The 72,089-nt window shown below is 32.6% G+C and overlaps 5 protein-coding genes across 8 annotated transcripts in view; 2 read left to right on the plus strand and 3 right to left on the minus strand.

Annotated features, from left to right (window-relative positions):
* The window catches only part of LOC134718482 (interleukin enhancer-binding factor 2 homolog), an 18,404-nt gene extending 18,076 nt beyond the window's left edge, over positions 1-328 (minus strand). Inside the window, exon 1 of the mRNA XM_063581041.1 lies at positions 240-328. Coding sequence (XP_063437111.1) covers positions 240-244 — 5 coding nt within the window. The 5' untranslated portion in view covers positions 245-328. The remainder of the gene's footprint in view (positions 1-239) is intronic.
* An 11,283-nt stretch (positions 329-11,611) lies between these two features.
* LOC134717535 (uncharacterized) lies at positions 11,612-16,379 on the minus strand. The gene is made up of 4 exons (XM_063580024.1): positions 16,160-16,379; positions 13,931-15,870; positions 13,191-13,306; positions 11,612-12,871 (listed from the first exon to the last, which is right to left on the minus strand). The coding sequence occupies exons 2-4, from the start codon at positions 15,846-15,848 to the stop codon at positions 11,612-11,614; spliced, it is 3,294 nt and encodes a 1,097-aa protein (XP_063436094.1). The 5' UTR covers positions 15,849-15,870; positions 16,160-16,379.
* Positions 16,380-19,229: 2,850 nt separating this feature from the next.
* LOC134718483 (RNA guanine-N7 methyltransferase activating subunit-like) lies at positions 19,230-21,203 on the plus strand. Its single transcript, XM_063581042.1, has 2 exons — positions 19,230-19,472; positions 20,706-21,203. Exons 1-2 carry the CDS (start codon positions 19,276-19,278, stop codon positions 21,019-21,021), a joined length of 513 nt encoding a protein of 170 aa, XP_063437112.1. The 5' UTR covers positions 19,230-19,275; the 3' UTR covers positions 21,022-21,203.
* A 7,135-nt stretch (positions 21,204-28,338) lies between these two features.
* On the minus strand, positions 28,339-59,490 carry LOC134718484 (uncharacterized). Of its 2 annotated transcripts, XM_063581044.1 has the most exons (9): positions 59,172-59,490; positions 56,098-56,211; positions 42,510-46,626; positions 41,299-41,415; positions 39,943-40,019; positions 33,884-34,061; positions 32,490-32,595; positions 29,610-31,337; positions 28,339-29,007 (listed from the first exon to the last, which is right to left on the minus strand). In XM_063581044.1, exons 2-9 carry the CDS (start codon positions 56,149-56,151, stop codon positions 28,800-28,802), a joined length of 6,585 nt encoding a protein of 2,194 aa, XP_063437114.1. In that variant the 5' UTR covers positions 56,152-56,211; positions 59,172-59,490; the 3' UTR covers positions 28,339-28,799. The 2 variants fall into 2 exon arrangements, with proteins under 2 accessions (XP_063437114.1, XP_063437115.1); XM_063581045.1 differs by lacking the exons at positions 56,098-56,211; positions 59,172-59,490 and adding an exon at positions 48,413-48,526.
* A 7,912-nt stretch (positions 59,491-67,402) lies between these two features.
* The window catches only part of LOC134718485 (cysteine dioxygenase type 1-like), a 17,056-nt gene continuing 12,369 nt past the window's right edge, over positions 67,403-72,089 (plus strand). The window contains exon 1 of one of the 3 annotated variants that reach the window (XM_063581046.1): positions 67,403-67,524. The gene's annotated coding sequence lies outside the window, so the exon portion shown is untranslated. The remainder of the gene's footprint in view (positions 67,525-72,089) is intronic. The other 2 variants (XM_063581048.1, XM_063581047.1) reach the window with 2 other exon arrangements.

The raw sequence follows: 72,089 nt of genomic DNA on the forward strand, positions 1-72,089 counted from the left end.
TACTGTGCATGCAGGCCCTGCCAGAATGTTGCTTCATGTCGAAATGATCACAAATGACATTTGAAATGTGATCATCATTATGTTGTTGTTGAAAATTGTACCAAAATTATGTATGCAGTGAAGTCAAGTTAGACAAGTATACTGTTCTGTTGCTTCAAAGGGGGTTTAAGAACTGGTGGATATTGATAAAGTTTTCTAGACATGAATATCAGCTAAATCAAATATTAAAAGACATAAACCTCATTGTTTTAGAATGCCGGCTCACGTTGTTTACATCCGGATGTTGGTGAAAGCAACGCACGCGTGAGAACACATTTTTGTATGTTTCCGGAAAGGCACTGGCTACGGTTACATGGAAATGTAACAATAATAAAAATATTATTGTTACATAGGAGACTAAATGCCGGTATGCAAAGTCGGGTAAGGAACCGATTAATTACGAATGTAACAATAATTACTGAGGCTACGGTTACATGGCGTTATTGTTACATGAAAAACAGCAATATACGATGGGTCTATTAAAATGTACTAGATAATAAAAATTAAAGACATTTATTTTATATTTACAATACATACAACTATTAAATATAAATTTTTGAATTATTTATTTGCAATGACATTTTCTACATATCCAGTAAGTGGTTTTTGGAGCATTTCTGAGTCCGACACATTTTTACTCACAGATACTCACAGATCCTCTTCTGACTGTAGGATTCCTGAGGAATCCTCTTCTGTCAGCTCCTTGTCTAAACTTTTTTTACTTAGGTCTTGTCCGGTCGTGTGTATTTTTTCACTATAATTATATTTTTGTGTTTGATTTTCCCAGTAACGGTCTAATCTGGCTTCAAAACATGGTATTGTTGGTGCTGATACTACTTTTTCTGGTAGACTGTTCCAAATTTCTACTGCTCTTTGTGTAAATGTATATTTCCTTACATCTAGTCTAGATCTTGTTTTATACAATTTGAGATGGTGTCCTCGAGTGTTGGAGTCAGTACACGGTGTTATAAAGTCTGATACATCATCATCATATTTTCCTGATAGTATTTTGTACATTTCTATCATGTCACCTCGAGATCTTCTGTAGGCTAATGTTGGAAGTTTTAGTTTTCTAAGTCGTTCTTCATATGTTAATGTTGATAGTCCAGGTATTTGTTTAGTTGCTCTTCTTTGGACATTTTCAATGGCTTCAATTTGTTTCTTCAAATGTGGACACCATACCTGGTTGGCATATTCTAGATGTGGTCGTACTAAAGCTGTGTATAATAATTTAAATGTATTCATATCCATGTATTCCATTGTTCTTCTTAGTATTCCCATGATTGAATTTGCTTTGTTTATCTTTTCATGCATATGTTGTTCAAATGATAATTTGGTGTCAATGGTAACTCCTATATCTTTCTCAGCTTCTACATATTCCATCGGTGTTATTCCTTCCTTCAATGTGTAAGCTTTCTGTTCTACTTTAGATCGTCCAATTCTCATCACCTTACATTTGTCTGGATGGAAGCATAGGAGCCATTTTTCTGACCATTCATGAAGTGCATGAATGTCTTCTTGCAGGTGTTCACAATCAGACTGTTGAAATATACCTCTAAATGCTTTGGTGTCATCTGCAAAAAGGTATGTGTCTGTGCCAATACTGGTGACTTCAGGCATATCATTTATATATAGTACGAATAAAATTGGGCCTAGCACTGAACCTTGAGGTATTCCGCTCGTGACATCTTTCCATTCGGATTTCTCCCCATTAACTATAACTCTTTGTTTTCGTCCTAATAAGAATGATCTAATCCATGTGTTGTATTGTCCTGTAATTTGGTATTTATCAAGTTTGTGTAGCAATCTTAGGTGCGGCACCTTGTCAAATGCTTTCATAAAGTCACAGTATACGACATCCACACATCCTCCTCTGTCTAAAATTTCAGTCCATTTATCCATAACTTGTAATAGTTGGAGTACTGTTGAGCGACCGCTTATAAATCCGAACTGTCGTTTACTGAAAAGTTTGTGCCGTTTCATGTGTTCTATTATTTCTTCCCTCACCAAAGATTCCATCAATTTGCATATGATGCTAGTTAAACTAACGGGTCTATAATTACCAGCTACCTTTTTATTACCTTTCTTAAACAATGCTGTGATATTTGCACATTTCCAGTCTTCAGGAAGTTCTCCGGTAGAAATAGATGTTTGAAATATAATGGCTATTGGAGTAGATATGGTGCTACTTATTTCTCTTAGTACCCTTGGATGTATTCCATCTGGTCCCGGTGATTTGGATATATTCATCTTGTCTAGTTTTTTCTTTATTTTCTCTACATTTATTTTCATAGTTTCTAATGGTGGAACCTTAACTTTCTCTACTTTTGGCATCTCAGTGTCCGTTTCATTTGTAAATACTGATGTAAAGAATTCAGCTAGTACATCTGCTTTCTCCTTATCAGTTGTTGTTGATTCTTTCTGGCTAGCATCCTTAAATAAATCTGGAATACTTGATTTTGTCTTTGTTTTGGACCGTGCATATTTCCAGAATTTCTTCGGGTTTTCTTTTACTTGTTGCGCTATTTGTTTCTCGTATTCTTTTGTGATTTTTCTGGTAATAGCCCGGACTTGGTTTCTTATCTTACAATACTGGTGAAACCACTTCAATTTTTTAGAACTGGGTTTGTATAGCTGAATGAAATTTGTGTCTTGATATTGTTTCAGTTTTGTTTCAAACGAATCCCAAGTTTTTAATTTTTCACCCACAACAAAATTGGTCACAAGAATCTCTTCATCCATTGTGCATTGTATAATGACAGTAATACGAGTACAGTGGCGGATCCAGAGGGGGGGGGGGGGGGGTTCCGGGGGTGCGCACCCCCCCCCCCCCTTTATTTTGGCCGATCAATGCATTTGAATCGGGACATATGTTTTGCACCCCCCCCCTTTTGTCCTGGGCTAGCACCCCCTCCCCTTTCGAAAATTCCTGCATCCGCCACTGACGAGTAGGTGTGCAGTTAAATACTTAAAGTGAACACTTTTCTCAGCCCAAGTTCTCAACAACAAACCATTGGTCTATATTTTCGCCTTTGGCCCTTCTTATCTAAAGTAGTATCTTTAAAACACCAAAACCATTTATACGTTAGAAAAAACAATTTAAACACGATTTGTTAACGATAATATTTTAAGGCAACAAAACTATACAAGATTTAAGTTTAATGATTGCTGTTTTTCATGTAACAATAACGCCATGTAACCGTAGCCTCAGTAATTATTGTTACATTCTTAATCTTACATAGTCTTACATAGTCTGTAACTGAGCGCTGGATCACTCCACTATGCTCAGATCTTCCGTTATTTGCTGACTTGTTTCGGTTCCGGTTCCTGTGTCAGCTTTTGCTCTATAGTTATATTTCATTTCACTATTTGTCCAAAATTTATCTAGGCGACTTTCAAATGTCTGAATAGTTGGTGCATTTACAACACTGCTGGGTAAGCTGTTCCATATTGGTGCAATTCTTTGTGTGAAGAAGTTGGATCTTACATTTTTATTGCATCTTTGGATGGTCAGTTTTTTGTTGTGTCCTCTAGTTGCAGATGTGGTGTTGTATGTGAGTAGGTTAGGTAGCGCTTCGTCATATATTCCAGATGTTAATTTATACGCTTCTATCATATCACCTCTCATGCGTCTGTATTTAAGTGTCGGTAGTTTAAGCTTCTTTAACCGTTCTTCATACTCTAGGTCTTTCAATGTTGGTATCAATTTTGTTGCTCGCCTTTGGACATTTTCAATTGCTGTTATGTCTTTAACTTTGAATGGGCTCCATATAGCATTGGCATATTCAAGGTTTGGTCTTGCTAATGCTTTATACAGTAATAGGAACATTTCCTCATTGAGGCAGGTAAATGTCCTTCTAATAAGTCCCATAATACTATTGGCTTTATTTATCTTTTCATTCATATGTTGTTCGAAATTTAGTTTACTATCAACAGTCACTCCTATGTCTTTTTCTTTGTCAACATGTTCTAGTGTGGTGTTACACAAGTTGTATTTGTGGTTTTTATCATGTTGTTTCCCTGTTGTTAGGACTTTACATTTATCTGGGTGGAATCTTAGCAACCAAGTATTTGACCAAGTTTCTAGATGAGATAAGTCTGTTTGAAGTGCATCACTATCATCTGTTGTTTGAATTTGCCGAAAGACTTTGGTATCATCAGCAAACATGTAGCAATCCGAGTCAAGCATTTCTGGTAGATCATTTATGTAGATGACAAACAATATAGGACCCAGGACAGTGCCTTGAGGGATGCCGCTTGTTACTTGTTTGAATTCTGAGTAGCTGCCGTTGACACGTACTTGTTGTTTTCTACCACTAAGGAATGATGTTACCCATGATATTATCTCTTCTGATATTCCATAACTCTTTAATTTTCCAATCAGTCGTTTGTGGGGGACAGTGTCAAATGCCTTCATGAAATCAAGGTATATAGTATCTATGGAACCTCCATTGTCGAGAATCTTAGTCCATTTTTCGAGAACATGTAGTAGCTGTAATGTAGTCGACCTTCCTGATAGAAATCCGAACTGGTAATCACTAAATAGTTTATTTAGCCTCATGTGTGACACCATATGGTCTCTAACAAATGTTTCTAACAGTTTACAAAGTATACACGTTAAGCTTACTGGCCTGTAATTTGATGCCTGTTTTCGGTTGCCCTTCTTGAATATGGCTGTAATACATCCTTCTTTCCAATCTTGAGGTATAGTTTTTTCTTTCAGGGACGTATTGAAAATTATTGTTATTGGTGTTGATAGTGCATCACACATGTCATGTAAAAGTCTAGGATGAATGTTATCGGGTCCTTGTGATTTATTGGTGTTCAGGTTTTTCAGGCGTTTTTGAACATTCTCCTGTTTAATTACGAGATAATTCATGGCTTCCTTGACAGTTTGTCCTTTAAGTTTTGGGATGTCTCCATCGTCCTCCTTTCTAAAGACGCTGGCAAAGAAACTCGAAAGTGTTTCTGCCTTTTCTTTGTCGTTGGTTGTTAATACATCATTACCATCTTGTGTGTTCATGACGAGATCGGATATTCCAGTTCTAGTTTTAGTTTTAGATTTGACATAATGCCAGAACTTTTTCGGATTATTTTTTACTTGCTTTGCAATTTCTTTCTCTTTCATCTTGACTGCTTTTCTGGTAAGTTTCTTGACCTTGTTTCTAGTTTTACAGAATTCTTTATATTTTTCGCTACTTTTTGTTTCCATATACCTTGTCCAGCATCTGTGTTTTTTCCTTATAGCTTTCAATGTTTCTTGGTTGAGACCTACAGCTTTATTTTTTTTACTAGATTGTCCTATCTTTTTATGTGGTATGTGTTTACTTTGGAGTTCCAAGAGTTTGTCTTTAAAAAATATCCATTGTTCATTTATAGACTTTTCTTTCATTATGTTGTACCATTCTATACTGCTCAGATCTGTCCTTAATCCATCTAAATCTGCTTTATCGTAGTAAAACTTTATCCTTTCTGAGTTTGTTTCTTCAATGTAACAGTTAAATTTGAATGTCAATACTGAGTGGTCGTTCTTCCCTAGGGGGCTTAAGTATTCCACATCAGAAATCATACCTCTTCATTGGTCAGAAGTAGATCTAATATATGAGGATCTTGATTTATTCTTCCTCGTGTTGGTTTCAGTACATGTTGGTATAAAAAGCAATCTCTGAGGCATTCTATGAATTTATATTCTTTTGATTGTTCATTTGTTGGTGTGCTCCATGTCTCCCAATTTATCTTATCATAATTAAAGTCTCCCATCAATAAAATATGGCTGTAGTCTCTGGATACCACATCTTTAAATAATTTTCTCAGTGACTCATCATTGTTATCTTGTCCATTAGGGCTTCTATAAATACAACCTATGAGTAATTTGTCTCCACTTACTAATCTGATATGAACCCATACTGATTCCTCATAATCTGTTTCAAAGTCAACTTGGGTTGCCTCAATAGATTCATGTATATAAAGGTTTACTCCTCTTCCAATGTCATTATTAATATTTGCACTGTACATTTCATAGTGTTCAATTGATAATTCACAGTTCTGAATGTTGTATCTGAAGTTTTTGAGTTTTACCTCTGTTATACCTATTATTTTAGGGATGTTATTTTTAGCATGAAGTCTTAGCTCCTCCATTTTGTTAATCGGTTCCTTATCCGCCTTTGCATTCCGGCATTTAGTCTCCTATATAACAATAATATTTTTATTATTGTTACTTCTTCTTCTCTGTATTAGCTTCCTTTAAATAGGAACACCTCTAATATATATATTATTAGAGTATTTGGGGTAAATTTTGTAAGATTTTTTTTTTTGGTTGTATGTAGATAACTATGTACAGCACACTATGTAGGAGGTTTACTTTCATTTATAAGTTGTTTTTATATATATATATATACAGACTGTTTTATTTTGTATCTATTTTTTTAAAAATTTTTTTTTTTTTTAATATAATAAAAGAAACGTGCACCATATCAGTATTTACATGTGAGGGTCTTATATACATGTTTTTTGTTGTTTTATTTGTTTGTTTTAAGACTTAAACATCCAATATTTAAAAGTTGTACAAAAACAAAATAAGTGTCTATAATGATAGTAGTTATATATATATAATTCTATTTTTTTTTTATAAAAGGATAGAGTTATAGATTAATTTTCTAAAAATGGGGTTACTTAATTATTTTAAAAGGAACAAGTATGTATTTTAAAAAGTAAAAATATATTTTGCATCAATTTTAATATGATAAAATATCTCATAATAGTGTACATCAATTTTCTTGACTGGTGATGTGGAATTTCATTGATAAAAATTATAATCTTTTATCTAATTAAAAAGCTAAAAAATTAAAAATAAGACAGTCATTAAAAACAAAGTTCTTATTCTTAGGTTCAATATCATGTAATAAATTTACTTTGTTTTAAGTGGAAAATGTGGTTAAAAATATTTTGGCATCATATAAAATTATCATTTATAATACAGGAGCTTGTCATTAATTTTAATTATTTTAATTATATGATAACATTTCTCATTTTATAGAAATTTTAAACTTAAAATTATACTCATAAATTTAGAGCTGAACTCGCATTCGGGTGATTATCAATTCATCTTGATGAATATCCTCCTTTTGTCTTCTTTACTAACACACTTATTTGAATCATCTATCTCTAGTCCATGTAATGAGAATATGAATATATTTGTTTCTCCATGTTTAACATTTTTAATAAAACAGTTCTTATATGTATAAACATTTATCCATTTTTGCTTCTTCACTAATCACTGAATATTGAATATTAATACACAGTATAATTGTTCATATACCTGTACACTTTGGTTTTACACAATATTATTTGATGTTCCTTGCATCTAATATTTCGATTCTCTTGATATGTAGTTGGAATAGTAGGTTTCTAGCTTTCTGCTCTAACTTTTCTGCCAATTCCATTCCTATACTAAGGGATTCTTTAAAATTGCTCCAGTCTAATATCAGACGTGTAATTTCCATCTTATTGTTGCAGTATGTAATTTCCATGTAACCGTAGCCAGTGCCTTCCGGAAAACCTTCGTTTTCCCGTCCGGTCAAAAGTTTATACACCATATTTAATTTCCGGTTGTTTTTTACTCGTGGGTTAAAAAAATTAAACAGCAGAAAAGGTAAATATCGATGATTATGTAAGCAAATTCGCTAAAACAATATTTCACATAAACCTATCAAACGAACAAACACGTATAATCAGCAGTAACAGTGCTACACACAGCCCTCAAATTGAAAATTTTCATACAACTACTGTTGAGATAAAAACAACATAAAACTTAAGTTGCTGTCACCATTCATTTAGTAATCTGTAATCTGTAATATATATTCTGCCAATGTAGGCACACCTCTTCCGAGTATTGGTTTTTCACATCATGAATAAAAATATCTTCCACCAATATCACTATACACTATTTACATTGTTCATCATATTCTTGACGATAAAATTGGACTTAATGTCAATATCATCAAATCATTAAATATTTTAAAATCTAAAAATATTTATCTAAAGATATCACTGTTTAAGAGTAGACAACCAATTGACACTTAGGATTCATAAAATGTTACTTTCTTTTCTTTTTCTTTATATCATCTAATTGCAACAGTCTATATCTTTCACAATGGAGATTGTAACATAATCGCCTACATTTTGGATCTATAATGTTCTGTATCACTTTAAAAACTTTTTCATTTCTTAACATTGTCATGTAATTAAAGGGATCTATGATCAGTTGTAAAATGTCAAAATGTTCACCTTTCATATTAAAGGCAGCTAGTTCTTCACTACAGGAATTAATTAAATCTTCCAAAATTGGTTTTCTGATATCTTCTAAACTTTTACACGTTAATAAGAAATGTGGTAAAGTTTCTTCTGTTTCATTACACAGTTTGCATATAGACAGTTCTGTATTACTTTTAAACTTGGCTCTAACTGTTTGCAGAATGTAACTCCCAGTAGCTATTTTCAATTTTGTAGGAATTCTAATATGAATGACATTTATCACATTTTTAATGTTATCAGTAAAATTAACATTACACAGGTGTCAGTGATAACTTCTGCATCCTTTGTGACTTGATGATATTGTTTTTAAAACATTAAACAGAATTTCAGATGTATTATAATACACTTAATATAGTTCATGAAAATTAAATAATTTCATGTCCCACTATATCTAAGATAGAAGAAAACAACAAAAATATCTGTTAATTCTAGTTGTGTTTATAATGAATATGCAAAGATTGAAATTAAAATATATTTTATAATTGAACATGCATATTTTCACATTTGTGTATAACATTTCATTTCAAAGTTCATTGCTTCATTTATTTACTACTCATCACACACACTTGGTTCTTGTCATACATTTTAAACTACAGTAAAACAAAAATAGAAGGGGGGGGGGGGGGGAGGGGGCTGGAAAATAAAATTACATTTAAATTGTACTAATGATTTAGATATCCATAGAGATTCATAATTACCTGTAATTTCTTTAAAAAAAAAGTATAGTAAGGCTATAGCAGAATCCCCCTTCTTTTGAAAAAATCAAGACAAATGCAATTGTAACATTATAATTAGTCATATTAGAATGAATATTGACCAGTTTTTGCAGGAAATGGTAAATGCTTTGTGCTTAGCAGGGGAGCATAAGATACTATCTCTTTTTTCTTGACTAACTATGAGAACCTCCCGTTATTTGAATCTAAGTGTAGAAATCCGAAGATTAATATTTCAGTACATGTATTTATATAAATATATCAACGAAAAAAATACCAAGAACAAGTTTGTCAAAAAGTACAAATAAAGTAAAATGTGCAGAGTTAAATGTCTCAATTCTTTTTGGGAGTTGATGTCCTGTTTTGAAGTTTCTTGCGTCTTCCTTTCTGTGGTGTTTCATTTTGCTTCCGTTTGGACGTTGTTTTCTTTCGTTTTTGTTTATTTTTCTCCAACAAAACATTTGATGGAACTAATATCATACTACTTATATCTTCAACATGAGCTTCTTCTCCTAATTCGAATTCAATTTCACCAGAAACTGATTTTGTAAGACAACCTTTCGATAAAAACATTAGGAAGTCTAGTATCAGCAGTTCCTGCGGTCAATAAATATTTAATATAGCAGATGACATTTAAAGACAACTTTCTTAACACAGAGGATGCTGGTAGCCACAATTTTGGATTCCTATTCTGGTTAGTGTCTTTAATAGTTGGAACTTTAATAGTAAGTTGCCTTACTTCCTCAAATGATAGCTCAGAGTAGTTATAGGCCTTGGGACAATACAGAATCTTCATTAATTCTACATACAAATTAGAGTCAAATTCTACTTCAATTTTATTGTTGTTGTGCTGTACTTTGACTAAGTTTTCTCGCAAATTTTGGTTTTTCATTATAGTCTGTAAGATAGTTGAATGTGATATCCCATAAAATTTTGGGAGAAAGTCATTTCCACCAAGTGACAAAAAAATTGACATTTTGATTCCAATATAAGGGTCATTCCAGGCCTGTTCAAGAATTTGTAGGATTTCTGTTATATTGTATACATCCATTACAGACCCAGGTTTTTGTAAAACAATATACACAGGATGAAGATATTTTCCATCATTTGATCGGGGCCACATATATGACAGTGTAAACATGTGAATTGTGATTGCATCAATGTCGCCAGATGATAAAAAACTTATACAAGACTTGCCAGGTTTTAAATCAGGAAGGTATTGGAGGAGCCAATCTACCTGCGCCATCTCTGCTTCCCCTTTGCACTGTTTTATATCCTCTAATGTATGAATTGATGATTCTCCCAAAAGACTAAAGTTATACTGAATGGGATTTGTATATATTTCGCATTGGCATTCTTCTGAAATACAGTTACACTGTGACAAATGGAGCTCACTATCAAAATCAACGACTATATTTCTCTGAAACTTCAGGTCTTCTGCATTACTTGCCAAATATGTACTTATTAAACGTTTTCCCTCAGTTGTTGTTATAATTGTTGTTTTGTCAAATTTTGTTGCGCTCAGAATTTCTTCTTTCGTTTTCAAATGTGAAATTGGATAGGTTTGTGTCTTCTGCCTTTGGGATCTTGTTGCAGCCTTAAAGTCATCTGGAATAAAGGTATATTTTTCCTCACACACTACTAAACGTTGGAGTGAAGGAGCGATGTTCAAAATCTTGTTGATAATGGATTTTTCAACATATTCTAAGTAGAGTTTCCCATCTACAGAGCGTGTCTTAAACTTAACACCAGCAAACTCAACGGTTGCATGAGTTGCTGCTGAAAACAATGAACTTGGTACAGCAGTTTGTCCAAGTAGTAGAAAATCTTTTAGGTCAGCATTATATTCACTGGATGTATTGTTAATTATAGATAAGCTGTTTTTTATTTCTTCAAGTAAGGCCTTTTGAATTCCAGTCGACTTCTGAACTTTCGGTTTTGAGCAATCAGAATTCATAAATGCCTGGCAGGCATTCATTTCTGAACTTAAACTATCTACTATTTTATGTTGTCGTGTAACTGTCGTTTTGCGTTTACTTTCTTTGACATCTCTTTCACTTTTGATCAGTGATTCTTGCTTTGTACCTGTCCTTCTGATAGTGACACCTTTCGTAACCTTCAGTTTTTTCAAAAGTTCCTTCGGACCTTCAATTGTCACAACATCTGGGATGTCACACTTCTTGTATCCAAACAATTCAAAGGATGCAATATATTTAGTTATCAAGTACTTTCCTGCTTCATATGTTGCTGAATCAAGCATTGTCTCTGGCAAAATATTTGTTGGCATTGAATAAACATTTACAACTTTAATGTCCTCGTCTGTTGATAAGGCATTTTGTCGGAGAATCAAACCTGCAATCCTAAGGATATAGTTAATGTCAGTTTGGTTTAATGAAAGGCCAAGTAAATTGTTCCGCTTATGATCACTACTTATTTCATCTTTAGTCTCATTAAAACTTTTTGTACTACTGCTTGCATCATGAGCTTCATTTAAAGAGTCTATTAAAGCCATTCTTGGCACAACAGATGACATGGTTGCTCCAGATCTAAAACTCTTTAGAACATCTTTGTGGTCTAGTTCTCTCTGGGTGTCCAAACCAAAATTGTATGGACTTTTTTGATGTGTTGTTGTGAACAAAGCAGCCTTCACATTTTCCAGATTTGTAATGTTCGTGTAATAGATTAACAGCATAGGCTGCATATGACGTAGAACCATTTAGAAATGCAAAAGGTAAGGACATCTTAACTGCTGCTAACATTAGTGAATATCCCTCTGAACCACCAAGTCGTTCAGCAAATGACAGTGCACTTATTTCTTCACTATGATTCAACATTTCAGTGTGTACCATAAATGTGGCATTTTGCGAATTTCCGTATTTTAAAAAATTCTCAAATTTATCATTCCATTTCATACAGTTTGCATTCTCATTCTTCAAATCATCTTTCATGGCATTTTGTTCTTCAACTTGTAAGGTTTGCAAAAATTTAGACACAAAAGCAACCTTCAGAGCAATGGATAAACGCCTTATGTATTTGGATGCCATGTTGATGTGCTCGGCTGATATGAGTTTTTTCCAGTCATTGAATTCCTCATCTCTCATATATTTTAGTATTTCTATGATACCTGCATTCCTGTATGCAGTACAAAAGTTTGTTATCTTTGATTTACGCAAATGTAGTATTGGAAATTCAGGAAGAAAATTTTGATATTTTTTGGATGAAGACAAGAGTTTTAGCAAATTACTGCCTATTTTGTTGTCCGGAGCAAATAGTATTTTCAAACCACCTTGTGCAGCATCATTAGAGTTAACCTTCGTCATTATGTTATCAAGTACCTCCCTAAGTTTCTGTATGTCGTCATCTCTACCTGTGGCAGGGGGTGGGTGTCTTGTCAACATCGGAGGTGATTGATGTTGCCTAAATCCAAATCTCCCTGCAACCAGGTCATGGTTAATTGTTAAACCTTGGCTTGTTACCACTTCATCTGTACTTTGTACATTTTCATCTTCGTTTTCTGACTCAACAGACTCTTGTGTATTTGCATCAATGGATTGATCCAAAGGTTTAAAATAAGAGTCCAAATTGTCTAAATCTGTGTCAGATGTAATTTTGATCTCAACATCTTCAAAAATGTTTTGCAAATAGATTTCTTCTTCAATATCTATCTCTTCTGCTGTTGATGCTTCTTCTCTATTCTCATCTTCACTTAAACATACTTCATAATCAATTGTTTTGTCTTCGTCATTTTCAGATGATGAACAGTCACTACCTTCAGAATCTGTTTCTTGCACTAATTCGTCATCAATCTGAAACAAAATGTTGACTGCTTTACATGTATCTCGCTTGAAACAACTGTTGTCTTATGAGTGTTTGTAATTAACTACCATTTCACCCTTTCAAAGCATCTTTTTTAATCTTCCTAAGAAAAAGCAACCAATAAATGTTTTGTATAATCTTAAAACAAAAGCAATTATGTTGCATTAAAAAAAAGGATTTTTTTCTCTCTTCAATCTGGTAAAAAATAATTGTTATGTGTATACATTTAAAAACTATAAAATATTGTTGCCCAAATAAATTTCTTTAAAAAAAAATAGCTCACATTTTTTTTATGTTGAATGAAATTACCTCAATATCCCCCATTTCCTCTGGTTGAATGTCCAATGCTGCAAAGGATCTCTCTAATGTATCACTTTCACAAATGTTTCTTTCCAAACCACCAAGCCTCAGAAATTCATCGTCATCTAAAATTGAGAGTTAAAATGAAAGCTGATTTTTTTTCAAACGGTTTACTGGTACTGTTTACTAGTTGTGTGGTAATGAACATTATGTATATGTTTCAAATTAGTTGGTTGAGACAAACTGAAGTTAAAGAACGGCAACCATTTATGAATGGACGGACAGGGTAAATATAAATGCCACCTCTGCTACAGGGGACCCATAATAACATGCTTACAGAGATTTGTACTGTTTGATTCATTGATACCATTGGCTATGTTGGCCTTAATTACAGAATATATACCAAGTGATCCATGTGTTATGGTGCCATCTTCATGCCAGTGATGAGAAGCTAGTGTGTATACTGCTTTGAGATGAAATCTATTGCCTTTCATTGATAGAATCTTGTTATTTTTTGTCATTTGGTGTTTTTTTTTAGCAATAGTGGATGTTTTTCAAGAACACTTCAGAATATGACAGTTGTTATCCATTCGTTTGATGTGTTTGGACTTTTGATTTTGCCTTTTGATTTTCCTTTTTGAATTTTCCTCGGAGTTCAGTATTTTTGTGTTTTTACTGTTTTTTCCCACCATACCTTAAAGTTGGATTGAAATTGCAAATCTACAAGATATTTTGAAATGTATACTAACCTTCAGCAATCTGTTTCCAAATATCAAATAATGTCCAGGTCATCATATTTCTAAACCGTGTAAAACAGCTTTCTTCCTCTGGTAGCAGTGACAGAATTCTTTGGTTAAAATCTTCTTTTGTTAGTATTTGGTCAAGTTTGCATGGACAATAATTAGATTGGTCACATATATTCTGATCATGCCATGTTTCTTCTATCTCAAGTGAATTAATAGGTACACCTTTTATAGTTATAGGCAGTGTGCATAGCTGCATTGATCTATTTTCACCAGGATTGGGGTCTGAATGATACTTCAGCCGTACTAAGTTGTCCATCATTACAACTATTAAACACTCCTGTAAAGATACCAGATTGTTTCTCATTCCTGCTAATGTTTGGTATTTCATGGGGTATCTCCGGATATAGGTATTGTAGTTGCATATGTCATCCGCAGCTTTCTGTTTTAATTTCTTTTCTGCGGAATTGAGACTAAGAGTAGCACCACTATTTGATGAAATGCTGAACACTGTACTAACTGATTGGTAATTCATGGCAAGTTCCTGCGTATTTAGATCTTGTAAAACTCCACAGTAATTTCTATTAGTAAGATTCAAGAGTGTATCATATATACTATAAAGTTTCAAAAGTTTGGTCTTTACAAAATTGTCTAATTCAGATGACCTGTCTAAGCTTTTCTGGTTGACAAAAGATTCAAGTAATATTTGTACCGACAATGGTACATCAAGTGACCATTCTTGTAACAAGTTGAAATTTTTCCAATGCAATGGAGCTGATGTTTTATTGTCACTTCTGTGACATTCTTCACATTGTGGAATAGTTTCAGGAATATCAATATCTGGTGTTGTTGTCAGATCTGGTAGTCTGTAAGCAAATAGGATGCTCTCTGGAAGACCTGTTTGTTGGAACTCTTCTAAGAATTTAAAGCGAGCTATTTTGCCATTATCTGCTAGGAAAGAGGCAAATGTGTCAGGTTGTAATAAAATAATTAAACCACATTTAAGTTCATGCTTTCGGTTCAAGTGCAGCTGAATAGTCTGAATCAGTTCTTCATTATTCAAACAGTGCTCATTTTTCAACTCAGCAAAGACATGACAGGAGAACTCGTGATTACATTTGTTGATACAATTTGACACAACAACTTTCTCAATCTCATTTTCAAATAAATTTGTAAGCTCAAACTCTACCTTCTTGACAATGTGAACCTTTTCAGAATATAGGTGAATTTCGTCATTTTCAGATGCAGTGTTCTGTCTCTTTTGTCTCGATTTTATAGTTCTTTTTGATGTCCGATTTATAGATTTTGATATCTCTTTGACAGCATCTATGTTCTGAAGAAAGATGTATTTTGATGCGAGTTGTTCCTCAAACTCTGCATCTTCAGCTGCTTCAAACTCCAGTAAAAAATGGATTTCAAAGAGACAAATTTTAACCCACTCATCTTTAGTAAAATCAGATTTATATTGTTTATGAAGTGAAGATATTTTATCTTCATCTATTGATATTTCATTGTAAACAACATCCTGTAATTTTGAATAAGTAAAGTTTTTGGAAGCAATAACTTTGTACAAGTCTTGTGTATTTTGAAAACAGAATTCATCACGTTTTTGAGTAAGCTTACTCTGTATTTGAAGCACAATCTCACTACATATCTGAAGCTGGTCACAGTGGTTTAAGATGTATCGCAGGAAAGATGTAACATTGATATATATATACGGTTGATTTTCATTTTCCAAGACGCCAAACTTGTGTCCTGTAAATTCTTTTAAAATATTAAATCTCTTAATTTCTTTGATATTGTCTGTAATACTATGGTGTTGCCGAAGGAATTTGAGAATGTCTTGTAGAGATATCCAAGTAGAATTGTTCTCAGAATAAAGCTTTGTTGATAATTCCCGGAGTAACGGAATAGTTTCAAACATAATCTACCCAAGACTATCAGTTCTAAAACAATAGAAATATTGTCAATTTCTAATCAGAAATATTGAAAACAAGAATATATGTTATGCAGTTCAAACACACAGTCTATTAAATTTGAAGTTTTAAATTTATAACAGAAACGATCTATAATTATTATCAAATTATTCAGTCACTTTATAAATGAAATAAAGTTTGAGATGCAATAAAATGTTATTGGTAATATATTCATGCCTTTTTCAAAACTTTTATAATTAATTATTTAATTATTTTTTTTTGACATTTGCATAAAATTTAAAATCTTGAAACTACTTACTTTTCTACCATCTCTCTAAATTTTTCACATATTTAAATCTTCATCTTCAACAAGACCTGTAGTGTTTACATTGTTGGGAGTCATATTACACACACCATACTATTTGGTACAGAGTTTAACTTTTTACAGATAATAATTGAAAACAATCATATATCTAATTGAAAGTGACAAGTATTTAGATAATACTGGCTTAATTGACATTTAATACAAGATCAGAGACCGCTCCAGAATAGCGATAGATAGAGGGCTGTGTGGTAGACTGGTTAGTAATCATCAAAAATCTGATGGATAACTGGATACCATAAGAAGAAGAAGAAGTATAAAGTGATATTGGATATCATATGCTTCTGCGAGATAGCAACCCAACTGATGCGGGACGTTTCGGCACTGCCACTGCGGGCACTGGCCTCAGGCACTGCTATTTCAGCCCAGACGTTTTGGCACTGCTAATTAGGTCACAGTCGTTTCGCCCATGTTTTTTTTTTATTGTTATAAACCTTAAAGAGGGTTGTAATGGGTACTTTTATGACGAATAACAGTAAAAATTCTTGAAATCATGTAAAACAGTAATTTCTGGTGTATGACATGTTGATGTATGACGATACGTAACCAATAATGACTGTTTGAACAGTTGAAGCCTGGCATCAAATGGCATTACATTTTAAAAGGAAGTGAAAGTAACATATTTTGCCAATTACTGGTTTGATTTGAGTCCAAATAATTATAACGTCTTGAAAGGCTATGTTAATTTTTTTTCTTTGACGCCTTACTTTGACATATGGCGTCAAAGAAAAAATTATAATAGCCTTTTAAGATGTCATAATTATTTGGACTAGGTTTCACCATTTGATTCTGTTATAGTGCCTAACAAGATTTTGTGAGGGAATAGACCACTTTCGAGTTCATCCGTCACCGGCAAAAACTCGTCAATTATTCATGCCTTTATGACGTCATTTACCAGATAGAGGGGCTCGCCTGTATCCCTGCACTATTTACGTTCATCAAGCGTCTTAGTGATCGTCTTTGTGCAGGATAAACTAGAAATAATGGTTGCTCTGTAGGTACTTACTGACATTTCCCTAATGACAGCAGTGTTGATTGTCAATTTTGAGAATTCAATTTGCCGAATAATTCGTGAAATATAGAATTATAGTTTTCCAACCACTCGCTCAACATTGGAAGGAAGTGACGACGCCCCTAAACGCACAAATGACGATGATAAAGGCGCGTATAATTGACGAGTTTTTTCCGGTGACGGATGAACTCGAAAGTGGTCTATTAGATGTTTGCTATACCACTGTTCATTTCAACGCACTTTTTGACAATATTGCTATGCCAAACGAAATGAAAATTTTTGCAGTGTTTTGAGAAATTATTTTACTTTGTAGTCACATATTTTTATTGAAACTGTTTATGTTTTAAACATGTTAAAAGGATGAAAAGTCAATAAATATGTGGACTTTTGAAGCCCAAACTTTGTATTGCTATATACATATTACATAAATGAAAGATCCAAAAACTGTATCGATACAATACGACATGTTTATGAAGTGATGGCAAATCTTTTGTTTGACAAATTTTTACTTGTTATTGCAAAAAACTGAACTTTTAATATCTTACATTTTCTCCCTACCCAGTTTACCGCTATTACTTATGATAATGAGCATGATGAGGACCGGTCATTGATATTGAACATAACGCAATTTGATTGGATTAAGTTGTTATTAGTTTACCTTAAAACTGTTTATGCTTTTCGTGCTCCACTATTGATTAAATTTGAACGTGCATGAATGTGACAATAACTAAAATGACCTTCAATCTGGACACTGGATGAGTCCATGTTATGTTTTATCAATGAAAGGTAAGATGTTAATTCTCCTATTTTCACAAAATTTCCCAAACACGCAGTATAGATGGATCATTTTTTGATAGCCAATTGTAGAGAAAACAGACAAAGTTTACAATAAGACATTTTATTCCAATTAACAAATCACTTTTAGAAGAGAAATGCTGAAATAAATTTTACGCACGGCTACGCCAGGTAAAATTATTATTTATTTTACAAAAAACAACAACTTTCAGTCTCAAAGGAACATACTAGTTACAATCAATCTCAAATTAAAGAAGTCATCTAATAAAGTCAAAATATGTCCGATCTACATATTTTGGGACAAAAAAAGTCAATACTATCGTTTTAAAGTCAATTTCATCTACCTCACAAAATCTTGTTATGCACTTTAATCAAATTAAAAACAAATTAATTCCCTTTAACAATGGTAGACTGTTTCCATACTGAACAAAATTGGCTTTGCAAATGCAATGCATGATGAAGTGAAAGTGATGTTCATAATGTATTGGCGGTTTTACTTATTTTTCATGAAAAATAATTTTTGATGTCAAAAGTATTTAGCTATAGCTTAACAACAAATTAATATGATTAAAAGATTTGAAAACCTTAAAGATTACTCAAATTACGCTCAGGTAGATTTGCTCTTTCTTTTAGCTCTCCATTGTAATTAAAAATTAATGTCCCTCATATTAAAGGGAGACAACTACATGTGAAAAAGGAATCTCTAATTCAAGGGTCAATTATTAAGGGAATTAGCAAATAGCCTATTGGGAAAGAAAAAAACCAAATAATTTTCCTTGATGATCAATGATTATGTTGATAAAAATATGTATCAATACTTGTCAATAAACCACTTTCCTGTGTAATATCCTTCACCAGTCCAAATAATTATGGCGTTCTGCAACATGTGTAAGGCAATTGTTTTTATTCTTTTCTGTAGTTGTCACAGAAAAAAATTAAAATAGCCGTCTCAGCAGCAAGGTGTCATAATTGTTAGGACTAGTCCTTCAACATGTTCAATGGAAATTTTCAATGAACTCATCAATCATGGCATGTCTAGACATTGAAATGAAAAAAGCTGAAGGAAAAATATGAAATAATAACATAATTGATGATTTAACATGTTTTTAAGTTATGGATTTAACTACTTTTAAGTTATGAAATTTAAGTTATGAATTTAAGTACAAAAAAGAATAAACTTATTTGAAATTTGTATATTCCAGGCAGAATGTAAAATTGATTCAAAGAACATTTAAATATAAACACAATGGCAGAAGAACCTTCCCTGGATACATCACCAGGTATGACAGAAATAGAGAGGAAAGTTGAGGAGCTGGAGGAACTGTTTAAAGACAGGTACACAGAGAATGATCAGGACTACATGAAGACAGTATCAACCCCATTACCTGACCCACCATGTATCAAAAACTGGTTTGTCAGACAACAGAGAGGGAACTGGAACAGGTACCAGATTATATTACTTAACATTCAACGAAAGAGATGTGGTACGATTGCCAATGGGACATCTGTAGCTTTAAAACAATGCACTACCAAATTATAGTACGTCATATTCTCCACAATTTTTTTAATTCAAATAAGTACAAATTTAAGACTAATAGGGAAAAACAATGATGGTATAAAGTAAAATCACAAATATACTGAACTTAGAGGAAAATCAATTCGGAATGTCCATAATCACATGGCAAAATCAAATAACAAAACACATCAAAAACGAATGGACAAGAACTGTCATATTCCTGACTTGGTACAGGCATTTTCAAATGTAGAAAATGGTGGATTAAACCTGGTTCTATAACGCTAACCCTCTCACTTTTATGACAGTGTCATAAAATTCTGTTATATTTACATTGATGCATGAAATAAACAGACACACAATAAATAAAATAGTCAAAATAAGGGTACCTGGGTACATCAGTCATCATCGTATAACAATTTTAAAAGGAACAATTTAACAGAACACAAAAACACCTATAACTTCTGTTCAAAAGAAGCTGATTAAAGAAATTGTAGATCACTGTACATCCTTCAACATTGAGCATTAAGTATGTTAAGTATAGACTGTGTACTGAGCTAAAACAGACTTTGATATGACCATATTGACAAAACATGAAACAATCTTAAAAAAATACCAACAGCCTGATTTATTGAAATACAAGTAAACCAGCATTAAGAAATATGACAGACAGCAACCAACAACAAGACATACTAAATTACAGGTTCCTCACATACATGTATGACAGGCACATATAAAATGTGTTGGGGTTAAAGTTACGGTTAAACAGGTTTGAGACATTCAACCCTCTCCTAACCTCGGAAAGTTGTGTAACAGCACAACATAAGAACATACTGTAAAAATCTGTTAGATAAAGCTAGACTAATCTGATTGGCACCTAGATTTAAAAATAAAACTGATACATGTCAATGCATGTATAAACAAAAGAGAAGAAGTTCTGTCAATCTTGCTACATTTACTGTAACAGTTACTTGGTGTAGAAAGTATGCATACATAATCTGACAACACTCCATTCAGGTTTATGCTATTGTAATGATTGTATTTGAAATCTAATTTTTAAAAGTGTGTATCTTGACAAAAAAAACAGAGGCTCCCAAAACTTCTTTCAAGCAAAAAAGTTAAATTCAAAATTTGATAATTGGACGGGTTTTTTTTGTTTTCAGAGGAGGAGGAGGAGGAGGAGGATATAGGGGTTCTGGAGACAGACAATATGATAATCGTAATAGAGGCAATTACCATGGTAACAGAGATTCAGGGGACAGACGTTATGATGATCGCAATAGAGACAATTACCATGGCAACAGAGATTCAGGAGACAGACGTTATGATGATAGAAATAGAGACAATTACCATGGTAATAGAGGTGGTTACCATGGCAACCAAGGACAAGATCATCATTCACATAGAGGTGGCCGCCATCAAAGTAATGATAACTATGGGAATCGTGGGCGACATGACCAGAGATATAATCCTTATTAACTTGTTGTCAGTGCCATGTGAATTTCACATTTATCCACCATTTTGAATAATAGTGCTGTAATGAATCATTTTGTATACCATCTCATCTTGTCCATAAAAAGCTTGTGTTCAGTTCAAATGCATATACATGTAGTTAGATGTTGTTTTCTTTTTTAAGAAATAAATTTAATGTTTTCTAAATACAATGTATTGTTAATTGACCAAGTACAATGAAGTATATATTTTCAACTTGCCTGGACAAAGCTATAATAGACACAGAGAAACTTTATTATACAAAAATTATCAGCAGCATGAGAGCTACAATTGGGTCACTTTGCTGAAATCTCCTGGCCAATCTTTGGTTGATTACATTGACGTTGACTTTTTTTTAATTTTTTTTTTACCATTTTATTTGTGTGTTTGTCTTGTATTGTTAATGTTATAATAGATAATAGAAACTTAAATATTAATCACAAATAATCAGCAAGACGAGATCTACATTTTTAAGAAAATTACTATTTATTGGAGTTATTGCCCTTTAATGATGATTTTTTTTCTTTTACCTATTAGTTTGTGCTTTTAGGCATATAGGATAATATATAAATAGAAACTTTTAAAAAAAATGTTCTGCAAGCCAACATCAGTAAACGATTCAAAGTTTGCAGATATAGTTAGCTATAAAGTAGACTGTCATTCTTTAAAGGAGTGATTTTCTTTACCCTCTATGGTGTTTAAGCAAAAACTAAAAAAATCAGAAACTAAACAGACATTTTACAAATAGCAATTGATAAGATCAACAATACATAGATTTTTTGTCATGAATTCTATTCTTGTCTATATGTTATAGAGAGTTTTGTTGGTCTAGATGAGTGACATAGGCTCTTTAGAGCTGCTAGTATATTTTGCTGTTCTGAAAGCATTTTACAAGAGTTATTTCAAAATAATTTTGTCATGAATATACCTTCTATTCACATTTTGATGTATTTTTCTGTTTATTCCATATTAAATGTGCCTTTTAAGCCCACCTGGCCCAAAGGTGAGCTTTTCTCATCACTTGGAGTCCGGCATCCAGCGTCCGGCGTTAGCTTTTACAAAAATCTTTTCCTCTGAAACTACTGGGCCAGATTGAACCAAACTTGACCACAATCATGATTGGGGTATCTAGTTTAAAAAATGTGTGACGTGACCCGGTCAACCAACCAAGATGGCTGCCACGGCTAAAAATAGAACATAGGGGTAAAATGCAGTTTTTGGCTTATAACTCAAAAACCAAAGCATTAAGAGGAAATCTGAAATGGGATAAAAATGTTTATCAGGTCAAGATCTATCTGCCCTGAAATTTTCAGATGAATAGGTCAACCCGTTGTTGGGTTGCTGCCCCTGAATTGGTAATTTTGAGGAAATTTTGCTGTTTTTGGTTATTATCTTGAATATTATTATAGATAGAGATAAATTGTAAACAGCAATAATGTTCAGCAAAGTAAGATTTACAAATAAGTCAACATGACCGAAGTGGTCAATTGACCCCCTAAGGAGTTATTGTCCTTTATAGTAAATTTTTAACAATTTTCATAAAATTTGTAAATTTTTATTAATATTTTCCACTGAAACTACTGGGCCAAGTTCATTATAGATAGAGATAATTGTAAGCAGCAAGACTGTTTAGTAAAGTAAGATTTACAAACACATCACCATCACCAAAAGTCCAAAACACAATTTTGTCATGAATCCATCTGCTTCCTTTGTTTAATATTTACATAGACCAAGGTGAGCAACACAGGCTCTTTAGAGCCTCTAGTTACACTTTATATTTTCTGTATGAAATGATGACAAGTTGTTTATGTATGTCTGGTATATTTTATCCAACCTTGACCTCATTATCATGGTTTATTGGACACTTTTTGGTGAGCATGTGACTTCTGTCGCAAAAAGCTCCACATATAGGATTAGTGATGACACTAGCATTAGCTTACATATTAAAAGTTAATATTTTGAAAAGTAGAAGACCTTGATCCTTCATATACATGTATTACATAAATTATGAAGTTTCCAAATGTCAAAAGCCCATTGTCCTTGACCTCATTTTCATGCTTCAGTGAATAGTCGAAAAAGGAGTTGTTAATTTCTTTCTGATTATGAGTTATAGGATAAATATATTTGGTAATTGTGTACTCTGCAAAGTTATGCACATCAGACAGTTTTTCGCTCTACCTTGATCTCTTTTCATGGATCAGTGAACAAGGTTACATTTTTTAGCTCACCTGACCTGAAAGGTCAAGTGAGCTTTTCTCATCACTTGGCGTCCGTCCTATGTAAACTTTTACAAAAATCTTCTCCTCTGAAACTACTGGGCCAAATTTAACCAAATTTGGCCACAATCATCCTTGGCATATCTAGGTTTAAAAATGTGTCTGGTGTGGCCGCCATGGCTAAAAATAGAACACAGGAGTAAATTGTATATTTTGGCTTATACCTTTGAAACCAAAACATTTAGAGCAAATCTGACGGGGATAACATTGTTGATCAGGTCAAGAACTATCTGCCCTAAAATTTTCAGATTAATCAGACAATTCGTTGTTAGGTTGCTGCCCTAAAATGGTAATTTTAAGGAAATTTTGCAGTTTTTGGAACACTATTATAGTTACAGATAAACTGTAAACAGCAATTTTGTTCAGCAAAGTAGGATCTACAAATAAGTCAACATATTAAATATTGTAAGAGTACCCCTTAAGGAGTTATTGCCCTTTATAGTCAATTTTGAACAACTTTTCGTCATTTTTGTAACTTATACAAAAATCTTCTTTTCTAAAACTATGGGCCATATTAAACTAATTGTGGCCACAATCATTACTATGGTATCTATTTAAAAAAAGTATCTAATGACCCCACCTACCAACCAAGATGACCGACATCAGTAAATACAGTAACAGGTGAGCGACACAGGCTCTTGAGAGCCTCTAGTTTGTGATCATGTCCATTTCTCAGATACTTGTAGCAATAGGTCTTATATATTGGTGTATAGAATAATTGTAAGGTGTACACGTCCATGTGGCAGGCACCATACTATGTGCATGATCTTGACCTCATTTCCATGATTCAGTGGTTTAATTTGTTTGTCCTGTGGGTTAATCGCTTAATGTTGAAGTTCTAATTTTTTGGTCTGTTTTTTTTATCTCATAAGCAAAAGGTTAACTTTTTTGGTGTATCAAATTAATTGTTTGGTATATATGTCTGTCTGGCAATTGTCATCTGACCATGGCCTCATTATCATGGTTTATTGATCAATCTTTCAATGTTTTTTTAGAAATTATATGCAATTAGTCAACTATATTTAAAGCATGTAATGATTATAAGGTGGTCATGTCTGTCTGGTAGGTTTAATATGACCTTGACAAAAACAAACCTTGTTTTCATGGTTCATTGAACAATGTTAGATTTTCATGGTTAATTTTGTTTCTAAGATACTATGTACATAGTACAATTATATTTAATGTACATGTATTTCCGGTTTAGTTTATCTGACCTTGACCTTATTTTTCAAGAATCAAGTTAAGTTAATGTGGTTGTAAAGCTTTATATTTATGATTAACCTAAAATCAATGGTCAGAAAAGAAGGCCAGACATTTCAGTGTGTGCACTCTTGTTAGTTTATGTGATGTCTCTTTCTCAAATATTTTAAGCAATAGGTCAATCACATACAAGATGAAGATGAAGAAATAGCATATGTTGAAGACAAGGTAAAACTAGAGCATTATTTCTGAATAGTTAGAATTGGTCGACATAACATTTAGTTTAATATGTCTGCTTCAAAGAAAACAATGCTTGAAAACTTGCCTTCTCCTTGGAATACAATCCATATAGGAAAAATAACTAAATTACACAGATCTAATTTTATTTTCTAAAAGAAAAATTTCACACAGAAAACAAAACAAAAATCACAGATGATCACAAAAAATAAATAACAAATAATAATAAATACAGTTTTGATGTTTTATTCTCCTATGCTGTCTTGTACCTTGAAAATTCTGAGCAATTAAAGTAAGGTGTTAAATTAATACAATTAGGTCACAGTGACATGAATGTTTGCAATGTATAGACAATAAATAAAACTTTAAAAAATTAGAAAGCTTGCTGATTTTGCATTTCTTAACTTTTCACCTACATTTAGTTATTATAATGTACCAATATTGCATTATGAATGAACAAGTTTCACTTCTTAACAGACTTTTTTTGTTCACTTCACTGATTGAATTTACTAATTAAAAGTTAAATATCAAGATATAAGGTCAGTTTCAACCATTACTGAAACATTATTGGACCCTACCATTTCAATAATTGGATAGTTGTCTCATTGGCAATCATACCACATCTTCTTTTTTATATTTTAACTTTCCTGTCAATATGTTCTTCCAGAGGCTCCATGCAATATAATACTTATTGGTAGGTTGATCGGTATTTCCCCAAATAATCTTCAAGAATTACTTATAATTTAATATCAGGGTTCCTCTAGCCTCAACCATCCATCATTTAAAAAAATTAAGGAACAATCCATTATAGAAAAGAAGATGTGGTATGATTGCCAATGAGACAACTCTCCACAAGAGACTAAATGACTCAATTAACAACTGTAGGTCACCATATGGCCTTCATTCGTTTTCTTAATTCAGATTTTTATCTTTATTTCTCGTAATTTCCAAGATACAGACAGAATTCTGAGGCAGATAGCATACATCACAGTCTTCTTAAAGCAATGACAAAACTTTGATGACACATGTCAAATACACAATGGTGGGATAAAGTAAATACATCAAAAGCATTAGGAAGCTTTGATTAAGTAGAGAGCAAGATATTACTCCAAAACATATACATAACCATGAATATATCAACATATAACATATATAAATAGACTTTGATTCAGACATAACAACAGTAGAATTTTGTAAATTCTAAAAATAGAAAAGGACAGATTAGATATATATTGTTTATGGTTGAAAAGATAACTCAGAAAATTTATTATGCAGCCATATCTAAAATTGAAAATATTGATAAATATGCCTTCTATATCTACTTATAATCATGATAATACAGTTAAAAAACTCATTAAACATTCTTTCCATGTTCAGAAATTTTTTAAAGCTCTTGATTTAAATTTTTTAATAATTCAAAGTAAGGGCAGCAACTAGCAAATACTTATATAGTTAGAACACGAAAAAGAGTTATCTCCCTGTTGGGACAAGATATAATAGAGTTAACTCCCTCTTAAAACAAGACATAGAGTTATCAGCTATCTCCCTGTTTGAACAAGACACAGAGTTGTCTCCCTGCTAAAACAAAACATAGAGTTATCTCCCTGCTATTACAAGTAAATAAATAAACAGTTTGTATAAGGTGTAAATATAAAGTGAAGATTGCTCAGTAAAAATAATATTGCACATGTAAAATAACAACCTAAAAAGCACAATTCAAACCTTTATATTGCACATCGTGTACATTGTGTATAATAAATAAATAAATTAAATAAATAACCATTACATAACAAACAGTGCATAAAGCATGGTTTTATAAATATTAATATAGCAATCAAAATTTTATAAAAGAACAAACTTTTCGAACATATAAAAGCAGCATTCAAGAACACTTGTTAAAATTATAATTATGATGTATTTTCATACCGCCTACACATGGTTTTATTACCTCCTGTTTTACCCTCTATCTGTGGGAGGGAACCTCCAAATCTTTCATTCAGAAATTTAAAAAAATAACCTCCAAAATATATTTCTCCTTTTTCAATGATGCCTTTAATATGAACTTAACTCTTAGAGCTAAAATAGATCAAACTGACAAAAAATTACAATGAAGATCCAATAAAAGAAGGAAAAAGAAACTTATTCGCTAACAATCCAAAAGAAAATGTGTTTTAAATATTTGTAAATTAAAATTTTGATATAATTCGTTATGGAAAAGCTATACATAAATTGAATAGAATTTTGTTTGCTTTATATCCCATGTTGAAAATAGACCAAGTATAATTTTTCCTCTTTATCCCCCTATCCTTATCTTAAATAAAGTTTACAAATCAATCCATCACTGCAGTTAGATCACTATGAAGCCACAAAAAAGGCTGTTATGCCACAAGAACAGCTGTATATATATGCACCAATTAAATAATTAACAGACTAGAATTGCAGTTACTGTAAGCAATTTAAAAATTAATGTCATGATGCAATAGACTAGATATAGATCATTGATCATAAAAACCATAATCATGATTGAATAGACTAGTTATAGATCTACAATCATAAAAAACATAATCATGTTTAAATAGACTAGATTTAGATCATCAATCATAAAACAACAATTGTGATTAAATAGACTAGTAACAGGTCATCAATGTTCAAAATTACAATCATGATTTATAATGTAATTAAGTAGCATTTCCAGTTAACTTCAGAAAGAGAACATTGTTTTACATGCATTAAACTCATACTAAGAGTTTAAGGAGCATCACATAATAATGTAGCTTATCTGATCATGTATTGTAAAGTCGGAAATTATTGGGTCCATTTATAATTGCGATTTTGTCATATTAGGTGAAATTGCTATTTTAATTTTGAGATGTTATGAAAAATTCCTGTCAAACTCGTGCAACATTTCAAAATGCTATGTTCAAATTAAAGCCCTGTTGTATTTTTCGTAATAATAAAAGCATTGCAATAATTTATGAATTTACAGTATTAAATCTTCAATAAATTCTCCCTCTGACATTTACGGAAACTGCCATACATGATTTCAATATTAGTAGACAGTTACATAGTTAATGTTTGACACGTACAATTCTAATTCTCTTGATAAAGTGAAGATGAACACATGACATGAAATTTTAGTCATTTACAAATTATGAGTGTTAAGTGAACAGGTCTGCAACTAGGAGCTTCTATAAATGGCTGAAATAAAGGGGAACCGGAAGGCGTCAAACTTTAATTGGTGGGTTTGCTTTTTAAAGATGGTATTGCTTTCTATGAAAAATTAATAAATTTAAAATGCTATGCACAATAAGATAACATACAAAGAGCCTCCATGATTACAGCCAGAGTTGCTTCCCTTCTATTAAGGAGTTTTCAAACAACACTTTTTGTAATATTAAGCTAAGTCTTACTACTGCTGTTTTAACAGTAAATTACTCTGACAGGTAAAATGTTACACTGAACTGTAGCCACAGTATGGCCGCACACTACTCATTCATTTTTGTTTTTCAATTTCTTCTTATTTATTTTATTTCTAGATGTTTCATAATTTGATAAATAATTGAAAATACATTTTTTTAAACATCTTGTGTACTTCATTGGCTCTGACAAGTTCAGGAACATTCTTGTAACATGTTGATGATGCATGCTTTCCTCAAGCTAGGCTTTCGAAAAATGAGAAAACAAACTATCAGAATTTACTATAATATTGTTATCAGATGAAAAAAACTATTTTATTGCCCCATGACTCCATGAGATATATCTTTTATCATAAAATCTAGCCATCAAAATTTTAATTTACTGTAGCCTGCAAAAGCATGACAGCAGTATCTATTTAACTAGCATATGAATACATGCTATTCTTTGTAAATGAAAACATGTATGTCTAAAATACAGTGTCCACTGTTGTGGGTAATTGTGTGTGTTAAATTCCTGTTCACTTCACATATTTAATGCTAACATTCTCAATGCTTCAAAATGATTTCTCAAATAAATGACATTATATTTAATAATTAATGCATGTAAACAAAGATGATAATACAATCAATGAAAAATTTATCTGTAAAAATCACCATGGAGTTTTTTAAATTCTTCCTCGTCTGTGATTGGTCGAACATGTTCTTGTCTGATTAAACCTTCTTTCTTCCCATTTATACAATACAACCAATCAGAATCAAGCTGTGCCAACACTTCAAAATGGTCGCCAGCATGGTATGAGAAATCCCCTCCTGATTGTTCACTGTCTTTGGTTGATTGTACGTACCTAAAACAATAAAATATATTTGTTGTTGGTTAATGAAGTTAATTTCATATTGGGTTTTAGTCATATTTTTAGCCTTACATGGGCCAGTAAAATTCATTTTTCATTTTTCACCTCAACAGTAACATATGGCTTTGTTCAAGGTATTTACATGAACAATGTAATCTTAACAAAGAGTATACATTTTAATTTTGTCGTAAAATGTTGTAAGATGTAAAACTGTTTATAGCTGACTATGCGGTATGGGCTTTGCTCATTGTTGAAGTTCGTACTGTGAACTATAGTTGGTTATTTCTGTGTCATTTTAATTTTTTGATATCTTCATTTTTTTAATTTTTATTATTTATTACCTCCAGCGTGTTATTTGGTTTCTTGTGGAAAGTGGTCTCATTGGCATTTATACATTGTCTTCTTTTTTTATATAGATATGTGCAAAATTTGTCCAGCTGCAGTATTAGATTCAATTAAATTCATTTCTTTACTTATATTGAATAGTTTTCACTCCTTATATTTTGATTCTATTTGATCATTGACATGTCCTGCAAATTGTGTTACATCAATATCATCTACAGCAAAGTTCATACATTCAATAATATTCATTTTACCTGAAGTTTGGTTTTTTAAAGCCTAAATCAGCAGTTTTTAGATGATTTTCTGCATCTAGTTCTAAAATCGTTGCTACATTTGGATTTGGCGAGTTACAATTGATTTCATCACTGAGGTGTAATGTATTTTCTGTACTGTCTGAAGTCACGGCATCTTTGTACGTTTCCTTGACAATATTATCAGAATTCCCTTGAGGCACTTCCTGTTCACCATTTTCTTCGTCCTTTTCAATACTTATTCTGTCAATTTTATTCTCAAATTTCGCCACCATTTGTGTCACTGATGGTGGTGCTTTGAGAGTTGGTCCTTCCTCCAATGATGCACTAAGAGTTATTGCCCCTTGCCATTTATTTTCTTTTGGCACTTTATCACTTTTTTGCTCCACTGGTTTTGACTTTTCCTTGACTGTTTTTTGACTGGCTGATTTTCTGACTGGTACCTTGCTCTTCATGACAGATTTTTCCCTTACTGTTTTCCCAGAGTTTTCCTTTTGTTTTTCCAGACTATTATTTGACATCTTTAAGCTGTTGTCAGAACTTTTCATACTGGACCTACTTAATTTTGTTGTTATTCTAGGTACCAGTTTTGATGGGACAGCTGCTGTGGCACTTTTTGTCTGTGAGTTACTTCCCTTCCCTGTATATGCTGGTAGCTTACTGTGTGTTGACTGCCCTGGCGACTTTAATTCACTCTTTTCTGGAACAGTTTTTGTCGCTATTGATAGTGGTTTAACCTGTTGACCTTGACCATAACCCCAACTCCATCTTGATTTTAATTTCTGCTCCTTTTTGCTAGAATCTCTGGGCAAAAGTAATTTATCAAAGAGTCTAATTAATCCTGATTTTGTTTTCTCAAGATCAACATCGGTACTATCTGACTTTTCTTTCTTAACAGGAAGTGGTTTTGTAGGATCCCTTTTCTTGGGCATTTCTGTATTGATTCCTAAGAGTTTCCCAGCAATACCACTGAAAGAACTCATCATTGCAGTGCTATCACTAGGTAAAGATTTAACAGAGTTATCTCCACTTAGTCTCCTGTCCTGGTTTCCTGTCTCAGTGATATCTACTGCTGCTGCTTCCATGGTAGATTCATCCTTTGGCAGTTCTAATTTAAGAGAAGTCCTGGGTGGTTTAGCAGGAGGACTTTCAGTCTGTAGGTTATTAACTAATCCTGTAGCCATGATTGGTCTTTCCACATCTGCATTTGCTTTTACTCCTGTTTCCACAATTTCTTTTTCCGTCTGTATACATTTTTTGTCTTCAGATTTTAAAGTACCAGATAATTTACCCAGAATTCCAGTTATACTTGATATCATAACATTTCCCATAAGAACTGGTGGACTAGGGATTTCATCACTGGGACTTTTAGCTGCAGCACCATTTTTCAACCAATCCCAAGCTTTAGAAGCAGCGACGCCTATAATTGCCTTCTCTTTCGAGAACGAGTCGTTCATGCAATGTTCCGTAGAAGAGTTATCTTTCTTGGGACTTGAATCTTTTCCAACGGAGGTAGTTTCTGATCCCTGCATACTGATACGAGATGTGATGAATTCAATGCTTAGTTGAAATGGTAATACTGCTAGTGGTTGTAGTGATATCAGTACCTCACTGTACTTCCTTTCATAGAGAGTTCCACTAAGGGACATTACTGAATTCTGATTGTAATACTTTTCAACGATTGAACTGTTGTGTCTTAAATACCCCATCCAGTAATCCACTAATCTCAAACTGAAAAATATAACATATAATTGTTACAATAATATCAGATAATATAAGATAATATAAATAATTTATACCTTGAGAAAATTATGAACATGTACTTGCATTATATTTTTCATTGTAGTCTGGAAAGTTCAACAGATAAAAACATAATATTGAAAACAGAGCAAGTAATTTTTTATGATTAACAAATAAAAAGTAATAGGCATGGATAGACTTTGGATAGGCCGTACTGTGACCTATAGTTGTTAATGTCGGTTTCATTTTGGTCTCTTGTGGACAGTTATCTCTTTGGTAACCATACCACATCTTCTTTTTATATATTTGGTGGATTTTTGTCTCACTGGCAATCATACCATAGCTCCTTCTTTTTTCTGACGTACTTCACTTTAATATATGAGCTGCTCCAGATAGAAATCCAACTTATACAATTGTACGAATAGATATTCATGAGGAGTTCATTTATAATATGACAAGCTTGCCTGACAACATCAGGCTGTTAGTTTGAACCTAGCATGTGGCGGGTGAACTTGTTGCTGTTCACTGCTTCATGTTAGTCACAGGTTCTCTCAAACCAAACAAAAAGAATTGCTTAGCAAAGTACTAAAAGAAGCATTAAAAACATTAAATAATCAATCAATCTAGTTTAGTTTAAACATATTTATTTATAGTGGATTGGGAAACAAGTTTTGCAACTTATATAAATCCCTTACCACTTTGCGGGTGCGAGTGCTGCCTTATAGCAGCATTAGCCTATTCTTTTTCAAAATCTACAAGGGTGTCTTTCACGTGCAAGAGATATGACTCTCTTAACACGGGTAAGCCATTTATCGTCCCCTTCCGATGACTAACATTGTTTCCTCAAGACCATACTCACCAATGGTGTCAAGGGAAGGCCAAAAATTCAGCTCCTAAAATTTTCATCCATAGCGGGAATCGAACCAGGAACCTTTGAGTTAGTAGTCTGATGCACTAACCAGTACACCACGGCTCTCGCAATAAGTCATATACATTTTGTCTTTCCTTTGGGATTATTTTTATTTAGAATTTCTGAGTTAGAAGATTTATAAATTTCGACTTATATCAAGTAAATAAAAGAAACATTATATTCCTAAGAAAGCATTACAAATAATAATTTCTAATGTTCATCAATAAACTTACTTTAGAAGACCAAATATAAATGCATCAAACTTGTTGCTATGAGATACAAGACCTGTGTGACCTTTAAGCTGCTGGACAAGGTCATGAATAGCTCTGGTGTATGGACCTAAAAGAAATGAAATATTTTTTATTAAATTCAAGTTTTTTGATAGAACAGACTATAACTTCAGTAATTTTCCACAAGGTTTTTCCATATATATTCTTTTTATTTCTACCCTAGTAAATCTGAAATCTAAAGATAGTAGTCAATGATTTCATAGCTTTAAAAATAGAGGTAAACATTAAAAATTGTAATGTGTTTTAATGACCTTGAATTTAAATGTACTTTTAATTTATTAGCTTTTTACATAAATTTAATTTTAACTACACATTTTAATGTTGTAATAATTGTCAAAATGTCCTTGGATTTTATAGTTAATTTCCTTTTAAATAATATACTTTTTATAGTTTATATTTCAACTGCCTATCATTTAGATTTTATCGGTTATTCAAAATGTAAAGGAAAGCATTTAACTTTTTTAAGGTTAAAAAATCTGTGTTAAATGACATGTGCGCTGAGATGTAAATACAGTCATAACTGAAGCACTGTATTTATATACAATATATCAATAGTTTATCAAAACAATTTCAATGCTTACAGAATTACATTTCTTAATTAAAAACAGAGATGATTTGATATTAATGATATTAAACTCTTTGGAAAAATCATAAAAAAGCCTGGCATGCTTAAAGGATTTACATCATAAAAACATATTCACATTTAATCCTATTCAACCTTGACTGTTATGGGATTTTTTTTAATCATTTTAATCAGTCAATCTTTAATCGTTACATTGAAGACCTGTTGGTGATCTTCCGCTGTTGTTTTTTTCTATGGTCGGGTTGTTGTCTCTTTGACACATTCCCCATTTCCATTCTCAATTTTAATTTTGTTTTTTTTTCTTTTTTAACATGAAATCAATAACAAAAGTACAAAATACTGAGGATTCATTTATTTTTGTCGGTATCTTTTTTCATGGATTGAGGAAAACTTGCATTTTAATCCCAACTTAAAATTCCTATTTATATAATGTTTGGACATTTGAATTTGTGGTTCACATGTAGTTATGAAACCTACAAAATTGGTATCCTACAAATAATAATGAATCCACACAAATGGAGAAATTCTAGACAAGTACATTAATGTATTTTTGCAAAAAGGATGTCATTCATAAAGCCTTCATAAGTCACAGGCATAATAATAAAAGTTTTAAAAAACACAAATTTACAGAATGATAGGAGAAAGAACAAATAAGTAAAAAAAAAAAATAGATGGAGAAAGATAAAGGCACATTCAATTTGATATGATCACATGTATGATGATAAAAACACACTTATAAACATGTCCAATGTACCTTGTTCAACAGAAGCCTCTGCTAGTTTCCAGGCAGTCACTTGTACTCGTCCAAACACCTGAACTCCTGTGAGGTGTGGTTTCAGGCCGTCATTTATCACTCTATAAATAGCAGGACACAACCTTGACAGAGCAAGGTCACCAATGTCCGGAGTGTCAGCAGAACTCCCCAGTCGAAGCTGAAATAAAAGTGTATTTACATTACAGTTGAATGAAAGATATTAGATTTCTTATTTGCTAAGTATCATTATTGGACCTTGTAATCATGACATATGTTCTAACAGGGCCTTAAGTTCTGTCACTTAGGAGATAACTGTATTGTATTTTAAGCTCCGACGGCATCAATTGGGGATTTGATGGTCGCAAATTAAGTTTACTGGCGACACGTTAGCGGAGACAGTAAACGGGTATTTGCGGCCATCAAATCCCAAATTGATGCCGTCGGAGCTTAAAATACAATATTGTTATCTCCATTCTAATGAAACTGACAGAAAACAACGTTTAAACATGTATTTTAAATCTGTCATATGCCGTCTGCGCTTGCGCGTACGTCCCATAACATCAATTGTCAATTGATGCCATGTAAGAAAGTGACATTATCCAATCAAAATGAACGTTACAAACGTTGTTGCATTAGAATTAGGCATAATGTTAGCTTTCACAATGGACCAAGAGAATTATAAGTACAAGAAGAAAGACACTGCCATTGCAAAATAGTAGTCATATAGTTTGTTCTTATGTTATACTGTGTTACACCACTATCCCAGGTGAGAGGAAGATTGGTGTCTTCAAAAGAGTTGGTCCCTGACACATTCTATATGTGCCTGTCTAAGTCAGGAGCCTGTAAGTCAGTGGTTATTGTATATTGCTGTGTAACATACCAGTATTTGTTTTGTGTTCATTATTTTGTACATAAATTAAGTTTTCTTCCTTGAATTGTTTTACATTTGTCATTTCTGTGCATTTTGTAGCTGACTATGCAGTATGGATTTGCTCATTGTTGAAGTCTGCACTGTGACCCATAGTTGTTACTTTCTGAGTTATTTGGTCTCTTTTTGAGAAAGTTGTCTCATTGGTTATCATACTACATCTTCTTATCATGCTTATTACAATAGTCAAGATAGTTTTTTCAGAAAACAAAAGATTGAACAATTGTATAACTTTTTTTTATATTGAGATCAGTTAATACAAATACCATGTAAATCTTAGATTACATATCAATACAATGTACAATAAATATATTGAAAGAATTTAGAAAACAAAATTCCAGCCTATGTAAAATATACCTGTATTAAAAAAAAACTTGGAAGAAAATTGAATTCTTATGTCATATCAAATTTGTTTGAAACATAAACACATGCTGGTGTAAGTAAACACTTGTACGACTTAGAACTGATTAAATCACATATTTCAATTATCTTTGTAAAATATCTTAAAATATAATTTTGATAACAGAAAACTATTTTTGGAACTTAATAAAGACAAGCAAGAAAACAATTACTGTAAACCAACTTATTTTCGAGGATACTTTATTTCACGTTTTACCCCTTCTTGACCACTTCGCGGCTATTTAATTTCGCGATTTTCTGATTTACTCGATAAAGTTTAATAGGAAAAGATCCAGGGTTTACACATTTGCGATTTATATTAGCGTCATTTTTCTACTTGAAAGTCGCGAAAATAAATCGCTCTTGAAAATATGTTGGTTTACAGTACTTTGTTAATAGATATATAAGAAGAGTGCCAACATGGCCAATAAGACATCCAAGTCACAATTTATAAAAGTAAACCATATTATATGTCAAAGTATGGTCTTCAACATGGATTCAACATATGATTATGTGATAGAACTTTTATTGTGTGAAATAAAAACCAACCAAAACAAATATTTAGTGAAACATATTATGCAATAGCTTTGTCCTCACTAGCAGAGAAATTCAATAATGATCTATTTATAGAACAGGAGACACCAGATCAATAAGACAGTAGATGTTTGAGTGGAATGCCAACACATCTTGAAGGTATTAGATCTACAGTATGTAGGAGTGTTTTATATCTCCTCTCTAGAAAACATGTCTGTAGAAAATCATCTTATATAATGATGGTTCTAAATAGAAATATCTCCTCTCAAGAAAACATGTCTGTAGAAAATCAGGGTTCTAAATTGAAATTGAAAATGAAATGGAAGCCAGAAATTCTATGCATTTTTTTCTAGTTTTAGATATTTTCAAGGTTCTTTTAAATTTTCTTCCAAAACAAAGCCACGAAGTTGAATGCTGAATTGACACATCTACAAAGATGTCTTTGAAAACTTTTATCTTGTCTTTGGTATACCAGTCCCAATATTAAAACCTTTTTTTATTTATTATAGCAGCTTTTGAGAGCAAGATTTTAGGTAGAATGAAATTGAAAGAGAATAATAAAAAGCATTAAATTTTCTAATTTTACCTCTTTTTCAAAGTTTCTAAATTTTTTCCAGGAAAAAAAAGGAACAAATTGCATGACAATTTACTACTTCTACAATAAATTTTTCACTGAGGACCATGATTTTTTTCTGTTGTGTCTTTTAGTCAAAATCCTCATCTAAATTCTTTACCATCATTTGTAACCTTATTTCTTAACTGTACTCAAATGTTGACATTGAGTTTTCTATATAAGTATTTTCATGTCATATTTATCATGTTTATTTTCATTTGGATAAGCAGCAGTAAGATAATCAGGTGTTGAAACGATCTCTGAAAGCTAAATGATGCTCTTAATAGATTATCTTTTCAATAATCAGGAAAATCAAAAGTTAATATACTGAGTCATCTAACTGAACATTCTGGCATCCTTTAATTTTCTCATCTAATGTAAGCCAAGGTACAAACCAAAGTAAAATGTAATGTTAACTCATATCAATGGGCAATATTTTAATCATTACTTAAATTATTCTTTCACCTATTTCTATTTTCTTAGTATTAAAAATACATTTTCTGTTTCTTTTATTTTTGTTTAGAACATAAGCATCAGAGTTACTCTTTCACATTTAATTCATTTCAACACAACAGAGATGTCAATTTACCTCCCAATAACGAACAAATGAAGACCCCAATTAACCCCAAATAAACTTACAAACAGCAACCCCAATAAACTTACAGTTTGTCCCATATGCAACACATGGCACTAACTGGAGTTGTAAGTTGTAAGTAATAAACTGACAAACAGAGACCCCAATTTACCTCCAAATAAACTAACAAAAGCCACAGACCCCAATTTTCCCCAAATAAAAACCAACAGAAATCCTAATTTTCCCCAAATAAAAACCTTCAGAAACCCTAATTTTCCCCCTAATAAACTGACTGACAAACGGAGCCCCCAATTTTCCCCCAATAAATTGACATTGATTTTATATCATTCTACATGTCCCTACTGATTATATAATAACCAACACTTTTATTTCATTTGAAATGTCAGTTATAATTGGTATAAATGGAAAATATATTCCAGTCCTACAAAAAGCAATAAAAGTTACATCAATCTTTATCTAAAGAGGGGGGGGGGATCAACATTGCTGCAAGTTTTCTTTATCTAAAATCGATTTTACATATATCCCTATTAGTCAATCAATTTTTACCAAATTAAGTTAAGAGGGGGGGGGGGGGGGGGTAGGGGTCAGTGAAAAAACTATGTGAATTAAGTTTTTTATCCTTCATTGAACTTTTGATGTCGTCCCTTAACCAACCCTTGCAAGAAAACATTGAGGGGTATATATTATTGATTGATTGTTGGTGTATAACATTATTTTTAGCACATTTTGGATATATGATAGCCATTAGTTTTAATTAGTGAAGGAAACCTACCTAATTGATTTGTTAATTTGTTCTCATCTAAAATAGGAATGAAATATTTGCCACTGAAAGTTCAGTTAGATTGATTTGATTCTGATTTTCTATGTTTTAATTCTACTTTCAAGCACTGCTTTTGGACCATTTCGTGGCAGGCCATTTTTCATTGTTGGGGGAAGCCAGATTGCACAGAGAAAACCATGACCTTCAATAGGAAAACTGAACATCCTAGTCAATCAAGATTTCAGTTGAGTGCACCTGCAAGAGTGGGGTTTGAAATTCACAACCTCAGAAGTTCATCAAGATATAATCAATTAATGACATAAACATCATATTCCTGCTACCCTTGCACTTATGACAGAATTGATGAATCAAAACATACAAAATGTAAGGCTAGAAAATCTTTACATCAGAAATCTCTCTAACCAGTTAAATGGCAATAAGACCTATCATTTCCTATTGATTAACTATAAACTTGGCTGTTATGGAAGCATATTCTCACCATTTTGTAGTTTTTACCAATATCTGATTTTGTAGTCTGTTTAATACAATCATAACTGTATTTCCTGTTGTACTTTGTGCAGGAAAATATTTTTGTCAAATTGTGCAATTGGGTGACCATGCAAAGCAGTGTCCTCCCTAGGGCCTTTTTGAATTACAGTAATTTGTTTGAAAATGATCAATCTAAGGTGCTATCTGAAACTAATTTAATTTTATATTGCTTATAAATGTTATGGGTGTAACACTAGCCCTAACCCTAAAACCTAATCCTAACCTTAGACATTCCCTAACCTAACCATTACTATGAATGAACCCTATCTCTAAAGTATAGGGACCCTAAAAGGAAAAGTAGACCTCATCCCTTAGAACATCTACTGCTAACAATGCTAATATTAAATCTGCCATGACTAATCTCTCTGATAGTGAGTCATGACTTTCATCTACTCAGCCAATTCAATCACAAGTAAATATTACCTTTAATCAGAACATCTGAAGGACAATATTATATTCTTGCATGACTATTGACTGATTAAATGCATATGGACAATTGTATATTAGGGCTGACAAACCAAAAAATATGCTTCATATTTCTAGTGATGACAAAAAAATATTATTATTATGGAGCTCAGGGGTGGACCCAATCCTTTTTAAAAGGGGGTTTCAACTATATGTCCCCATTAAAATGCAATAATTGTAAAAAAAAAAAAACAGAAAAGAGGAGGTTCTAACCCTGGACCACCCTCTTCTCCCTCTGGATCCGCCACTGGAGCTATAGACATACGAAGATGTGGTATGAGTGCCAATGGGACAACTCTCAATCCAAGTCACAATATGTAAAAGTAAACCATTATATTATAGATCAAAGTAGTATACAATGTTTATAAATTTCTATATTACATGATATAATGCTGAGATCCACTCATTTTATTTGAGATCATTATATAAGAATGCAGCTATTTTAAGTATAACATCATTTGGGCATTGGCTTTTACATTTACTTCATTTACCCCCTACCCTCAATTTTTTTCTATTACAACCTGGATAAATGATGAACACAGTTTTGATAGTACCATTAAATCCATTTATGTATAAATAAAACATGTAATAATTCAATAAATTTAATATCAAGTGTCAGAATTCATTAACTACAATATTATTTTTGTATTTCATTGAATCAACATTGATTTTTCTCCAGTTAACTAAGCAGTAATTTTGTAAAGAAATCGTTGATATTACGTAACACGTCTATTTACATCAGGCCACTAAGGAATAGGCACATCTGTACAACAAGTATGGATCAATTTCTGTAGACTGAAATGTTTCCAATCTTCTAAATGTTACAATTGTGTGTTGGAAATTGTCAAAAGGAATTTGAAACAAGACGAATAAACTTCCGTCTTCCCTAGTTTATCATTATTTTTGTATGTCCTGTGATAAACTAAAACAAAATCTAAATCAAGGAATCTGTACATTGAACTATATATCATGACAAATCCCTCGGACAAAGTGTACCGTAGATGGATTTTGCTATTGTTAGGTCTTTTTTGGTAATAGCTCATCACATTTCAATATACATTCTTGGCTTTTTAAATATTCAGCTTTGAGTCTTCCTGTCAGATGAAGGTAAATCCAGGGCTGCGGAAGTATGAAATTGCTGTTTTCGTTTTTTAATAGAGATCTTAGGTAATGAGAAGTGACCTTAAATGCTTAATATTATGATTATAAAACTTACCTTGTCAAAAGGATTTTTGGCCGAAGCGAAATGTTCGACTAGGGATTCAGCAGCACTGCTAATGTCTGACAATAAAACTGAAAAAATAAATTTATAACTCATAATAAAATAAAGGGAGACAGTTGACAAAATGGTTAATATATAACATCATAAAGAGACATAATTCAAGAAAGGTATAAGTGACACCACCCACATTCATCAGAGTTTATGGTTAAATCTTCACTTATTGTGTATAATTTTCTTAACACCATATTTGTGGTGTGGATTAACTGATAAGGCACCTACCATCCTACAGCATTATTAAATTGAAGCTAGTAGACATTTGATTAGTATAAATATAGATTCGACCACTGCATCAAGTGTAATACGAAGTTATCCACTATAGAGACAGTTATATTATCAAATTTAAAACGTGAGGCTTGCCTGAGCGCTTTAAATATTTAAAATTTAACTGCCAAGAGTGGATAAATATCGTATTACACGAGACTTGGTGGTGGAATCTGTTTCTCTAATGATTTTCTAACATTATACAGGCAAACTTATTCCTTCTTTTGGAATGATCTGCAAAACGATCTGTTCTTTCTATGTGACGTCATCAAGCATGGTCACCTTTTTTCATGCTTTCACAATACACCTAATCATACACCTAATCGATATTTTTTCCATTCTGGATAAGTTCTAAAATTACACAATTTTTTCATCCAGTTCAAGCTATCTGGGACCCTGTTTAAACAATTCACCATGCATGATACTTTTTAATGAGACCTGTTTAAACTACCGTAAATACTTCAAACAAAATATTTTTTTACTTCAATCTTAATTTCGAAAAAAGTGGATCATACTATATCATAGTTTCTTGATGATCACTTTCTAAAGTTTTTTCTCCCTCAGCACACTACTGATGACCTCCAGTTTTCGGCCTGTGACCTAAACAGGAAGTCGTATAAATGACTAGTTTTTCCCGGAATGGAATAAATAGCAATAAGGTGTATAGGAATTTCATGGGAAAGCAAGAAAATTGGACATCATAATCAGATTTTAACCAATGAAGTACTGAGATCAAACTAACCACACATTGATAAAACTTTTGTTTATACAATGGGTGCAGAAAGGGATAAATTAACGAAGAATTAGAGAAAGATAAATAACAGTTTAAGAGCTTTTTAACGTACTGGTATTGCCAATATATTAAATACTATATTCATCATTTTTGATTTCATCTGTACTACTGAATATTATTTCAAAGAAAACCACAAAGTTTGACTGATATGAATATATATTCTTCTAACAATGACTTATAAATATATCAAAATCTGTTTTTATAAATTAAAGTTCATAAATTAAGAGAAAACAAACCTTTTTTTGTATCTTTATCTGTCTTCTCCACTTGATCATTTGTAGGAGTAGCCTCCCCTGTTGGAGAAACCTGGAATTCTGCAGGAGGAGCCTCATCTGAGTCTGAACTTGATTTCTCTGTAAGAGAATGCAAATTTTTAAAGCCCACTGTCTGACTATGTTCATCAATAATAAATGTATACCAATATTAAAATTTTAATGTATCAATTAATGTGAAATAAACAAATTGTTCATGTGGTAAGTATATTTTTAATTCTACATATATATATTGTATGTGTAGTACATTTATCAGTTTGTCCTACATTAAATGTTAGTCTTGAATGATTTTTAATTTTAGTTTCTTGTGTACAATGTATCATAATTTGGAGTTCAGTATGACGTCCATTATCATTGAACTAGTATACATATTTTATTATGGCCCAGCTGAACAGCTGAAGGACGTCTCCGGGTGCTGGAGTTTCTCACTACATTGGTACCCATTGGTGGATTTCGGCTGTTGTCTGCTCTATGGTCGGGTTGTTGACGCTTTGACACAATCCCCATGTCCTTTCTCAATTTTACAATATTATACCAGTACATAAACTGATCTAATCAAAGTTACATCTTCCCACTTATAGCACTTACTCCTCAATATCCTTTAGTTTTTTATATATTGCATGTGATTGATCAATATAGTTCAATGTAGTTCTAGCAAGGATGTTTCACATTTTAAATATCAATATAAACATTATAAATGTACATTAAAAGTTATATAATTTTTAGTCTTATAAATTGTTGTGACATTCAGCTGCAGCCTTGTAATATTTTCATATATATCAATAAAATTATCAAATTAATCATGTAAATCATGTTAATCACCCAATTAGATGTATTTATTTACGTAAAGCACAGCAGTGATGTAACTGATAAAATAATTGTCAGGATGTCATAGATAAGCATACTCCCACATGCAATGAATAACTTTGGAAAACAGAAAGTCTGAAGTTAGATATGATTGAAAACACCCTTCACTTTACAACTCCTCATGGTCAGGCTGCTCATTATCATTCCTACCAGGCTCAACAAACTTAAACTTGACAATAAACACAAAATAATCTTATAAGGAACTATTTCTTAGAAGATCTTAATGTCCAAATTAATGATTCCCAATTGAAAACCTAACCTGGATCTGGGTCAGTTGAATGAATGTAAATTATGATTCAAAAACTTACCAGTTTCAGTTACTTGTGGATTCTTTATTGAGTTAATTTCCTCATCAGAAGATTTCACTTCCTGTTTCTCTGATGACACGACTTGCTCTTGTTCTGATGACATCACTTCCTGTTCACTGCCACCACTGTTTTGTTGTCGTTTTGGTGTCATGTGTGGACTTATTGCATGGAATGACACTTCTGATGCAAAACTGACACTCTTTCTTTTACCATTTAATTCCTTCTCACAAGAATCAGTTTCTGCATCTTTTAATTTTTCTTCCACTTTCTTTGGACGCATTTTTACAACAGTTTTCTCTTTGTCGTCTGCTTGTTTTTCTTCAAGATAGAAAACAACTGGTTCAGCTTCATCTTCATTGTTCTTACAGACAAAATATTCACCAGTTTCGTCCTGAAGAAGTATTATTTCTTCACATGCATAGGAGTGTCTATTCTTTTTACGATCTTCCTTTGTTTGTTCATCTTGTATGCCAAGGTCAAAATGATCTGATAATGACCTTGTACGTAAAAACTGTCTTTTACGAAGACAAGATTTCAGTGGTTTCTTATCAAAATTTGGGAAGAAACTGCCACTACCAGATGAGCCAGATTCACTGGATAACTGAATGTGGTAATCAAATTTACGTCTGCGAACAACAACTTCCTCATCCTCCCAATGACCTTGTTCTCGACCTTTACAACAATTCACACAATATGCATTTCCATAGAGATAGTCATTTTCATGGTGACATAAGTCTCTTTCTGGAGATGAGACAGGTGTTTGTTCCTCTTGTAAAGAATAGAGATGTTCCAAATGTAACGAACTGTTAGAAGAAGAATGACTTGTATTGCTATTTGTTCCCGGACTTTTTACAGTTTTTGTTTTATTTTTTGTTTCAATGTTTCCAGGATGTATTTCATTAGCATAACGATTAACTTTTTTATCAGTTGGTTTTGATGATTTCCATTGCTGCCGTTGTCGTTCTGGATTTTGATGTAAACTGGTATTGCCACTATCACTTAAGTTCTGACTCAAGTTGTCTCCCTTACATGTATTCTCCACATGAGGAGGGTAAAAAATCAATCTTTCAATGTCAGTTGTTGGACTACTATTGTGCATACATCTGTCACTGTATCCAGGGTCAATCCCTGATGATGTTGAACTTGTGAACCCGCTACTACTAGTCTCAGATTCCTGACAATTGCGAATCAAATTAGAATTGTGGGATCTAGCTGGTGCTGAATGTGACCTATGACCTTTGCCTCTAGTTTTTGAATTACTTCGGCAAGAATGAGATAAGTTATCAAAAGAGTTCTTAGTACTGAGACTTTTCGTCACCTTGTTGCTATTATTGACAACAGCTGGAATAAACACAGGAACTGGCATTGCTATTGGTAACGGATCAAACAGAGACATTAATGAACCATCATCCTGTTTTTCTTCAAGATGTTTTAAGTTTATAAAACTCAAGTCTGGTAGAGATTTGTGTGAATAAAACAATGATTTAGAACCCATTCCTGCAACAGGTATTTGTTTTCTATTCGTAGAATCAGCACTTTTAGATCTAGGAATTGGTCCATGTTTTGTTTTAACAAATTCTTGCTGTGGCAAAAGTTTATCAATTTCTTTAAAATCATGAGAAATAAGTTTAAGTAAGTCACTTTTATCCAAAGATTTTCCATCCTCATAATTCATGTTATTCATTGGTCTAGATGGTGCCAATATTTTATCTTTTTTGACATGTTTAACATGTGCCTCCTGTATCATAGGTTTTCCCTCCAATGTGGGTGTCGTCTGCTGACCGTAATCCTTCATATTGTCATCCAACTCATGAACATTTGTTTGAATGGAACAATCTTTTGCACAAGGTGGAAACTGAGTACCAAAGTTTTTAGTTCCACACCATAGCGTTACGGTTGTTGGAGACACTGCTGTATCTTTACTTTGCGTTAAACTTTCCGTCTGACAACTCTTGTGAGATTTATTTTCTAACTTGTCTTTATCTAGCCAATCGAGGATTCTTTTGTTTGTATAATATCCCAGCTTTCCTTCCTTGCTCACATGAACCTGATGACTTCCTGTCAACGTGTTATCAGAACCAGCACCACAGAACACACATATATGTGAGCTGTTCCCTAACTTCTGTTCTTTACAGATCACATTATGGAACAGAATTTGTTCAATATTTGCCATACATTCCGGAGAGACTGGATTAGACTGGTTCCTAACTCTCTGGTATAAATCCAACAGGTATGCAGAATGTCGCTTACAATGAAAACTTTCAGCAATTTTCTGAACATCATGTCCATGGCAACTTAATGATGATCCAGAACCCCAAGTACGTAAACATATATCAGGCATACTCCTGCTCCGTGATGGATCTAAGATATTGTCTAGTTTACCTAACTTTTTCAAACTTTTAACTTGCTTCCATGAGGTAACAGTCTTATTCTTTGACCTTGACCTTGTAGGAGAACTATGGTCATCTCCACAGGAATTATTTAGATGACAAGCAAAACAAATTTTCTGACCTATTCTGAATTGTCTCCCCTTTGATGGCGATAACCTTCTAAATGTTCTCTTGGTAGGGGAGGTAACTGGTTCACTACAAGGTTTCTCATCAGAATATTCACTAGATCCAGACAACTCACTCGTTTGCTCTTGTAGTGCTGTCAGAGTTTGGAATTTAGCAAGTCTACTTCCAACAGCTGGCTTTTTATGGTATGCATTGCCTGCCATACATATGTGAAAGCTTTCTGATGACTCGTCACCAACGTCTTCATTTGAACAAACATTTATATGATTCTGACTGTAACTGTTCTGACCTTGACTTGAGCAGTTTGAGTTCATTGAGTTACTTTGCTCAGAATATGACTCTGTGTGACCTTGTGAACCATCAAATGACAAAAAGTATTCTTCTTTTCGTGGAAAGCAGTCTAAATTTAAATTGCCATCACTAGAAGTCTGACTTCCATTTATATCTTGATTGATTTTCTCTTTGCCAGCTTTGTCCAGACTATCGGTTGAGTCTTCCTGCGATGCCATATGAACATCACCAGACAATGGTGGAGTGAACAGCGGATTGTCACTAAATTCTAACATATCACTGGAGCACATCATTTCCCGTTCACTAGTTGACACGTCCATATGAGAATGATGACTCACCGATATTTCTGATTCCTCTGGACAAAACAGTTCATGTCCATCTTGATTCACTATTCCCGACGATTTCACATTTTTAAAGCTCAAATAACTTCCTGTCACCATGTTAGGAAATTCAACTTCGTCTGAAGTATCGGGACATGTACAATTTGGCGGTGAAGATTCACGTAAGTTTGTGTCAAATTGCACTGTGAAATCTTCATCATAGAAGTAGTCATTATTAAATCCCTCTTCTTGTGAAGCTCCACCTGGTGGTAAACTTGTACTACTATTATCACAATCATTAGAATCTGTTTTTCGTAGAATTTTTTTATCACTATGATTTGGCGATGTTTTTGAACTGAATGAAAAATTGTCCAAACCACTATTTTCATCCAATTTTCCTGTAGTCGTATGATCAGGACTATTTTGTAAATTTTTCATTATGACTTCATTATCCTGAGAATCACATGACAAACACTTTTTCGTAGGAGAACCCTCTTTCCAATTTGCAACGTTATTTTTATTAGCCTCCTGTTTGATTGAGGACCATGTCCGTGTTGGACTCCCACCAGAGGAAGACGATGATGTAGAACTACTATGTCCAGAATTAGAATTAGATTTCATTTCCATGTTTTCCACACTAGTTTTTTTTACGCTTGCCCAAGTTTTTAGTCCACTAGCGTGTGATTCGCCTGATGATGAACAATCACTGCTCCCGCTCGAGGACCCTTTCTTTTCCTTTTTAGGTGACATTTGTTGCCAAGTGACAGGATTGGACACAAATTTCAACTCTGGCTTGTTAAGAATCTTATTGGTTATTTGTTTTGTATTGTCCACTTGAGCCTGTTCGTTTTCAGCATCACTTTTCTGTTCATTGGTCACTTGATTATCACAGATCTTTTCTTCCATGTTTGTTAAATTAAATTTGATTGGCTGGTTAATATTTCCTGTTATCACATGGGTTCCACCTGCCCAGGCTTTGCCAACCAATCCCTGAAAAAGAGAAGAAACTAGGTCAAATACAAACAACGATACTTGATGTTACCTGGCTGCTTGTACACGTAGTTTAAATTATCATGTTGTATGTGAAAATTTGCTATGTTTACTGACAGAATTTTGTTGTGTCTACATATTATGATAAATGCATAACCATATAATAATTAATTGATTATTAAGAAGTCGTTTGCCAAACATCAAGTGGCAAATATTCATGCATGTTCAGGAGGAAAACAGATTAGCAGCTAGTGGATACAATAATAATTGTATAGGTTTTGCAAGGTAGGGTCTATCATTGTCTATCAGGAATAATTAGGACTGGACATTTTGACTGCCACTGGAAGGTACTGAGGGTAAAACTATTTGAACTGGAAAGAAAATTTACCTACCAACTACTGCCCATTAACTAATGGAAATATATTTATTCAGTTTAAATTTCCACTCATAAGATATATCATTCCTGATCATCTGATAACCATATTCATACTTCATTCATGCTGCTAGTTCAAATACATTAATGATAAAACTGAAGGCTTCAAATATTTATCATGATAATAATTACCAGTAACTACCTCCATAGTTTTTGTTCATCCAGTTCAAATATTTGTGATAATTATAATAAGATAAACATTTCCCCCCATTAATTATTTCACAAAATAACACCCCCCTTTGATTACCCCTAACTATACAATTACGACACCCCCTAATTGTACCCCAATTACATACGTGATGATGATACAGTATGAACCATGGTGAGTAGTTATATAAGACAATAATTAAACATCATAATGCTTTTATAATCACATGTTACCATCTGCAGCAGTATTTGAAACACAGCCAACAATTCTTATTAAATCAAGATGTACAGTGCATGTATGAATCTTAAGTTTTCATGTAAATTACTTGTTCAATATTTTTTTTCTCTCTGTGCTTTAACTATCATCATGATCATGACTATATTTTAAATAAATAATGTCAGTTCAGTCATTTTTACGTTGTTTTTATTGCAAAAAAAATGACAGGATTGTTTTTCGCAAAAAGTATAGTCTCACATTTTAATTTTAAAAACTTGATATAAATGCAACTATTCCGAAAATTTACAATAATTTGTCTCTCTGTGAGTTTTGTCAATTGTTCATAACTGCAATAAATCAAATGTTTCTCTGGGATCTTTTTTTTTTAACTGTGGAACCTAGATCTGTGACTCAAAACTGATGATATCTTCGCTAGACAAGGGTTAAGATCAATTTCTCCCTTCTCCACCAAAGGGTGAAGATCCATTCCCCTCCTCTCCACCCAAGGGTTAAGATCTATTCCCCTCCTTTCCACCCAAGGGTTAAGATTAATTCTCCAGGAGGGGAATCTGATGACCGACACATTCAGTAATCATATTTTTAGTGTCATTTCTTTCTGTATCTAAAATTTGTGTACCTTATTTGCGAAAAATTCAAAATGTACAATTAATCAAAGACCATAAAGTCAATTTGTTATATCCTCTGTTTCATCTTTCCGTATAGCCACTTCTGTTTCTTTTTAAACCTTAACTAATGATCCTCATGGAGTTTTTAATTGTATGATTACTTGGCCTCATTTTTTAGTTTTTTGTGATTATTTGACTACCAGACCATTAAGAGTATTTGGTTATTTGATAAGCTTGTTTAAAAAATGATTAATGATTATGTAAATATATGTGCCAAAAAAATTGTGAATATGTGATTACTTGGACACCCCCATCTTCAATAATATCCCAAAATTATCTCCCCTTGGCCAACTTCTAACTCACCTTGAAATCAAAGAATTTCATTTCCACAAAAATTCTCTGACGTCAGCAATTATAAACAAATAATATAATACTTCAAAAGTTTATAGTCAACATTTTATAGGATGTCTATTAATGGCTGCAAAAGACAGTCGATAAACCATCTAGGCTGACATATATAGGCACATTGATTTTTTTACAGTTTCCTTCAGATATATCGAATTAGAGACTTTTCTGTGGGAAAATTCTTCCATCACATTTACCTACACAAAATTCGCCAAATATAGAACATATAATGTTGTCTAGAAATTCTGTTTTTTCTGATCTGAATACTTTTCACAACTTTGATCTTTCTACATGTCTACATCGTTTTAAGTTACATGTATGTAAAACAGATATAAACTTGATAAATATATACAAATCTTCATGTAACTCCACTTTGTTTTCAATATTCACATCAAACTGAAAACAGTTTATGACATAATATATTGTATTTTTCTGGAGGAAGTACAACAATATATCCTGGATTCTTATGAGTCAACCCATTTTTAAAATTCCTTTTGAACCAATATAGAATATTTTTAAACAATCAATCTTTAACACAATTTCAAATGTAAATATTTCCAGCAGGTTTAAACACTGCAGTGTAAACTTAAGAATTAAACAAATATAACGAATCTTAATTGAAGCGCTAGTTTTATCTACTGTAATATACAGTATGGGAATATTCATAAGGTCTGACTAATTACCAGCAATGTAGATTGGGAAAGAGCCAACCACAGTTTATCAGGACGAGCCAATGTAATCCTGGTTAATGACATTCTGTTCGGAATACTAGGGAATCAAGGGAATGAAATAAGTTGAATGGACGTAAATTCTAGAATCAAATTTACAGTAAATTCTGGATTCAAATTTACAGTAAATTCTGGAATCAAATTTGTAGTAAGAACCAGTAACTTATAAGTAAAGGTCAAATTGTCTGCAAAGATATATATGATAGATTTATTGATATTTTGTCTGGAGGTAGAAAATGTCTGTTAAAACTGACCGCTGGCTACTATGATAAGGATATTGTAAGTGCTTTTCTGAAACAGAATAATTCCAATCTAAATATTTTAAGAATATTTTTCACATTTCAGATTGGACTCAAAAAACTGTTTCTTATTTAAAACAGACATTATAGAAAGAGCAAGGGCAGTATACAATGCTAAAGATCTACAGGCTTTTAACTATGAATAAAAAGAAACCTTAACTTATTGAACCTTATAGTAATTAGGCATTGGTTTTCCCGTTTGAATGGTTTTACATGTCTAGTAATTTTGTGGCCCTTTTATACATGTTATAGCTTGTTGTTTGGTGTGAGCCAAGGCTCCTTGTTGAAGGCCGTACATTGACCTATAATGCTTTATTTTTATAAATTGTTATAATAATTTGGATGGAGAGTTGTCTCATTGGCACTCATACCACATCTTCCTATATCTATTTGGAGTTTGTATGTCAGTAACTGCTAGTAGTCTTTTTTTTATTTTATGTATCATTGTCATTTTGTTAAGTTTCTTTTGTTATCTGTTCTGACATTGGCCGCGGATGCTTTTGAACTAAGTTTCACCAAGCATACTCATGGTATTGTTGTGTGTTTGTTTTTTCTACATTAGATAAAGGTATAGGGGAAGGGTTAAGATCTCAAAAAACATGTTTAACCCAGCCACATTTTTGAGCCTGTCCCAAAGTTAGGAGCCTCTGGCATTTGTTAGTCTTGTATGATTTTTAATTTTCGTTTCTTAAGTATATTTTTGGAGTTTTATATGACGTCCATTATCACTGAACTACAATATATTTTTTGTTAAGGGGCCAGCTGAAGCACTCCTCTGGGTTCTGGAGTTCTTGCTGCATTGAAGACACATTGATGGCCTTCAGCTGTTGTCTGTTCTTTTGTCAGGTTGTTGTCTCTTTGACACATTCACCGTTTCTATTCTCAATATTAGTATCACATACCCCATACCCCCACTTTGTCACTGGTCAAACAAAATATCACCAGAATTCTAAAGCTTAAACTGAAAGTCTTTATATAACTCATCAACTCACACAAAGGTCAACTTTATATTGAACTTAAAAAAGAAATTGTGTCCATAATGCACTGCTACAGAGGGGCATAAAAATAAATCATAAATTCCTGTCTTATATTTCATGCATTTTCAGGGCATTTAGAACAAATTGAAAATGAGTACATAAGTTAAGTCCTGTAATTCAATTCAATTCTTTATTAAGAGACCGTCTGGAATGAAGGTCAGAGAAACTATATGGATCGCCATGGAAAAATTAGGGTACAGGTAAAGTGGACCAAGACAGAAATAAGGCCCTACAACAGGCATAAAAAATTGTAATTCATTGGGGGATCCAGGGGGAAGGGGTGTTTCAGGGATAGGAACTCCCCTTTTTTGTGGCCAATCAATGTATTTGAATGGTGACATATAGTTGACATATATTTCAACTGCCTGGTAATGTAGTTTTTCCTCTAAATGATGGAATGATTTTTTACAAATTTTAACATTTTTCCTTACTTTAAGAAAATCAGTGTGATATGTTTTACCAGCAGTTGAAACCTAACTAGTATAATGCCAATAACTGTATAAGACTTTATATAGTCATAATATTGTAAGTTAAGAAGATATCTCACCATATGGCATGACTTAATTATTCAAGGTTGTCTTACTAAAGTCAAGGTCATCATTTACTTTTTAATCTAGATTATTTAGAACCTCTTTACATCCAAAGACTGAATCCTGTAGTACAATACTAAAAGTTGAGTGAATTCAGATGCCTTAAAATTTCCACAACTTGAGGAACCAAATGTTTAGTGGTAGACTTCAAAGAGCACTGGAAGTCAGTGCTTATAATGAGTTGTTTCCATTTATACATTAAATTTACAAATTAAACATGTGGGAGTTTTGAAATCAATAATTGATTAATTGATGTAAAGAATATCTTTTTCAGAAAGTATACTATAGATATTAAAGTTAGGCTATATACATGTACACCAATTGCAATAAACAAATTTGATAAAATACAAATTAAATCAGACAACCATAATAATCAAAGAAGTTTACAAGATTTAAATAGATAATTAAAATAAATTGAAACTAAATGTAATGTAAATATAAACATCAGAGCAGACTCACTTAAATTGTGAAAACCTAATTTGCATAAAAAGTATTATTTCTACCTTAAATGTAGAATTGTAAATCCAAGCATCTAACATGCAGACATAATCAATGTACTGGTCTGATGGGGAATACCAGGAACCAGTCTTATCAATAATATCACAATAAGTGCTAACCATATCTAATACTATATACTATTAACATGGTCCAGTGAGAGAGATATCAAAACTGGTCTAAATTTAGACTTCATTAACCATTTTGGAACAATATGATAAGTGTAAAAATATCATTCAATTTATCTGATTCAGCAAAATTGTAGATGTTAGATATCTAAAAATACAGTAACTTAATCAATACATGCACTAGATTACATAGAATTATATAATTACAGGTCAGATGATACTCATTATAAAGGCCATATGGTTAAGTGGGAAACCCAGAAAACATTGGGTCACAGTGGCAGATCCAGAAAATTTCATAAGTGGGGGCCCATTGATCACTGCCTAAGAGGAGACCCTCTCTGGTCACGCTTCAGTGATTCCCTATATAATCAACCATTTTTTTTCCAGATAAGGGGGTCTAGGTCCCCTGGGCCTCCCCTAAATCTGCCACTATTCTACATCTATTCTCATTTCTCTCCACAACAAACTTCAAAATTACTTCATTCATACCACTACCTTTAAACTTATTTTATAGTAATTGAGACTCTAGACTTAAAATAATAAATTGTGCTTCTGCTAAATGACCAAACCTACCCTCCTCAACTTTTCATTTGATTTTTCTTATGTGCCTGTTTTGTATTTTTTTGCTTGCTATATTTCCATGTATTACATGTATTACATGAATGCTTTGAACAGAGAAGATTACTTTTAATAGCTTACTGTGAAAATATTATCCATTATCACTAAGCTAGTACACATTTTTTTATAGGGGCAAGCTGAAGCATGCCTCTGGGTGAGAGATTTTTCACCCTGTGTTGAAGACCAATTGTGGCCTCCGCCTGTTTCTTCTTGAGGAAAGAAAGAAGGAATTATCAACAGGGAGATAACTCTGATAATTTACAAAGAAATGACACTGCAATGTACATTTTATCTCCTCTGTTTTGAGGAAAGAAAACAAAATGAATGACCAATATTTTGCAATTGATTTTAGAAAATAGCACTATATATGAACTACATATAATATAAGGACATGTGGTATGACTGCCAATAAAACAAGTATCCACCAGAGCCCAAATGACACAGATGTTAGCAACTAAACGGTGATGTATAATGTACGTAAAAATATTGTTAAGTTTAGGTTATACAATCATATTCCTCCAACATGACCTAAGGTAAGTATAAATCTACTTAAGAAGAATAAAAATTCTGTATTTTTTTTTTTATTGTGGGGACAATTTGACTGTCTAACAGAAATAAATACCATTTGGAGAATGTCAAATGACCTGTGAGACCTGGATGGCCAAGTGGTATAAGAAATTTTACTACAGCAATCACTAGCCAGTCAACACTGAGGTTGTGAGTTCAAATACTGCACATGCAGGTTCACTTGATTTCAATCTTAATTGACTAAGATTGTCAGTTTTCCTAATGAAGGTCAGTTGTTTGCTCTGGCCACTCCTGCTCCTTCCTCCACCAATAAAAACAGAACCCCATGAAAAATCCCCAAAAGAGGTGCTAAAAAGTGGCGTTTAAACACCAACAATCAATTGATCAAATGACCTGTTAAATTTAGATTGTTGAAAAAAAATGTGTCATGAATGTTCAATAAGAAGACCTTTATAATAACCAAATCAGTTTAGTTTAAACATATTTATTTATAGTGGATTGGGAAACAAGTTTTGCAACTTATATTAATCCCTTTCCACTTTGCGGGTAAATCAGTGAGGCTCAAGTAAAATGTTGAATGGTCAAATTAAAGCTGCATATTTCCTTGACCAAATGACCAGTTAAAATCTTAGACAGTGTGATGATTATCATTTTATTGATCTACCTAACTTTCCCCTTCAGGCCTCCATTCCTTGGCTCCAGAATTCTCTCCATCAATATGTGTATGGTACTACAGCATTATTGATCCCACTAAGTTGGAATATTGGAAAACTTGCCGAGTTTTAGTCAGGTCACTTGAATGTTTTATTGATTGTGTATAACTGTTGTGTTTATGTCTACTTATTTTGATCATGATCCTATCAATGTGTCAATATGAACAATTAGTTATTGTCTGATAATGGATCTACTAATTAATCTCAAACTTTATGGACCAGAAAATGAAATGGTCTTTTGAGCGGAATCATATGTGATGAATTTATATCAGTCATTTTTTTTTATGTATAACTGAATAAGAAAGTATTTTAACCTATTGTCAATGATTCAACCTATTAATCATTGTTAATCAGATGGGTTTATTTCAAGACAACACCTAGTTTTAATTACAATTAAATAAAATTCCAATGACCTCAGCCTTGACTGAGATCAGCATTTATGGAACTAAATTTTGTATTTTTATAAAAAAATTAATCCCAAACTGCATTTAAATGTTAACTGCAAAAATGGAAAATGTAAGACAAAATCCATATAGACATCTACCAACACCTTCTAAAGGTACAAGCTGCAGGAAGAGTATTCAGGATGGAAAGTTCAAACCTAAAGTGATGGTGATACCCCCGCCTAAATATTTCTGTTAACAGGAAGTTGTTGAGTTATGAATCTGAAAAGGCATCATATGGTATAGCTGACTTATATAAACCCTGAATTCAAATTTCAGAAATCCTAGTAAAGTAGTTCCTTAGAAAAATGTGATAAAATTTTCAACTTGGCTACCATGTGTACAACGATACCAGTGTTCGGTAAACAGGAAGTTCTTGTGAGTTGAGTGATGCATCTAAAAATGAATCACACGGTATAAATGACTTATATAAACCCGGAAATCAAATTTCAGAAAGCCTTGTATTGTAGTTCCTTAGAAAAATGTGATGAAATTTTTAACTTGGCTTTCATGTGTAAAATGATACAAGTGTTCGGTAAACAGGAAGTTGTTGTGAGTTGAGTGATGCATCTAAAAACGCATCACAAAGTATAAATAACTAATATAAACCCTGAAACCAAATTTCAGAAATGCTTCTAATGTAGTTTCTGCGAAAGATGCAACAGAAATATTCATTGGACAGAAGGCCGGACGGACAGTCTGATCATGCTGATGATGGATGGAATGACAGCTAGAAATGAAACAGTAACCACCACTTTTTTAAAGCTGGTATAAAACAACAGATTCAACCTTGATGTTCAATGACAACTAAATGAACCTAAATGTTAGATTGTTTAAGTTTGCTTCCACAACAAAATATTGCAGATACAACTAAAATGAAAAAGATGAAATTTACTTTTGTAGGTCTCAGCATTAACCCTGCATCTTCTTTTATTCATACAGAATCTTTCTTTCTCAAGGCCTAGAATAAAATATTGTTTGTTTCCCCAATCCCAACCGACCCTGCAAAAAGGGTGCTACTCATAACATTTTTTATTGTAATAACTAAGTTGAAAATTATTTTATTCATTTCAGATTTTCAGGCTTGCAGCATTGTCCAATACTATGATACTATTCAGTTTTTTTTTTAAAAATAAAATTATTTCCCTATCTATACCTACCCACAACTTGCTTGGTAGGGTCCGGATTGGGGAAACAATCAATATATTAATTAAGGCCCAACATCCCAATCATTAGAAAAACATTCTCAATTTCTGGTCATGAATTCTATTAACCCTTAGTTCAGTATTTATCTATTTATTTTCACATGGTTATATTAATAATTAATTAAATCAATTATAAATCTGACCAACTTGACCTCAAGGTTAATGGTGAGTCATTGACCATTATGAATCTTATTTCTTGTATGTACATGATGTATGGATTCCTTTATTTAGTTGTACGACATATCTTTTATTAGGCAAAGTTAGAGATCTGTACATTACCATGATTACATTCATGGGGAAGTTCCATGCAAACATACATGAGATCGAGGGAGGACTCTTGATATATAATCTACATCTTATTCATCCTAAATGATAGTTAATGACCCAATAAACTATTCACTTGGTGAAATTGAAAATTTTTGATATATTTGACACATAAAAAAGACCAATTTCACCGACAAATAATAAAAGTTTTGACCATCATAATTTTTCAAGGACCACCAGATTTTTTTTCTAGGATCACCTGGTAAAACAAAGCTTTTGAGAACCCTGATAAGTTGATATTACAAAACATATATAGAAAAGAAGATGTGGTATGATTGCTAATGAGACAACTATTCACAAAAGACCAAAATAACACAGACATTATAGTCCACAAGTTAGTATGAAAAAGAAGATGTGGTAAGATTGCCAATAAGAAACCTATCCACAAAAGACCAAAATGACACAGAAATGAACAACTATAGGTCACCATACAGCCTTCAACAATGAGCAAAGCCCATACGGCATAGTCAGCTATAAAAAGTCCCAATAAGACAATGTAAAACAATTCAAACAAGAAATCATTAGTTATATTCACCTGGTTTATTGTAGAAATGACATCAGTACATTCTCTGTTATCATTGTAATCCATTTCTGCTACCAGGAACCAGAAAAACACCTAGTAGGCCACGCCCACTTTCTGGTAGCATACCTACAAATATATTGCAAGATAGTTCAAAATAACTGTTTGTACAATAAATTATAAATATCAACATGAAATAGACATGAAATAGCAGCTTTTTTCTGTCACTTCTATCAAAATTAATGTGCACATATATATACATATACGTACAAGGATTTGAAAAAAAATTATGTTCTTTTCTGATATTGTCCTAATGAAACGAACATTCAAGAATTGGTAAACTGAATTTTGTTGGCTGATCCATGTAATAATTACCGTAACGGAAAGAAGAAGGTCGTCAGATCCTTTTGTTTAAAAGCAGACAGACAATTAGATTACATCAAAATTCTGTGCTTTAGGGAGCTACCATTTGATTTTTATGGGGGGGGGGGCTAGGATGAAATTTGAAAAAAATAGGCAGGACAGGAGTTTTGAGTAAAAAAAAAAGGCAGGATGAGCAACTTGGTAAAAAAAAAAGTCAGGATGACAATTTGTGTTAAAAAAGTCAGGATAAAAGTCAGTAAAAAAAAAGGCAGAATTGAATAGGGTAAAAAAATAAAAAGGCAGGACAGAGATTACAACTAAAAAAAAAGCAGAACCCCCCCCCCCCCCCCCCCCATAAAAATCAAATGGTAGCTCCCTTACATAAAACTGGACAATAATGAAAACAACATTTTATAAATTGAATGCCTCTGAAACGCTTTTCTTGATTTACCTTTATCAGGAATGTTTTAAGCCAACTTTTGGAAAGCCAAGGATGTAAAAGGACTGAAAGCGTTGAAAAAAACCTGTTGATCATTCATCTCAAGGCTTGTGAAATGTCTTGGTCTTATCATAAAATTTGAACCTTTACTGATAAAAGATAAGAAGTGATGCCAGTCATCAGCATGTTTATGGGAGATTAATGTACAGTAATAAATAAATGATGCAGATTATTTATAAAACTGAATAAAATTAATAATGGAAATGGGGAATGTGTCAAAGAGACAACAACCCGACCAAATAAAAAACAACAGTATATGAATGCATGTATAGTTATGTCAATTCAAGGATAAACTTTTTCATTTCAGAAAATGTTACTTCAAATTTTCAACATTTTTCAAGTCTTGTAAAACTTTGTGATTTTTGTTTTCTTCAAACATTGTTAAATGTAGTACCTTGTCATGCTGGTGTGGACAGAGTATTATTTGCAATGTTCTTTGAAACACCTTACAAAATTATTTCCTGATGTCTTACATGTCTTATGCCATATAAACTTATACTGTAAAACCAGATGCTGCACTAAACGACTGCAGAGGTTAAACCCTGAACAGTTGGGTCAATTAAGTATGGACACAACATTCAAGCTTGATACAGCTCTGAATTTGGATTGTGATTTAATAGTTGACACAGCATAGAATGAATGTGGTATAATGAACTAAAAAATAATTCACCTAAATATGGTCCAATATCCAAAATCTAAAGACAACACTGACGACGACATGATACCAATTTTATGACCAAAACTATCATTTTTTTTTTATTTTGCGGTTGTATAAATATTGGGTCATGAATTTTGAGGTACAGTAGTAATTTAGGCCAGATGAAAAAGTTTAAAAAGTAAAGAAATTCAAAATAATTCAGGTCATTTTATTGGCCCGCCAAAATGTGCATTATCCTAGATTAACTGAATAGGTATAAGTACTTGTATATAATGTATGGGTCTTTGTTCTTTATATTATTGTAAATAAATTTATATTATTATTATAGTCTTTTATGGAGCCAAAAGTAATTTCAACATAATTTGTCTCTAAAGTAGTACAATGCTTTGTAAAAAAATATCACTGAGAAACTAAAGCAGGTACAATTTTAAAAATTTTGGATTATCTTAAAGAAATGCACTACGAAACCACATGTCCCCATAAAAAAAAGAAGAATAAGTTTTCAAACTAAAAAGGGTTTCCAACTGCTGTTCACTCCCACTGGACCTGCCCCTAGACATCGTCGTCCTTCCCTTCACCAATATCACCCTGCTCTGTCGCTCGATAATTCTCGTATTTAAAAGACTTCAAAGACCAGGCATTATCAGCCACGTCACAATGTGAGAGGGGAAGTTATCAGTGATGTCACAATGCGAGAGGAGACGTTATCAAGGTTGCATTTTCATTAAGCGTAAAACTGTCTTAGGGAGAAAGGAAAGACCATTTCAAATAATGATTCATTTACTATATATATATACACCTAAACACATTGGTATTGTAAAATATCAACCGCTCGACACAATGTGAAACGTTTTAGCTCCTTCGCTGCGCTTACTCGCCAAAAAGGTTCACAATGTGGCTTGCGGGTGATATTTTACAATATCAATGTGTAGAAAACCTGATAATCTATACTTATCATGAGTATTGCAGAATGCCCATACATAACATAGCAAATAACATAAACCATTTGTAAATGTACATTGTACAATGTTGTAACATAATAAAGTAGAAATGAAATTTGTTAAGGTGTATATATATATAGTAAATGAATCATTGTTTGAAATGGTTATGGTGTATTGAAGAACTTAAATTCAAAAGTTTCTAAACAATTTCTGAAAGATTTTGATACTTTTAAATCAAAGCTGAAATTGCTGAACATTCAGCCAATAAAATAACTATGAAGAAATCATTATAAATAAATATGTATTGACAACATTGTTTTTCTATTGATTCAGACAGTTCCAAATTATAGATAAGGAAAACTAGAAAATCTTATGAAAAAATATTGAAGCTCAACCCAAATTTATGGTATTTTATATCTTAAGCATGTTAAGGAGACTCATATATAAGTTTGTTCTGAGTTCACTCATAAGATTATTTGTATAAATGAAAATGATGGATATGTTAAAAATTTTGGATTCAAAATCAACCCCATATTTTTTTTACCAGAAACACAATCAGCTTCAACTCTGTTCACATCTGTTCAACCTAGAGTGGACAAAACTAATATCCGACTTCATTTCCTCTTACCATTATTGTAGTTTAGACTACATGTTGTTAGAATCTCTTGTTAAATCATCCTTATTTCATCAAAATAACATGTTGATTTCGATTCCTGTCCGACATATTGTTTATCATTAACATAAATAATTGGAAACTGAGTGAGGATGGTGAAATCAATCAGATCGATAACCTAATCAGTTGGGGCATTTTTTTCTTAATTAATTGATGACAGTTCTGTTAATTATGTAATTGATTGGACCCTCAATTAATGGTCTATGATGCAACGTTGATAATTGTCAAATGATGCAACTTGTAGCATTTTAGCAGACAATTTTTAAGAATCTTGTTTTGTAGAAACCGGAAGTTATGATTTTATAATTTAATCTAAGTCGGAGAGGCGCGAATTTCGAAACACGGACTAGTCTTATAAATATTTTATCAACTATTTTTTTTTTGATTGTCAGTTGCGGATCCATATTTTTTTTAATTTTCATAAGTAGGGGCCCACTGACTGCCTAAAAGGCAGCCCGGTCCAGTCACGCTTCAGTGATTCCCTAAATAAGCAACCAAATGTTGTTTTTTTCAAAAAGGGGGGTGGGTCAGCCCCCCCCTAAAATCCGTCTTCGATTGGCAAGGATTTTTGTGCTTGATTATGGAAATTAAAAGAAAATCTCACAACTTCCTACGATAGTTATCCTATTACTTAAAATAAGACAAAATTTAACATTACAAAAAATCTTAACTTTTTTCAAGTAGTCACTGAACCATGAAAATGAGGTCACGGACATTGGACATGTGACTTACGGAAACTTCGTATCATGAGATGGATACAAAGTATGAAGCATTCCTGAAGGTCCATAGGCGGATCAGGGGGGGGGGGGTCCCCCTTTCGTGGAAAAAAATTGTTTGATTATATGGGGAATCACTGAAGCATGACTGGAGCCCCCTTCCTTAGGTCAGTCAGCCCCCCCCCCCCTTTTATGAAAAGTTTTTGATCCGCCACTAAGATCTTCCACCTTCTAAAACATAAAGCTTTTAAGAGGTAAGTTACTGGGGTTAGTTAACGCGGCTGCCATCGGATTGATCACTATTCCTATGTCGATTGTCTCCGACAAAAGTCTCAGGCTCGACCAAAAAAAATATCTATGTTTTTTAATCTTTTTTCCGTATTTTCTGTCTATTTGTGTTACATTATTAACGTTTTTAACGTTGGCATCAATATTTCTTTTTATTATACTTCACGTTAAAAGGAAATATTTTGATTGGCTAATACGACCTGTGTTTATTTACTTCATCACATGGCTGTGAGGGTGACAATTTTTTTGAATGTCACCCTCTCGTCAAGACCAATCTGCTTCGGTGGACAATGTTTTTTTCTCGGGGTAACATTCACTCTGCTCTATCACCCTCTCAGGTATGTGTTTTTTATACAGTATTCTAACAATGTGCAGTTTAAACTAAAAAAAAAATCCCGATTTTCAAACTTTAAAAAGTGTTTTGGTCAGTTTTACACCCCAAAACTACCCTCAAAACCAAGAGAAGTCCAATTTAAAAAAAATGATGAAATTGTGTAAACTAATAATATTTTTTTCACGATTTTCAATCTCTAAAGAGTGTTTTTGTCAGTTTTACACCTCAAAACTACCCTCAAAACCAACAGAAGTCAAATTAAAAAAAAAATTGATGAAATTGTTTAACTCTCTTACCCCCAATCCCGCCTGTAGACGTGACAACAATTCTTTTATGGCACATATGACCTTCCATACCTTTTTGAACTCCCCCCCCCCCCCTATCCAATTGAACTGTCATGATAGCAGGGACTTCAATTAAGCAGTTCATGGTCCATAGACTCTTCTCAGACGTCTTTTTACGTGTATGAATATATGGCACTTTGAGTTCAAAATAGGAAAAACGTGAAAGTAGCTAAAATCAGGTCGGGGTGGGTATCTTTTAATGGCCAGTACGTAACTGGTAGTCATTGTAGGCATACACTATTATCGTAAGTTTATGCATAGGTGGTAAAGAAACACAAAGAGGTATAATATGGTAAATAGGAAACTAGTCTGTAAAAGCTAGGTCACCGTTTTGTCAAAAATCCGTAAAAACAGACATTTTGGCAAACCTGACTTGACAATAAAAATTCACCAGCAAGACACTTAAGTCACATATACTCCCAGTTGGCATGAATGGACTGCAGATTGTGAGTTGTGCCGGTTAGAAATTTTGAATTTCCATAATTGTATTATATATAGTATTTACAACTCGTCTAAACATCAACCCAACAATGTTAGATCTGTAAATTTGCTTTCGCAAATTTTTGGTTCTTCCCTCGCCGGGATTCGAACCCATGCTACTGTGATATCGTGACACCAAATCGCCTGCACTGCAGCCGTCCCGCTAGACCACAGGACCACACAACCACCTGGGCTCTAAAATAGAGCTTTCGCTGGCCGTGTGGTCCCTTTCCACGTCAGTTTTAATCTAGCGGCGTACTACAGTACATGATATATAAGGCATGGAGATGTTATTGTTACAGATCAGCTAAATTATCTATAGTAAAGGATCCTACAAATTCATGTAAGATACAGTAACAGAAAATAGTTATATTCATAAGTACGTCTGAGTCAGTGACAACTCAACAACAGATTTATCCATCGGATCGCCATCACTGATGGTGATACATGGCTGTGTACATAATGTATATACAACTCGTCTAAACATCAACCCAACAATGTTAGATCTGTAAATTTGCTTTCGCAAATTTTTGGTTCTTCCCTCGCCGGGATTCGAACCCATCCTACTGTGATGTCGTGATACCAAAGCGCCTGCACTTCAGCCGTCCCGCTAGACCACACGACCACCTGGGCTCTAAAATAGAGCTTTCGCTGGCTGTGTGTTACCTTTCCACATCAGTTTTAATCTAGCGGCGTACTGCAGTACATCATATGTAAGGCATGACGATGTTAATGTTACAGATCAGCTAAATTACCTTAAATTTAGTAAAGGATCCTACAAATTAATGTAAGATACAGTCACAGAAAATAATTATATTTATAAGTACGTCTGAGTCAGTGACAACTCTACAATAGATTTATCCATCGGATCGCCATCAATGATGGTGATACGTGGCTGTGTACATAATGTATATACAACTCGTTTAAACTTCAACCCAACAATGTTAGATCTGTAAATTTGCTTTCGCAAATTTTTGGTTCTTCCCTCGCCGGAATTCGAACCCATGCTACTGTGATATCGTGACACTGCACTGCAGCCGTCCCGCTAGACCACACGGGCCCTAAAATAGAGCTTTCGCTGGCCGTGTGTTACCTTTCCACGTCAGTTTTAGTCTAGCGGCGTACTGCAGTACATAATATATAAGGCATGAAGATGTTATTGTTACAGATCATATAGTTTTGATATACTAGTATTCAACTCTGTATAAGTCTCAGGTTTTTATTCCTTTTTTAACTTGAAATATGTGCGTATTAGTTTTCTGACAATACAGTTCCAATGAGGATACACAGTTTTATAGCCCTTCCTTGGTTTGGGTTATTACAATTATGTCATCTGCATTCATTTCTTTAAATTTAAGATCTACTGAACTCTTGCATATTAGTAAAGTTTATCAAGTGCTGTATTCCCAGTATCGGCCATCTTTAATTTTACGGCCATAATGGATTTTTTTCGAGGCTTCATATCTAAATTTGTTTACTCTCCTTTATCTTTCACTGTGCCAAGTTTCATGCTTTAACCATATTGTGAACAATTAACCAGATATCCACTGGACTATATAAACAGCTATTTCGTATTGCAAGCCGTTGTGGAATTTATTATACCATGCACGGAATGTAAATTTTTATTCTTTTGACGAAAGCCACGTGGTTAAATATTCTGCATTGCCCCTATCAGAGCTTTGAAAAGACCTATTCATATCAATAGTAAAGTTCAGCAAAAAACGCGGTATTACATTCATCTAGAGATAGAGCGCAATATTGTAGAAAATCAGATACAAGATTTGAATATCAATTTTCAAAGATTGATGTCAGATAAAATCTATAAATTTGCGATAATAAGGTCAACATCAAAAAGGCAACATGTCCTGATGGCATACAACATGTACAAGTAGACACTGTGAACTCGAAAAAGCTTAACTAACAACGCTGATTACATAGAACGATCCGCTTTTAAAATCCAATTACCGCTCGTAGGTCTTTTATCATTTTTTTCTGAATTATATAATCATTTGAAAGGCATACGGGTGTTGTCCTTAGATGTTTTTAATGGACAAACTACAAGCGTACGGTATATCTGCACTTTCAATATCCCTTTTGCATTCGTATCTTTCTAACAGAAAAACAACACAATTTGACATCAAAGTCTAAATGGTGTTCTGAGCAGTTGAACTGACACACCGAAAGGTTTACCGTGCCTAGAGGTTCAATTTTAGGCACTCTACTATTTAATGTTTACATAAATGATATGCTTTACTTCAAGAAATTGTGATTTAGACTATATACATAGGGTAAAAATAATATGAGCTGATCTCTGAAAGTGTCGAATGTATAGCGACAGCGACTGTATGGATTGACAGTAAATTCCACTGAGTTATGGTATACAGAAAAAGAGAAAATTTATATGTTATTTTTTTGGATTGAAATGTGTCTGAAAATGGGAATATGTTTTTGCAGGTTCCTCTGTCTGATGGTATGATAATATCAGATGGGATTGACATACAGAACGGTTTAAAGTGTCTTAAGGTTCAATTTTAGGCACTCTACTATTTAATGTTTTCATAAATGATATGCTTTACTTCACGGCATTGTGATTAAAACTATATACAGTCTGTTGATACCTGTATCTTGACATTGCACAATGTCATGTTTTCTCTGACTGCTTATGGCGTCTTTACGCTAAATTTTTGAATGTTGGTTGTGTACTGATTGATAATTTAGTATAAGATGCATGATTTTTTTTATTAGTTGTTAGTGGCTTTGAACTAGTTAATTGCTAGTAACTGCGAGTATTCTCGGATCTGTACTTAGTGTCTGTTTGTTGTTGGGATATACAAGTACCCGGCCATATCCACTCTGTGTAGTATTTCTATTTGTATTATGCATCTGATGAGGCCTTTTTCAACTGATTTTTATAGTTTGTTTTTATGTTGTAATGTTACATCACTGTTCAAGGTTTGGGGGAGGCCGTTAGGATCGCGCCAACATATTTAACCCCGCCACATTCTGTATGTATGTGCCTGTCCCAAGTCAGGAGTCTGCAATTCAGTGGTTGTTAATGTTGATATGTTACATATTGTTTTTTTTTGTTCATTTTTTGTACATAACTTAGGCCGTTAGTTGTCTCGTTTGAATTGTTTTACATTTGTCATTTCGAGGCCTTTCATAGCTGACTATATATATATATATATATATATATACGAGTCTAAATTGAAAACTACGTTCAAACCTATGATTGCGTTGGATAAAAACCGCAATTTTTATACGTGTGCATGTCAAACAAATTTCGTTGTAGAAGGGTCTAAAAACAGCACAAACAACATTTTCCAAAAGACCAAAAAAGTGAAAAAGTATATTTAAACAAAACGCATTTGACTAACAGGTCGAACAACTGATGTTCTTAAACCCTGTTGACTGCCATTGACGATTGCCAAATAAAATTGATCACAAGATGTAACAAAATGGATCTGAATATAAATTTAATACGTCACAGAAAAAAAAAATAAAAAAAAAAAAATAAAAAAAAAATATATATATATAAACGTCTGAATAATAGTCAACGATTTTCCCCACGAGGGCGCTGGATCGTTACATGTACACAATAAAATAAATTATATAAACGCCTAAAAAGTGTACATAACAACACCAATAACACAAAAAGGAACTATAAATGTAATTATTTATAAATATTTCGGATAACAGATATCCTTCATCAGTATATATGATTGTGATGTTGAATGAATCAATTATCAGTCTACTTAGATTAAGCTGTTACAATCTTGAAGTTTATACAATTAAAAAGGTCAAACCGAACATCAGGCTGTTTTTAGACCCTTCTACAACGAAATTTGTTTGACATGCACACGTATAAAAAATGCGGTTTTTATCCAACGCAATCATAGGTTTGAACGTAGTTTTCAATTAAGACTCGTTTAAATTTGTTGTTTGGGCATGTATCATATTTTCCCTCCGGTTTATATGATCCGTTCATCCTATATACTAGAGTATATGAGGTAAGGGCTTTGCTTATTGTTGAAAGCCGTACGGTGACCTTGAGTTGTTAATTACTACTAGTATGCCATATGGGCTTTGCTCATTGTCGAAAGCCGTACGATGACCTTTAGTTGTTTATTTCTGTGTTATATGGTCTCTTGTAGAGATTTGTTTCATTGGCAATTATACCACATCTTCTGTTTTATATTAACCCCTTTTCAATCTTGATGTGCATATCCAAGTCACTGGGAGACTGTGGTTCAGGGGTTGTTGCTAGTTCCTGTCTGTCATATTTGTTTTTCTTTAATGGTTTTGTTATAAATTATGATGTTAGTTTTCTCTATTGAATTGTTTTATATTTGTCATGCCAGGGCCTTTTATAGCTGACTATATTGTATGGGTTTTTGCCATTAATCAAAGAATCAAGTTTCAGGCAAAAACATAACAAACAAATAACGAATGTGAAAATAACGGCCACAGTTCACTTAGAATGGCGAGGTCTGACATGATTACAGAATGCCGACATGATTGATTTAACTGACAAATCTGTGCACCATTGGTAGTATAGATGCTCAAGTTCCTCAAGGTTCAGCCTAAATAGAACGAGGGTTATGATTCCCAAATGCGTCGGGTCTTATTCGCATCTGCCGGTATGGGATTTGCTCATTGTTGAATGCCATACGGTGACCTATAGTTGTTAATTTCTGTGTCATTTTCGGTCTCTTGTGGACGGTTGTCTCATTGGCAATCACACCACATCTTCGTTTTTATAATTATAGATGGAATAACATCAAAAACAGCACCAGTAAGGCGTGCCCAAATGAACTATCCTGGGGCCTTTACTCATTTAAACTTCAGTTTTAATTAATGATTTTCTAGAATACCTTGAACACAGCAAACTAGTTACGACTCTTTGCTGATGCTAAAATTGAGAAGGGAAATGAGGACTGTGTCAATGTGTGATAGCATTATATACCGAGAAATTACATGCCAACAAGACTGCACAAAACTAAAAACAGATCTTAATGCAGCAGCTAAATAGGAGGCTGATTAGCTCATGGCCTTTCACATCCAGGAAAATGTACAATTCTAACCATCACACAGAACAAGAAACCATTCAAACACGATTACATTCTGCATAATCATATTTTAGCACCAGTAACATCAGCACAATATCTCGGCATAACCCGTGTATTATATAGTCTAACTTAAAATGGAACAATCACTACGACAACATAAAATCAAATGCAAATAAATCTAACACAATTCAATATAAAATCCCGATACTAATCCGTAGTGAGACCGAAACTTGAAATATGCCTGTAGTAAATGGGATCCACACATAGCAAAATATAAAAATAAGCTAGAAATGGTACAGAGGCATGCGGCCCGTTATCATATATCGCAACTACCTCAAGACCAGTAGTGTTACATCCATGTTAAACGAACTACAATGGCCCTCGCTGATCCTCACTCACTGAGCGTCGCCTCAAAACCAGACTAATAATGTTCTACAAAGTCATCCATGGACTCATCGCAATTCTATCACTAGTCCTCGTACCATCAGATACTAGAACATTCAACAAGAAAATTACATAACCAAACATTTCGGCAAATATATATATCAGAGACATATAATACAATTATTATATGTCTCTGTATATAAATATACCCTTCTATACAACGAAATTTGGTTTACATGCACACGTACAAACAAAATGTATAAAAATTGCACTCATAGGTTTGAACGTAGTTTTCAATTTAGACTCGTATTAACAGTTACACTGACTTGAATGCCTCAAACAATCATCCATTGGACCATAAAGATAAACTTTTGTTTATTCATAATTTTAATCATATACTCCGGGTATGCAACAGTTCGTAATCTTCAATATAAATGAAGCTGAAACTGTATACCAAAAGAAAAAGAAGTACGAAGTTGAAGTGCATTGAGGTAAAGTCATATTTTTGTTTAGTTTCGTTTCGTTTTATTTTGCTTCGTTTCAATCCTCATTTTTGAACAACCCAGCCAAATAGAGAGAAACAGACTTTAGATTGATTTGTTGACATTGGTATTTTAAAACGTGGTAGGTATTTTTCCAGCGGTCATATCTAACTGAGGTAAAGTCGTGTGTTATAAAATTCATTTAATTTTGGTGAGTTATCTTGTATTTATTTTGTCTGTATTTGTCATCTAATGTACATTTAAGTTTTTTCCAGCTTCAAATGATTCAGAGATCTTCAGTCGTTCAGACTACTATGTCTATGATCTGATAATGATATAAAATATACTTATGAAATAACCACATTATTGTCAATATTGACATAGCCACAATTTAAGTTTCACTTTGATGTTTGTGGAAGGAGAGTTTCAGATTGTTAACGAAACTCTGAAATTAAAAATTACAAAACAATTGATTGCTGTCCTTGATGAAACATATATAGACTGACAGGTGAGACCCACATTAATATGTTTCCTCAGACCAGACATTTTTAAAGACGAATTTTGAAAAAAAGACTATTAAGTATAGACTTTTCAAGAAGTTTTCATGAGATGATATTGAAAAATCAACCTAAATTATTCAGGATTTTCTGTGTTATCCAGTAAAATCCAGTTTGACTTTATTTCCAATGACAATGTGTTTCATTTTGATAGATTCATGAAAAAAAAAAATGTGTATTTTTAGACTTTGAAAAAAAATCAAAGTTCAAAGACAAAATCAAAATCAAAAGTTCTGGAATAAATCAATTTATAATTTATTTTGTAGAACATAAAAAAATAATCGTATATATTTAAAATAAAAAAAATCTATATTTTTCATGTTGCGCACGTGTACGGAGCTCCAGAGGCTACATTGTAAACACATTTTTGTTACTTTGCACATCTAGAAATGAAAATATTCATAAATTCTTATGGATAATGTACCCTTTTGTTAGTCATTGTTCATGTTGTTAGTCCAATAGAAAACACACGGATATTAAAAAAAAAATAAGTGTTTGAAGACTTGAAAATCACTTGTACATGTTGTATATTCCTATATAAATAACATTTGTCTATTGAGTGCTTTATAATCATGATAATAGATTAGATATATACATTTTGTACATGATTATTGCATGAAGGTTTTTTTTTAAATACAAAGGCCTACTGAAGGGTTCATAAATAGACAAAAAAGTTCATAGTTCTTCTGAATTTCATACATAGAGGAAATTTGTATTAAAAAAAAGTTTGTCAATTTTTATTTTCTCTGTTTTGGGCAAAATGAAAGTCAGTGAACATTAGGGACAATACACACACTTTTATTGGCATACAGTATAAGTTTAGTAGAAATGTACATTGTACTATAAATTTATGTGATTATAAATCTGCTTTTAACTTCTGGTAATCCATCAGATACCAAACATGGCCAAGCAGCAGATTATAAATCATGTAATGACTAGACTGTTCAGAATGTGCATCGTCAGCAGATATTCTTTAATGTAAAATTAGGAGATGTGATGAAATGCTTGGCAATTAGATACATGTAGCTATCCAAAATGACATAGATTTTAGCAATTAACTTTATTTTTAGGTCACAGTGTTAGTCTGTCAGCCTTATGCTATCAATTTGAAATTGCAATAAAGTTTTATAGCAAACTGTAATTTGAAAAACATTAAACTAGTTATTTCTCTCACTTGAGATACAATGTACTTTCCATTTCATTGCCATTTTAAGGCTTTATCATGTTAAGGCTATATAAAAATAGTTTTCATTAGTCTCTAGGTTGCTCGATTCAGTGATACACATTTGTGACAGTAATGGAATTTTCCACTGGATGTCATTAATGTTGAACACGGCAAGGATGAGAGATTTTGTATCATTAGTTTTCAAGGTTCTTTACCTAGTTTATCAACAACCATGCATGCTTTATGAATACTAGATATATTTAATGAGAATTGAGGACAATTTCAACATGTTCAATATCTTTTTATTGATTAATTTTGATTTTGAATGAAATATGTTTTCTAATTGATGAATTGATGAACTGATAGATTTTTTTAATTAATTACCTTTGGAAATAATTATCTTCACAGCTTGAATTATTTCCATAAAATTTATAATTTAATGCTTGAACTTGCTTGCTTTGTAATACCTTCCTTTAATAATTAAGTTCTCAAAATCTTTTATAAGATACATATATATATACATGTATAATAAGGACTTCCAAGACTACAAATGTATATATCTTGTGGTACTGAATTTGCTATGTTTTTATGCATTTGCCGTAACGAGTGGCATTAAGTTTTACCCTTGTCCATCTGTCTATCCATCCCGAGGTTTAGGTTTCCGTTCTCTAAGTTTACTTTATGTCTCAACCAATTCGTATGAAACTTATTCACAATGCTTATAAATAAGATCAAGATTGAATTTTGGGGTGTCACTTTTATCATTCTAGAGTTATGCCCCTTTACAATTGGACAAATTGCTAAATTTTTTGTTTCCGTTCTCCAACTTAAGTTTGACTCAACCAACTGCCCTGTTTTAAAAATATATAAAACCGCCAAAAAGTTGAAGTTGGACATCTTGATCAAGGCTACTTTCTAAAATTGGCGACATACTTCAATTTTGGTTATATTAGGTCTGACATTTATAATAGGAAATTTTGGAGAACACAGAAATAACACAGTCACGACAGTGGTATCCTTTATTTCGATGCCAAAGCATATTGATTAAGGTTGTACCCAACACTTTCACTAAAATTAATTTGTTTCGTTTAATTTTCATAAAATTTTGTCAAAGTAAATTGACAAAAATATAAAAATTTCATAAAATTTGAACCAACCGTTTTATCAGAAAAAATACACTGGTTATATAGCAGTTTGACAAACAGTAATTTTGATCATTGAGAAGCTTAATATTCCCTTAACAACACAACGTTATTAAAACGTTTAGTTGATTTTACAGAGTTATCTCCCTGTAGTGTTAGGTACCACCTTATTAAACGCAATAAATGTTTTGCAGTATTGTCAAAAGTTTTCTAGGGAAGGAATCTCAAGGAACAATATTATATTATTTGTTATTAACAGAATAAAAAGAAAAGAAATTTTGTTCTAAAAGGAAAAAGATATTATTACAGCTTTGTTTCAATATAACAAAGTTTCCAAAAGAATAATGTGAGACATGCATGATATGTAGAAAGGGCAAATATATGTTGGCAAATTAAGTGACAAATTTCTCATAAGAATAAAAAGGAACAAGCTGTTTGAATGAAATAATTTATAAAGTTATGACATGAAAAATTAAATAACGTAAATATTATGTATTTAAAACTTCCTTAAAAGCAGGAAAATTTAATTTTTCATGTCAAACTATGCTTAACTATCATCATGCACATGTTATTAACTTGTCCACAATTAACATCCTGAATTAGAAAAAAAATCTAAATTATTTCTCGGAAATGATCAACTCCTCTCTCTATATATATAATATGGAGTATTTGAAAATAAAAAAAATTATTAAGTTGTGGTTAACCTGATTGCAATGAATCTGATTAAAATATAAAGGTCTTTCATGTCTTTAGGGGACATAGTGAAATCAAAATATGCAGCATTTTATGATCAATGCAGATTAGTCAAATATGGTCTTGTATTTTTCTTGGACCCTTTATTTTTTTCTCTCTTTTAGACAAAATTCTTCTATCATGTCTATGTTTTTCTCTTTTTGCAAAAATGTAAAAAAAGATAAAATTGATGTAAGCCAAAAAAGAAAATAAGCTATATATCTATATCTTCTAAATTCTTGGGTATATGTAATCAAGAACTGTTTTGAAGAGCTTAAAAAGTGTAGTTTAAAATACTTTTTAGTTTTATATATCAACTTCTATTAGTTTTTATCTTGTTAATATTTGAATTATGATTTGAATAATCTTGTTAGGTATTATATTTTTTTGAAAAAACAAATAAAGCCTTCAATTTTATTCTTTTGAGAGACTAAATCTAATGAACATGAGAAAGAAAAAAAATTAACAGTTCTTGGTTAAAAGCTCTACAGAGCTCATGTTTACCTTGTTGAATTGTAAATGTCATGCCCAACTATAAATAAAGTTACTTACTTACTTACTTACTTCATTTGTACTTTAATAATGATTCAGTAAATATTTGTTGAAATGCTTTTTGCTCTTGGTGCCAAAAAAGAAGTCTCTGTTGAAAAGCCTTAATTTAATCAGTTTTCAGAATTATCAATAACATTAATTATGCTTGAATATTAAAAGACCTTAAGACAAAACTAGGACACATTGCCTTTGTAAAGGTCTCATTCGTGCTTATTGAAGCAAAATGTTTATTTAAAGCAAGTTGAATAAATAGGCTGTCTGTAAAATTGATAAACACATACTCATATGTACTTCGTAGTACAATGATAAAGTGGTCTTTTATCATATGTTTTCTTTTATATTTAGAAAATAGATTTGTTTTATCAATTTTGTTCTCTGAACATTTAATAATTAATAATTACATCATGACCTGACAGCATGCTGTGTTAAATTGTGTGACGACCTTGAAAAAAGTTGCAACCATGCAGAAAGCCTATTATCTGCACAGGAATTAAGTATCTTTAGACAAGGTTCAAATTGTGCTTTGCATATTGAATATTACTATTCAAGTGTTGATTTTCATGGTATCTGCATCTTTATAGTAAATTTTAGCCAGTGGTAGTAAGTAAGCTTAAGTTGAACATTAGGG

Source organism: Mytilus trossulus, chromosome 5 (genome assembly GCF_036588685.1).
Source record: "Mytilus trossulus isolate FHL-02 chromosome 5, PNRI_Mtr1.1.1.hap1, whole genome shotgun sequence".
NCBI classification, from domain to species: domain Eukaryota; kingdom Metazoa; phylum Mollusca; class Bivalvia; order Mytilida; family Mytilidae; genus Mytilus; species Mytilus trossulus.

What these genes read in the sequence shown, in the direction of transcription:
- LOC134717535 (XM_063580024.1), bottom strand. Translation starts at nt 15,848, where the DNA reads ATGTTTGAAACTATTCCGTTACTCCGGGAATTATCAACAAAGCTTTAT. An exon ending in TTGGAAACAGATTGCTGAAG is followed by an intron (nt 13,307 to 13,930) that starts GTTAGTATACAT and finishes TCTCAATTTTAG; the next exon opens with ATGACGATGAATTTCTGAGG. An exon ending in AGGAAATGGGGGATATTGAG is followed by an intron (nt 12,872 to 13,190) that starts GTAATTTCATTC and finishes ATTTTGTTTCAG; the next exon opens with ATTGATGACGAATTAGTGCA.
- LOC134718483 (XM_063581042.1), top strand. Translation starts at nt 19,276, where the DNA reads ATGGCAGAAGAACCTTCCCTGGATACATCACCAGGTATGACAGAAATA. An exon ending in CAGAGAGGGAACTGGAACAG is followed by an intron (nt 19,473 to 20,705) that starts GTACCAGATTAT and finishes TTTTGTTTTCAG; the next exon opens with AGGAGGAGGAGGAGGAGGAG.
- LOC134718484 (XM_063581044.1), bottom strand. Translation starts at nt 56,151, where the DNA reads ATGGATTACAATGATAACAGAGAATGTACTGATGTCATTTCTACAATA. An exon ending in TCATTTCTACAATAAACCAG is followed by an intron (nt 46,627 to 56,097) that starts GTGAATATAACT and finishes TCTCTTTTTCAG; the next exon opens with GGATTGGTTGGCAAAGCCTG. An exon ending in TCCACAAGTAACTGAAACTG is followed by an intron (nt 41,416 to 42,509) that starts GTAAGTTTTTGA and finishes ATTCTCTTACAG; the next exon opens with AGAAATCAAGTTCAGACTCA.